The sequence below is a fragment of the Lactuca serriola genome, chromosome 8, assembly GCF_051521515.1.
Source record: "Lactuca serriola cultivar US96UC23 chromosome 8, Lser_US96UC23_V15, whole genome shotgun sequence".
NCBI classification, from domain to species: Eukaryota; Viridiplantae; Streptophyta; class Magnoliopsida; order Asterales; family Asteraceae; genus Lactuca; species Lactuca serriola.
Window position 1 is genome coordinate 155,356,216 of NC_136415.1, and position 72,089 is coordinate 155,428,304.

General features: G+C 34.4%; 3 protein-coding genes across 4 annotated transcripts; 2 read left to right on the plus strand and 1 right to left on the minus strand.

The window, feature by feature from the left end:
• Window positions 1–4,551: 4,551 nt before the first annotated feature.
• LOC145070205 (Transducin/WD40 repeat-like superfamily protein) lies at window positions 4,552–9,482 on the plus strand. The gene is made up of 17 exons (XM_079017146.1): window positions 4,552–4,656; window positions 4,793–5,011; window positions 5,197–5,305; window positions 5,431–5,808; window positions 5,909–5,964; window positions 6,058–6,265; window positions 6,337–6,392; window positions 6,467–6,707; window positions 6,791–6,954; window positions 7,032–7,144; window positions 7,239–7,340; window positions 7,436–7,571; window positions 7,685–7,771; window positions 7,853–8,014; window positions 8,107–8,573; window positions 8,666–8,849; window positions 8,934–9,482. Exons 1-17 carry the CDS (start codon window positions 4,609–4,611, stop codon window positions 9,333–9,335), a joined length of 3,132 nt encoding a protein of 1,043 aa, XP_078873272.1. The 5' UTR covers window positions 4,552–4,608; the 3' UTR covers window positions 9,336–9,482.
• A 25,947-nt stretch (window positions 9,483–35,429) lies between these two features.
• OPS (LOW protein: UPF0503-like protein, putative (DUF740)) lies at window positions 35,430–38,106 on the plus strand. Of its 2 annotated transcripts, XR_013688670.1 has the most exons (3): window positions 35,430–37,594; window positions 37,720–37,814; window positions 37,882–38,106. XR_013688670.1 is itself a non-coding variant. In XM_079013453.1 (2 exons), exon 1 carries the CDS (start codon window positions 35,608–35,610, stop codon window positions 37,579–37,581), a length of 1,974 nt encoding a protein of 657 aa, XP_078869579.1. In that variant the 5' UTR covers window positions 35,430–35,607; the 3' UTR covers window positions 37,582–37,594; window positions 37,720–38,106. The 2 variants fall into 2 exon arrangements, 1 of the variants encoding a protein (XP_078869579.1); XM_079013453.1 differs by having other exon boundaries at window positions 37,720–38,106.
• Window positions 38,107–63,678: 25,572 nt separating this feature from the next.
• On the minus strand, window positions 63,679–64,155 carry LOC145067535 (uncharacterized). Its single transcript, XM_079014664.1, has one exon. The coding sequence runs from the start codon at window positions 64,153–64,155 to the stop codon at window positions 63,679–63,681; it is 477 nt and encodes a 158-aa protein (XP_078870790.1).
• Window positions 64,156–72,089: the final 7,934 nt, after the last annotated feature.

Genomic DNA, 72,089 nt, shown 5'->3' on the forward strand with positions numbered 1-72,089 from the left:
TGGGAGAAGGGGTGTGGATGAGTTGTATGTACGAAGACAATGGGCTAGAGTTAATAACAACGATGGAAGAGATAAATTATCATCCAGAGACGTAAGTTTTTAGGAGGAAAGAGAATAGTATAGGGGACGACTGATAGGCACTACGGAGGAGGAATGTGGTGGTGAAAGAAATTTAATGGAGGGATGCATGTGTGGATGTGGGTGTAGGTCGGTTAAAATGAAAAGAGATATGAGTAAGATAGTAACTTTAATCATAAACTAATTAGAAATATATAAAATTAGAATATTCAGTTGAGTTTATAAACCAAATCCATAACTAAAATAATATAAAGAAAACATCTCTACGATTTTAAAAGTTACTAGACTATACCTAACGAAATCAATATATTACATAAGTTTGTAAGGTTAAATCTTAATAATCAACCTCAAGGAGAGTTTATTATTATTATTATTTTTATTATTATTATTATTATTTATTTATTTATTTTATGACCGGAATGATCATCATATTACTTTTATTTAATATTTATTGTAAAGTCGTTTTTAATTTACATATGTTTAAAATCAACAAATTATATAAAAAAGCTTTATAAATTACTTTATAAAAATATGATAAATTAATTAATATTAAAACACTCCAACCAACCCAACAAAAAAACATCGGGTAATATTAGAATGAAATCAACATCTAATTTTATTTCTTAGGCCTGATTCGACATCTAATTCCACAATACCTGCTACGAACCACGAACCACCTCAATATCATCGCCTTCCACCTTCCTTCCACAACAAAGCCGGTATACTCATCACACAGTGATTGTGGTGGTGGTGGATTTCATCTGCAACAAAGAAGAAGAGAGAAGAAGACTAGTCGCGGTGGGTTGTAATGGGAAGCACGAGAGACCACGACCATGGCTCCAGGTCAGCAGAACGAGAGGATCGGGGCGGTGTTCACATTACATGTTTCCACTTTAATTTCTGGTTTTGATTTGGGGATTTAAGTTCGTTGAAGAGGGTTTGAGAAGTAATTGCTAGGATTCTTTTATGAAATCAGTGCTTCAAGCTCTTCCCCTGTCAAACAATAAACTCAAACACCCAATCACCCATTGATTTCTATAAAAAAAAAATGAAGGCAAACAGCCGGAGCTGTTGCCTCGTTTCCAACCTCAGCGACTAGTTGGAGACCCTTTCCCTTAATCAGATTCTTTCAAAACGAAAAAAAAGGAGATACCTTCTGCGTTTTGAACTCCAATCACCTAAAAAAATCTATACTCGAACCTTTTCTCATCCTTCCGTCGATCCTTGTTGACAACCGTCCCCACCGGAGATGCCTCCCCTTCCTCGTGACCTAGTAACCATCGCCAAAGATTGACTGCTCCTTGTTTGTTATAGATTACCACCATCGAGCCACTTCCTACATTCGATCCTATTTCTTCGTCTCGGACCAACTGAGGACCAAAGACCTTTTCCCCCTTCTCTCGACGCCAAACTTCCCTCCCTTCCTCCTTCGTACCTTACAGTCGGATGGGAATGAGCGAAACTTTGTTGCCACTTCACGCCTTCGTCGCTTCGGTCTAGTCGACCCCGAAGACAATCTCAGCCTGCAATTCGACCGACAAAGCCTTATGCTCAATTCTGCCAACGTCGTTGATTTTATCTATGTCGATTCCTTCGTGTTCGACTTCCTTTCGTTTGACAATCAGAGAAAAACGGAGGCATATGAGCCCTAATTTCATTAAGTTCGACCACTTAAACACAATCAATATCTCATGCGATCCCTTTTTACATAAAATCCCTAAATCATTTTGTGTTTATAAGGGAGAGAGAGGGAGGGAGGGAGAGAGAGACGGAGAGAAAGAGAAAGAGAACGAGAGAGAGGAGGGGAGGGAGAGAGAGATAAGTATTTTTTTAAATATAAAAGTATTTAAATAAATTAAAAAAAACTGAAAAAAAAAAACAAAATCAAAAGGGCAAAATCGTCATTACAAAAAAGTTTAAAGTAAATTGGACAAAAGTAGCAAGAAAATTAAAACCTTTGGACCATAAGTGTTAGTCCAAACCTATTTGGCCCAAAGTGGTAATTTCGACCTAACCACATGACCATTCTTACAATTTTGTCTTGTGAAAAATATCATGAAAATAATTATAGTCTCACGACAAACAAATCCTATTATGAAGCAAACTTTGCAATCTTTATTCATTTTTTGAGTAAATTTAACCAATGGTCTATATGGTTTAAGGTAATTTGTGCGTTTGATTCCTAACTTATAATTTTAACTCGGAAGGTCTCCACTGTTTGTTTTTGTTACGTGCTAGGTCCCTGTGTTACCTAAAAATACTATTTTTCTCTTGATTTTTTAATCTATTTAAATAAACACACCCCAACCCACCCCCTTCACCTTACATTACATACCCCATAATTTATCCCTATTTAAATAAGACAAAATTGCAAAAATGGTCCATGTGGTAAGCAATTTTTTGGGGTTTTAGTCCAAACCCCGAGTTTTTTTGGATTCATGGTCCCTTTGGAGTAGTTTGTATGTGAAATTGGTCCCTTGCTAAACTGAAATGACTAATATACCTTCCTGATATTTTTTTAATCTTTTTTCTATTTAATTTAATGTTTTATTAAATTAAAATATAGGGCCCTCTCTCTCTTATCGATGTTCAAGCTTATGAAGAGCATAATTTTGAGCTTTATAACACCGATTAAAATACAATGTAAAACATGTTGAACGTAATAAAAACTGCTATGTTTCTGGGTGTTCTTATCTGAACATGAAGATGAACAAAAAAAATGATGAATAAACAAATCCTAAACCCACTGCCTATTCGTAACAAATCGAGACTCTAACAGTCTAACTCGATTTTAGGATCTCAATTATGAACTTCAAGAACTCAACAAATTTCAATCTGTAAAAATCACCCAAACCAGGAAAATCAGATCTAGTGGTTAGCTAGTGGGATCGACTAAGTTGATATCACCTTGAATGAGACCTTTCATCTTCAAGAATCGACCCCCCAACCCAGATTTTCAGTTTGCATCTCGCATACTTTCCTCAGCTATCGGACTCCACACCAGACCCATTTCGAAAGGAACCCATACACCATACCCATTTGGAAGCTGACTACTTCCAGATTCTTTCTATGCTTTTGGAGAATCGATCTGTCAAGGAAAGGCGGTGTTTAGGTTAACTATTTAAACAAAAATGAAAGGGGGGGGGGGGGTCACCGTTTTCAACAGATTGGGAAGGGAAAGAAAAAGAACACAAACAGGAAGCACCTCCGGTGGTGGCTGAGAAATTGCGAGGAGAGGAAGAGCCAGCAGAAAGTCGTTGCGGATAAATGTGGAATCGAAGGGAAAGGGTCTCCGGTCTTTGACCGATCGTGAAGAAGAACGAAGGTAGAAATTGGGGAAGGATCTTCGATCCTCGTCTGATCGTGAAAGGAGAAGGGCTGCTTTGGCAACTTCTTTCTTTTTTTACCTGAAGGGCTTTAGTTCTCTGTTGATCGGAGAAGGATGTTGAACGGAAGCAACACTGAATTGGGGGTCTTTGGATTGTTGTTCTGATCGACAGGAAAAATGGAGGAAGGAGAAAGGTTTTTTTTTACTCTTTGATGGCAGCAGAAAAATTCAACGGAGAGAGAGAGAGAGAGAGAGAGAGAGAGAGAGAGAGAGAGGCCCTTTTTATTTTTTTAATTGTTAAAATAAATAAATAAATATTAAATTTTAAGAGAAATGAAAGAAAAATGAAAATAAATACCCCAAGGGTATTATAGTCATTTCAATTTTCGGAGGGACCATTTTCACATACAAACCACTCCAAAAGGACCATGAATCCAAAAAACTTGGGGTTTGGACTAAAACCCTAAAAATTTGCATACCACAGGGACCATTTTTGCAATTTTATCTTTAAATAATAGTCTTTTAAGTAAGACAGGGAACATGCGTGTAAGAAAAACAAACAATAGGGACCTTTCGAATTAAAAAAAATAAGGAGTAAATTACCGAAATTGTCCTTATGGTTTGGTCAAAATTGCACGTTTGGTCCATAATTTTTTTTTTGTACTCGGATCGTTCCTATACTTTGATTTTGTTGTGTTTTTCGTCCCTTACATACATAAAGTTAGGGACTAAACGTGCCATTTTGACCAAACCATAGGGACAAAAAACGCAACAAAATCAAACCATAGGGACGATCTGAGTGCAAAAAAATGTTATGGACCAAACATGAAATTTTGACCAAACCATAAGGACGATTTCAATAATTTACTCAAAAATAAGTTAGGGACCAAACACGCAAATTACCCCAAACCTTAGGGACCATCTGTGTAATTTACTCTTCATGCAAATTACCTCAAACCTTAGGGACCAAACATGCAAATTAACTCAAACCTTAGGGACCATCCATGTATTTTACTCTTCATTTTTTTTTTTATTTTTACCATTTAAAATAAAAAAGTTATAACGGTAAAATATCAAATTCAAAAACCATATAACGTAGGGCAGTATCTTTTTTATTTGCATTTAATTCCCGCTTCATTCACTCATAAAACACCTACTGAAAACCCTCAGTTTTTTTTACGTTCAGTTTCTTCAGCACAAACATGAAGCCAAATCGCAAACTCAAAAAACCCCAAACTTCTTATTCCAAGGTAATTGCCCACTCCTTCTATCCATTTCAAATACGCTTCAGATTTGATATAATTTATGTCCGAGGGTTTGTTTTCATCTGAAATACTCAAAATGTAATTTGTCGGGAAATGTTTGTATGCATTTTGAGATCTGCAGTTCGATTTGGAAGAGATAATCGGATTAACGGTGAGGAATGGCAACGGGTTGGCTTCCAGCATTTCCAATTCCAAGTTTGTATATATGGCTGGGTGTGTTGTAGTGCTTTACGACATCGATTTAGGGACTCAATCGCACCTTATGGTGTCTAATCGTTCGCCCAAGCCTTTGAGCTGTGTTGCTGTCTCTCACGATGGAAGCTACATTGCAGCTGGAGAGGTCTTTTTCCATCACTGTTCTTGAACACTCTGCTTGAATTTTGTAGCATATTACTTCATACATTCCAACGAAATAGTATTGTAGATTGAATTTTGTGGTTAATTGGAACTTCTGTTTGTGATGGCTTAATGAATATCAATGTCACTTATACTTTGTTTGTCTTATAATATTTACATCATTCACAGTCAGGACAGCAACCTTCCATAATAGTATGGAGCTCTGCAACTATGGCTTCTGTTCCAGAACTTAAAGGCCATCGATATGGTGTAGCTTGCATGGCTTTCTCACCTGATGGTTAGTTGAAACAAGTCAGTTATCTCTCTAATATCTTTCTAAATATACTCTTTCTAAGATGTTTCTCGATATTCTGTTCCTTCATTAACTGCAGCTTCTTCTATACCATCTTTTAAAAATTCCAGGTAAACATCTTGTATCAGTTGGAATCCCTCAAGATGGATACCTATGCCTTTGGGATTGGCGAAGTGGGGCACTAGTTAAAAAGCTGAAAGCATGTTCATCTTTCTCTGCTGTGTCATCAGTTACCTTTTCAGCAGATGCAAATTTCATATTGACTGCTGGAAAGAGGCATTTGAAAGTATGGACAGTTGGACTTCCTACAAAATCTCAACCTAAAACTAAAGCAGTATCACTAACAATGCATGGAAAAACTGTTGATCTTGGTCATCGAAAAGGTTGCACATTTATAGCTATTGCTACATCTCCCTTAAAGACTAATGGGAATGGAGCTGATTGCAAGGGTAGTGAACCTGTAGTTGTTTATGCATTAACAGATTCAGGTGGATAGTTTGCATTGCTTTTTCATGAATTCAACCTAAACCCTAATTTGTTCCACTTTGTGTTTGCATATCTAAATTGTTTTCCCTCTTTGACTTGCAGGTGTTTTATGCCTTCTACATGGTGGGTTGGCAATTACACATTCAGTGGATCTAAAGGTAAATGATGCTGCATGTAAATCTTGACACCAATGCCTTAGTATTGTTATTGTATTATTGTATATAATAATTATTATATTATCAAACTATTAGGTTGAAAAAGGCTATGGATTATCAGCATCACAAGAGTTCATAGCATGTGCATGCAATAATGGCGTTGTAAAACTATACACTCATGGTTCCCTTGAATATGCTGGAGACTTGCATTATAGTGAATTAAAAGTCTCTCAAGAGGGAATTCAACAACTGCCTACCTTTCCAGATGCAATAGCTTGCCAATTTTCTACCTCAAGAAAACTCGGTAATGTTTCTATCTCATTAAGTTTTCAAGAAAAAAATGAAAGAATCATGTTTATGTTTTCTATTTCTCAGTGGTGGTTTACAGAGATCACAGCCTTTATATTTGGAACATACATGGAAAGTTCGAGGTAATTGCTCAATCTGATTCTTTTCTCAGTTTATACAGAAATTCGATTCAGTAATCAATTGTTATGTTGTTTAGGCTACCAGATGTTGTGTGCTAGTTTCACATGGTGGATGCATATGGGATATCAAGAACCTTTCATGTGAAAACAATCATGATCCTTCTCTTGCATGTGTTGCTAGAGGTTGCACAGGTGGAGTTTCCTTTGCAACATGTTCATCAGATGGAAGTATCAGATTATGGGATCTTGCATTGCAATCTTTATCAACAGATCAACATCCTCCCATCAATGAACCACTTGCCACTTCATCATGTTTAGGTAACAACTAACAACTAACAAACATCATATGCTTTTAAGGGTTTTACTCCAAATTCAAATTTCTTTCTTTTGATTGTGTGCAGTTAGTGGTGGAACTTTTGAACGTGAATCAGTAGTATCAGGTGTTGTCACTCAAGGGTATCGATCTATGGCAGTTAGTTCAGATGGAAAGCATCTTGCTGCTGGTGATTCTCATGGAAACCTGCATGTTTTTAACCTAAACACATCTCACTATACATGCATACAGGTTTCAGATTATAAACTTATTATAATTTTTAAATACCCTTTTTCCCAATTTCCATAATCACATAAATCGCCTTGCAGAATGTTCATGAAGGAGAAATTCTTTCCTTGAATTTCAGCTTCCCAATTGAAAGCTACTATTTTCTTGCTTCAGGGGGAAGTGATAAAAGGATACATCTTTTTGATGTAAACAGGTTTGAGTTTGACTTGTGTCAGTTTTACCCTTGATATAGTTCTTTAAATTTCCATTCATGAATTTGAATCTTTATATTCTTTGACATATCTCAGGAGTTTTGATCTGATTGCAAGTGTTGGTGATCATTCATCTGCTGTGAATTCAGTACAACTCATTGGACATGGGAACAAACTTATTACTTGTACTTCTGATAGGTGAGTTTCTATTTTCTAATTTCTATTGTGTATTTTTTTTTATACCTTATAGTGTTTTACTTCTGAATTTAATGTTTTTTTTCTTTATTATGAAGGTCTTTAATCTTCCGTGATGTTGACATCAGCAATGATTATAATATTTCTCATTCACATCAGCAAAAGACATCTCATGGAAATGTACATGACATAGCCATTGATCCAATCACACATACTGCTGTTACCCTTGGACAGGTAAGCTTTAAATAACTTGAAATGAAGATTTGTTCAATGCAAGAAATAGCAATGTACTTTCATTGAAATATTTTTTATTTATTTTTATTGATCAAGTTAATTTAATGCTATAGGATAAGAAGATAAACATGTTTGATATTGCTTCTGGGGAAGTAATTAGATCATTTAAACAGAGTGAAGAATATGGGGAGCCGATAAAAGTAAGTATATATATATTTTTTTATTTTTTATATTTTCAGCATGGATTTATAAATTTATTTAATGACGGATTTGCCCCTCAGGTTGTGTTGGACCCAAGTTGTAGCTATGTGGTGTGTTCTTATTCTGATAGATCTATCTGCATGTATGATGTAACCAGTGGAGAAATTGTTGCACGTGCAATGGGGCATGGTGATGCCATTAATGCCATCATTTTTTTACCTGACTGCAAGCATATAGTCTCTGTGAGTAGTATATAAAAAACTTCAAGTGGAAGGGCATTTTAGGAAATTGTTGCATTTTTCTTACTATTAACTTTATTGATTTTTTTTTTCAGGTAGGAAGTGATAGCTGTATATTTGTTTGGAAAGTTCCTAGTCTTATGACATTAAGAATGCTGCAAAAAATGAATGGAAGTTCATGCCCTTTGTCCCCAAGTGCTATTACTCAACTTCCATCTGTCAATCAAATTAAATTTAATAAAGAAAAGTATCTCAGATCGCAAGCCACAGGTGCAAATTTCCTAAAATGCCCTCAACAACAGACATCATCAGCGTTCAGATTTAGCGTATCCAGACTTCCACAGTGGGCAAAATCAAAAGTCACGAGTCCTTTGGTTATTCCCATGGACCCTATATCATCTGAACATTCTTCTCCCTCAAAATCTACCACTTGTGTAGAAGATGCTGACGTGGACTTTGCATTCGCGTTACAATTACATACACCACGCAACGACAGTAATACAGATTCAACGAAGAGATTGTCGACAAGTTCATCTGATGCGAGTAATAGCAAAGATTGCAGGTATTTTTTTTTATTATCGAGAAGAGAATAAATAACAATCAGCAAGTGAATTTACGGTTTTGCCCTTGTGGTATTTAAACAACGTGATACAGGAGCTTCGCATTGGATAAACGATGGGTGACTATTCATACTGTATGTTTAGATGTATTAAACTCTCCCGAAGTTTACAGCCTTATGAAGGAACAAATGACGCCTATGAAAAAAAGCTATTCCAGAAGGTTTTCTATAACTGATCATGAAGATTCCGGAAGGGGTAGTAATACCCAACACCAACAGGTATACAAAGGGTAAAATGGTCATTTAACCTTATTCAGACGGTTTTTTTTTTTTTTAATCCTTTGATGGAATGATGAATGGCAGGAAATGGTAAGAAGCTCAAACTCAACAACAGAACATGAAATGGAAAACATTAAAGACCAAAAAGATGATAATGACATGAAAAGAAACGGAAAACAAAACACATTATTCGATGCTTGTAAAGAAGCATTAAAAACATTAGAAGCCTCAAGCAAGACTACCCTCGACCTATTTTCTAAACTAACACATGAGAATCTTGAAGGACAAGAAGGTAATTTTTACAGTGAGGCAGCAGAAATGCTTCCATCGATTGCAAAAAACGTGAATGAAATTGCGAAAATTGTGAGTTCATGTGGGGGTGATAAAGTGGAAATCCCTGGGTTTGAACCATTGTTGGGAAAGTTTGCTGAGAGTTTGTCTCAAAGGGTAATTGAATTACTTAAGGAAAACTGCCCAAATTTATGATACAAAAAAAAAAAAAAAAATTATATATCAACACTTTTTAGTTTTTTTTGGTAGTTACTTTTCCCATATCACTACTTTTGATTAATTGTTGGAATTCGGTAATGATAATTAATTTACTAAGGTAATAAGATGTGAGGTTTGAAAATTGAAAATTCACTATCTACAAATAATCATTTGTATTTTTTTTAGAAAAGTAAAAAATTATTGGAAATATTTTGACATTGATTTTTTGTCTCTAACATGAAGAAAAGTAAAAGGTGATATATGATTATCTTTAGCTTTTCACCTTTCAAATTTTTAAAGAAAAAGAATATCAATAGTGAGCGATGATTTTGATGCAATTTTTTCAATATTAAATTCTATCTTCTCATTTAAACGTTTTTCTTACAAATTAATGATAATTTCTTTTTCCAATCATGAATTAATTATTAAAAATGTTTGTATTACTTTGGTTTTATTTGTAGAAATATGTGCATGTAGGATGTATATATATATATATATATATATATATATATATATATATATATATATATATATATATATATATATATATATATATATATGAATGTGTATATAAGTGGGGTAATATATAATGAAGAATAATAATTAAAAAAACATCATAATTTGTTATAATGGCAATGCATTGACAAAATTCTTAGTATCTAAGCGTGCGTGTTTGATAGTCTTCCATTATTTCATCTCCATCATCATCAATCATCTAATTAATATTCCTTTCTGAAACAAATTTATAATTTCCAATCCATTTTTAATTATTTAAAACGAACTGTCACTTTCATCTAAATAAATGCAATATAAAGATCTATAACATGTACTGGGATATTGTCTTCAAAATATATTTGATTCATAAATGTGTATATGCTAAAAGCTTTTTTATAATGACAAAGTAAAAGAAGTAAATGTAAATATCTAAAATATAACCATGCATAACAAATGGAATCTATATTGTGTTGATACAGAGATAGATATGTAGAAAAATAATTTGCTGTAAAAATATAGAAAATCTTTCTCTATCTATTCTATTAAAAGAATATATTTATTTTTTTATTGACAAATGTCATATTATTAGAACTTCTTATGTCATTTGTCAACTTATTAATTATCCATTTTAAGTTTTAAATTAGTAATGGATTCTCTATTTTAAATTTTAAATTTTAAATGTTCTCACCATATTTGTATTAAATTAATAACATTAGATTAAAAAATAAAATAAAATAAATACAGATTACAAGGTGATATAACTTCATATATTTATTTAAATCAACGATTATAATTTTATGTAACTAAAAAATATCTCTTAAGTAATAATTTATTTAAAATAATTGATTAATAATTTTTATTTTTTAATATGAAAGTTTAATTAATTTATAACCGTGGTTCTCACGGGTTATAAATGTTAGAAAATATAGAAACAAATATAGAAAATTAGATCCTTGCTTCTACACCTCCAAAAAAAACTAAGTCCGTATAAAAGTAAGAAAATATAGAACCAAATGTAGAAAATTAGAGAGTGTAGTTGCATTTCTGTTGTCTAAAAATGGTCATGAAGATGCTATATTTATACACGAAATTATTTAGCGTCATTCAAACCATTAAATTGGAACACAAAGATTCTAAACAAAATCAATATTTAATTTTATAATTTAATATGAGTTTAAAAATTGAAATCGCATTAAAATTTTGGTATCTGTCCGAAGAGATTAGATATCCAACATGCAGAATCTAGTAGATGAATTTGTGGCCTTCATCAAGTCTATCAATCCTATATATCTTACAAAACTCAACTTTATCTAGCAATATATGTCCATCTCCTCTAAACATGTTTTCATCTAATGTTGAAGAACAACTAGATACACTACAAGAACATATCCACATCATTCAAGCATCCACTACAACATCACAAGACAAAATGTGTAAAGTAAAATTATTGAGGCCTTTGAAAAGTATACAACTGATTTGGAGAAGACTACAATGTCACTGGTTTACAAGATAATCTTTCCTCTACAGTTCTACTAACCATCATAATAGTCATTCAAGCTTTGGAAAAAGAAATGTGAAGAGTCTAACAAGGCCATGATACATATATTATAGCTATGTTTTATATATATTCATGTATACATAAAGCATGCGAATATAAAAAAAAACAAAACAAAAAGAATATAAAAAAAATTGGAATTACATGAGTTTGTGATTCCTAAAGCGACGAATAGGATATAATTGAAAACGACTGGGTAGGCATATGGGAAGACACACACATTAATATTCAAAAACAAAAACAAAAACAAAAACAAAACATAAAAGAGAGAAAGGAAAGCGAAATGAGAGAAACTGGCGTGAATTGCTTTTGCTTTTTCTTCAACTCCACAGGAATCTTTAGAAATCCTGTTTTATTCCTAATAATAATTCATCAAAAACAAATATATTATGTATAAAAACTTATATACTATTAAACTTTAATATGTTTATATAATAATTAAAAGTCTTAATAGCTATTTGATATAGCTCTTATCGGATCTGGTAGGATCTGGTAAGAGGCTAGATCTGACTCAACTAGATTCAGACTGTTTGATATCATATTTAGAAGCCTCTAACTCGGTTCTGGATCCTCTGATATGCCTCTTACTCAGTAAAATTTATAATTATATCTGATTCATTCAGATTTTGACTCCCCCAATAACAATCAAACAACCCTTAATTAAAATCTATAACATAAATCAAACTAGTTGTTATGATTTTTATTCAATCTAATTGTAAGTTTAATTACATATAATCAATTTTTAACTTTTTTTTAAAAAAATTTGGATAACTTAACATTGTATAAGACTTTTCATTAGTTGCTTAAATAATTAAAAATGATCAAATATTCAAATACTCATTATTGATTATTAATCTAAAAAAGCAATAATGTATCTAGATGTTGTCTTCTACATCTATTTTATTTCATTAAAAAATTGTTTAATTACGAGCCAATACATATAGCTTTACCTATATCAACTTAAACAAAATCTTATTGGTGTTCAAGTTTTTGCTGATAACTATTATTACTTTGATAATAAAATAAAATTTTAAAATAAACTTAGGGATTTAACCCACGTGTTATAGGTTAGAGCATTTTAAGAAAAGCATACTTATATATTATATAGAGGAATTTGGGGTCCTCTAAATGACCCAAAAATCACGCCTACGCCACCGATAAGCCAATAGTGAATGTGATTATGAATGTTTAGTAAATCAGTTGAATACTGTTAATTGGTAATCGAAATATATAATTTTTATTAAAAGCTAGTTGTGAAGTATTTTTAGATTTAGAGCCTTTTGTTTTAGCTAAAAGTTAGAAGCTCTAATATAAAACAATTTTTAAAAAAATAAAAAAGCCCAAAAATAGCTTCTAAAGAATGAGTGAGTTTGTTTTAAGGCAATATAACAAAAGAATATAACTGTTTTATAGTTTAGTAATCAAGTTTTTTGCTTTAATTTTTATAATTAAACTCTTATATTTTATTTGTTTATATAAATATTATAAATACAATTGGTTTTGTCGATAAAATTATCGATTTCCAAGATGACAAATAAGTGAAAAAATTTATCATGAAACTCCTAAAAGGATTAATAAATAAAAAGATAAAAATATATTACATTTTATTGTATTTTATCCTACTTCTAGATATAAAAATGAATACGATTTATTCCACTAGCAAAGACACGGCATACAATCCTTTACAAATGATTACATTCATAAATTTTGAACATTTTTACCTATTGTTTTAAGTATACATGAATGGAGAAGCTGATTTGATAGTGTTGTTTCTTTTAGAAAAAGAGTGCAATAATGCATACATGTTTTTATATAATAACTTTAGGACACACTGTAAGAAAATATTATTTATTCATAAAATTTTCCAATTTAATGTAATGTGAATAACAAATCTAAAGATCATTTGGAACTCATATGCAATAAGATTATGGGTAGAAGTTTGTAGACTGTATAATGAATTTCCAACTTGAAGAAGTTTAATGAGACTTCAAAATCTTTTAACAATAAATGTAAATAATGCATACATGTTTTTATATAATAACTTTAGGGGCACACTGCAATACGATTATCGGTAGGAAGTTTTTATATAATAACCATTTGTGTAATAATTTACAGAAAAGGTGTCAAACTTCAAAATCTTTTAACAATAAATGTAAGTTGTCATCAAATAACCTTTGACCTAGCAATATCAGTGTTGGATTGATGTCTCTCAGTCTAAAATTGAAAGTTCAAATCTTGTTGAAGACAAAAATATATTAATTTAGAAGAGTAGTGAATTCGAGTTAGCCATTAAAAACAATAAAAATAAATTGTCAACAGAGTATACGAGGGCATCACGATCAATATAAGAGACAAGGTAAATATAACCAACTCTAACTATTTAAAACATATCATAAAGTCTTCAAAAATCCTCAAATGCTCCTCCATCTTCGATACCCATTAAATATTATATTATGAGTACATTTCAAAATATTATATTATGCTTGGGAAACCTAATGCTTATATCGTGAGAGTAGACAATCAAAGATGATATATAAAAGAACTCAATTTATATACAAGTCCTAACTTGTTTTCTTCAAAACATCAATAAAACTTCAAAAACTTCACAACCCGGGGAAAACGATGCAACTAGTAAAGTATATTGTTATTAATTTTAAAACTTCAAAGAGTATAAAAAAAGTAAACAATGTATATGAAATGTAATGCGTGAACTTAATTAGGTTTCCAAACTCCAAGTCTTTTATAACTGAGAGTCATATCTATCAGACTATCACTCTTAAGGGACTTCTAAGGCTCCCCAATGAAAAATTAATAATTGAAGCATATATTGATGGATTTTGAGGATCCTTAAACAACATTGAAGAGACTTAAGAAGCAACAATTTTTGATCCTCAATAGGTCTGAAACCGGATATGTGAACAACCTATCTAACACAACTTTAGTATACGAGAAATCATACCTTTTAGGGTGGTAGAAACCCTCGTAGATCCTTGATTGTTTGATGGGAGCTAAGAATCCATCGTAAAACTCCTCTTTCATAGTTGCACCCAAGACACTTAGATCAGTAACACCCGACAACAACCCATGCAACGAACATCATGAACGAAATTCCAAAAATCCAAATTTGTTGGAACTGCAGGCACCACATTGTGACAATGAAGCCACCATGACGTGGCGTCATGATTTTGAAGATATATGACCGAATTTTATCTAGGGTTTTGATTAAAAATCATCAACATAATTCGTCCACATGCCTCTCAATTTATAGGAAAAAGATATAAAACCCTAAAATATAATTATCTAGTCAACTAATAATTATCCATATATATGGTATTTTTCTGACTGCTTAAATTATCTTATTTTATCCTCGAGAACATTCTAGAACTTCTAGATTTCATTTAATTAATTAATTAAAGACTATTAATTAATTAACAAATCAAGTCCCTATAATTTTTGCATGTCATGTATTGCTTATTTATGTCCTTGCATGTAACCTAAACTGACCCTACTCATAATTTTAATATTACCAATTGTTGGAACTGTGTTGTAACAATGAACACCATTCTCCATCACTACCACTTGTACAAGTTACCAACACTATATGATATAACATTCACTAGTAATGAGTAGAGAGTATACAACCAAATGTGTTTACTGTAACGCCCTGTTTCGAACCGATTCCTAGTCTGAGTTTGTAGCCCAAAGATCGGTCATCATAAGGATTAGGGCTTTTGAAAAGGTAAGATCTAGGCCCATTTGGGTGCGGGTGATGTATTAGAAGTGATCTGGGTGTTCGGTTTGTGTTTTGGAGCCTATGGGTGTTTTAGTAAAGTGTCAATTGGGCTTTTGTGGAAAATGGATTTTTGTTTGGAAGGTCTTAAGAAAGGAATCAGTTGATAGAAGTGTAGGGCTTCTCGTTACCTTTCCATTGATATAACTTTCATCGGAAACGGATCCAGAATAAGGGAGTTATGATAGTTTGAAGGCTTTGGTAGTTTTGGTCCATGGGTGGGAAAAGCTTGCATTTCAGCATGCATGCAAAGGTGACAACCAACGAGTACGCTCAGCGTAAGTTGGGAACGCCTGACGTAGTGCTGGATAAGTGAAACGCGGGTGCGAGGATGTACGCCCAGTGTACAGGGAGTACGCCCAACGTACGTTCAGGATCTCCAATGAGTACGCTCATCATAAGATGGGAACGCCTGAAGTAGTGTTGGATAAGTGAAACATGGATGCGAGGATGTACGCCCATCGTACAGGGAGTACGCCCAACGTACGTTCAGGATCTCCAAAACCCTAATTTTTTGGGTTGGCTCATTATTTAAGGCACCTAAGTCCAAGGGGGTGTGCCTCTCTTTCACGCTCAGAGCCTTAAACCCTAATTTCGAGTGGTAGCTTTATCCAAGAGTAAACATGGGTGCATGACTTATCATATGCACAAGGAGGAAGTCACTCTGAGCAAGCTTCAGGACCTTTTGAGGACTGCCGAAAGTGGTCTCAAAGGTAAATCTGTTGTAACCACTCCTACTGCTAATGCCCCTGTTATGGCAATTGGGCAAGGTAAGAGGAAGAAGGGGAAGGCTCCTTCCAAGAGCTGCAAGGGAAAGTCTCTTGATGGATCCTCTTCAAGTGGAACCAAAGGAGGTCCTGCTACTCCCTCGACCATCCCAAGAGAAGTAGAGTGTTTCTATTGCCATGAAAAAGGGCACTGAAAGTGAAGCTACCCCAAGTACTTGCAGGATGTCAAGGATGGGAAGGTTAAACCCACCCATGCATATATTTATACTATTCTATCTAAAAATCATCACATAGTAACTCTTGGTTGCTTGAAACAGGTTGTGGATTTTACATTTGTTCTGATGTGCAGGGCCTAAAAAGAAGTAAGGATGTGGAGCACGGGAAGATAAACTTGATCATGAGGAATAGAAAGGTTTCACCTGTCACCAAGATTGGAGTTTACTCTTTATTGCTTAGTAGTAGGTTAGAAATAGATTTTAATAATTGTTACTACTCGTCTGATATGACGAGAAATATTATTTCTTTTCATGGTTTGTACAACACAAGGTTTCACATCTTCGTTTGATAATGATATAGGCCAACTCCAGAAGGCTGGAGTTTTGGAGTCATTCGACTTAAGATTGGATGACACTTGCGAGTCTTGTTTGCTTGGAAAAATAACTAAGTCACCCTTCACTGGTTCTTGTGAAAGGGGTGAGGGTTTGTTGGATCTCATACACAACGATGTGTGTGGGCCCTTCAAAACCGCCACAATGGATGCTAACCGCTTCTATGTGACTTTTACTGATGATTACAGCAGATATGACTATATCTACTTAATCAAGCATAATTCGGAAACCTTTTGAGAAATTCAAAGAGTTTAAATAGGAAGTGGAGAATCAGCTGGGCAGGAAGATAAAGATGCTCCGATCCGATTGAGGGGGTGAGTATCTTAGTATTGAGTTCCTAGACTATCTTAAGGAGTGTGGAATTATTTCATAGTTGACACCACCCAGGACACCACAGCTTAATGGTGTGGCTGAGAGGCGCAACCAAACCTTGTTAGACATGGTTCGTTCTATGATGAGTCGAGCTTTGTTACCAATCTCATTATGGGGGTATGCCTTGGAGACTACCACCCATATCCTTAATCGAGTCCCAACTAAAAATGTTGCCAAAACACCTCACGAGATGTGGACAGGGAAGGCTCCCTCATTAGCACACATCAAAGTTTGGGGTTGCGAGGCTTTCGTGAGGCGCGAGACTCATGACAAGCTCGAACTTCGTTGCGAGGAGAGCAGTCTTTCGTGTGAGAGAGCTCGTATTCCAAAGGGACAGTGGGAGGCAAATTGACCTTGAAGAACTTCAAGAGTCAAGCGGTGAAGGAACCCCAAACAATAGCTATCAACCCGAGGAGGAAACTCCTGTTGAGACAATTGACGAGTTCGTACCTCTGAGGCGTTCTGGTAGAGTTAGAGTTCCATCTGAGTTTTATGGTTTCCATGTTACTGCAGAAGGTGATACATTTATCAATGATATCACACTGGTAAATTTGGATGAACCTAACAACTACAAGGAAGCCATGGCGGGCCCCGAGTCTACTAAATTGAAAGAGGCGATGAACAACGAGATTCAGTCCATGTATGACAATCAAGTTTGGAACTTAGTTAGTAATGTACCGGGTCGTAAAACAGTCGGGTGCAAATGGATCTTCAAGAAGAAGACTGACGTGGATGGGAAAGTACTCACTTATAAGGCACGACTGGTTGCGAAGGGCTTTACTCAAACTCTGGGAGTTGACTATGTTGAGACCTTCTTACCAGTAGCGAAGATTAAGTCTATTAGGGTTATGCTAGCCATTGCTGCATTTCATGACTATGAAATATGGCAAATTGATGTCAAAACCGCTTTCGTTAATGGGAAGCTGGCTGAGGATGTTTACACAAATCAACCAAAGGGTTTTGTCGATGCTAAGTACCCTAATAGAGTGTGTAAGCTTGATAAATCCATTTATGGATTGAAACAAGCATCTCGCAGATGGAATCTTTGTTTCAATGAGAAAGTCAAAGAGTTTGGCTTTTTGAGAAGTGAGGATGAGTCTTGTGTATATGTAAGAGATAGTGGGAGTATAGTTAGCTTTTCAGTACTGTATGTGGATGATATACTACTCATAGGAAATGACATCCCAACCTTGCAGGAGGTGAAGTCCTCGCTTGGGAAATGTTTCACTATAAAGGACCTTGGAGAAGCTGCCTATATCTTAGGGATAAGGATATTAAGAGACATGAGTAAGAGACTAATTGGACTTAGTCAAAGTACCTACTTAGATAAAATGATGAAGAGATTCAACATGCATAATTCCAAGAAAGGTGACTTACCGATCCAACACAATGCCAGACTGAGCAAGGCTCAGTGTCCGAGTATAGAGGTTGAGATAGCTGAGATGAGTCGATTACCATATGCTTCCGTTGTTGGTGTTGGATTAGTGTCTAAGTCAATAACTATTTTGGTATGTACTTGACCCGATTATGAGCATGGTCCTTTTGGGTTGCCTTCACCATAGCAATATGTAGGATGAATTAAGGAGAGAAAGGTTTAAATATGATTTATTAATATATTATGAGAATAATATATTAAAGGAGAAATCATATTGTTTAATTAATATTGGTCAAGAATTAATTAAGAATTAATTTTGTGGCTAAAAGAGATTAGTTAAATTTAGGGGGCTGGACTGCAATTATTGGATAATTGAGTCATTGGGCTAAGGAATGTTAAAGGAACAAGGGGTGAACGAAATTATGATGGGAGCCCATCATATTTTCGTCCATGGCCTTATCCAGAAGGTTCCATGGGCTGCTTAGAGTTTAAGCTGTCCATTAGGGTTTTGACTGAAACCCTAGCATCCCACACAAGTATATAAATGACCCCTTAGGCCCCAAAAACGTGGACAACTGATTCTCTAGGGTTTCTAGTTGTTTTTGAGCAGTCTCCTTTCTTCTCCTCTTCATCCAAGTTGCATAAGGTGTTTGTGACTCCATTAGAGGTGTAGCACTTGAGGCACTAAGCTTTCTAAAGCCAATCAAAGCAAGGAATTGATTGTTATTGCAATATAATAATCAAAGGTAATTCTTTAAACGCTAATCCAATTTATTATATGTTAGATCTAGGATTTATGGCTTTGGATTCAAAGCATGTACAATAGAGAAACCTAGATCCAAGCATTAGGTTTTGTATGAGCACATAGGATTGTTTCTTATGCATAAAACCCATCAGTGGTATCAGAGCCTTGATTGGTTTCAGTTGTATGTGATGCTTAACTGTTTTGTTTGCTAAAAATCGAGTTTTTGGCCTCTGCCCGACTCAACTCGGCGAGTTGGCCCCTACTCGGCGAGTTCAGAGCTAACTCGGCGAGTTCAAGCGTCAGACAGAGGGTATTTCGGAATTTAGCTGCTGTTTTGACTTGGATTTAATGCCTAATTCATTCTTTGAAGTTAAAATCCGATTTTTATCTTAAATTAATGACTATCATTGCCAAAACAATAGATAATTTCAAATCTTTTGAATATTGGTTGTTTATATGATAAATATGGATTATTTTAAATTATTTGGTAATTATCTAGTGACTAAAATAAGATTAGGTCAAATATAGATAATGACTAAATTAATTGTTTAACTTATATTATTTGTTATTTGATCCTTTGTGATGTGAAAAAGTTTCAATTGCACCCTTTAGGTTTTATAGTTTAAATTTGAACTTAAAATTTTTGTTTATGAAATTTAAACAAGTTAAACCCTAATGTTTTGAAATGTTTCAAAACTTGCCCTAAAGTTTTGGAATTTAAAAGTTGATTAAATGTTTAATTTTGAAATGTTAAATTCTAAAACCCTAATAATTTGAAAAAGTTCAAATCACACACTTATAGTTTTATTAATTAATTAAAGTGTATAATTAAAAGTGATTTAATAAATCCATAAAGTATTGGTTTACATTTAATTAAATTAAAAGTATAATTGACTAAGTTAAACCATCTAGTATTTTAAAAGTGTAAAATACACCCTATACTATATATAACATTAAAAGTCTAATATTATATATATATATATATATATATATATATATATATATATATATATATATATATATGTATGAGTAAACAGTCAGTCTTACCGTTAGTATGCCTCATTCACGAAGCTGGTCTATAAGGGGTGTTTAAGGAAATTGCCTATAAAATGGCGATTGAATGGGTATCCACTCTTACCCACCGCACTCTTGACTAGTGGAGGGTCGTTAGCCGAACGGGTAGGATAGGACAGAAACCTTCCATTATAAGTATAATGAAGTACAAAGTAACTAAATGCTTTTTCAAATTCCCAAATCATAGTTACTTTAGGAAAAATGTGAAATTGTATGCTAATCCATAGAATTACACTTTGTACTATTGTCAAACGTTAGTGGAGCGTGTGTGGTTAACCGACACACTAATTTGGGGATGACATTGGTAGTGAAGGGTGACTCGATGTTTGTCATAGATCAATGGAGCGTGTGTGGCTAACCGGCACATTGATTAGGTGATGGTAGCATTGGGTGCACCACGTGATTCATATGGTTATTCACACCTTATTTGTGATCCTCGGCATCCCAGTCACAAATAGAAGGGCATAATCGAGATTAACATGCCATTGAAAAGTTCAATGAATCTCAAAAGATCTAGGAGTTTCAATTCATTTAAAACTTAAACTTCCTTTTCGTTTTTCATGGTGGAAATTGGTAAATCGTCATTTACCTACCTTCAAATATTCTGCAACTAGATTATGGCATCCCTCTTCTAGGTTGTAGAATATTGTATTGGATCCTAGCCTTAATAACTCATTTGGGTGTTTTATTGGGGACTCAATCAACTTAACTTGAACTTTCTACCGTTTTGTAGATGTCTGACTCTAACCGTGGTATTCCCGAATCCCAAGGAAAAAGTGTTCCTTTTGAAAGTGGAAGCTTGGTTCAAAGTGAGGGATCAATTTGGACTAGCTTGATTTCACTTCCTCCTCTTCCTCCCGTTGTTCTCCCTAACCCACAAGATCGAAGATTTGAAAGGTTCAAGATCACCGAATCCCTATTGGCAATGGAACATGAAAATGGTAAACTCGTGTGTGCTCACATCCTAGGGATGAAATCACACATTGATAGGTTGATTATGTTGGGTGCGTCTATCTCCAATAAGTTGGCTGTGGACCGGGTTCTTCAGTCACTCCCTGAATCATATGATAAGTTCATAAGAGATTATTATATGATGAAACTTGACGCAACCCTCATTGACTTGACTTACATGCTTATTGCTGCTGAATCAGAAATGATTTGGCGAAGTAATGGAGCGTATTTGTCTGATAATTCAACCGACCATGCTTCCGTGGACACTCTAGGAGAACCCACCTGTTTCTGCTGCCAAGAGAAGGGGAAATGGATACGAAGCTGCCCAAAGGACCTGAAGAGTCTAAGAGATGGGAGAGTCGAGAAGTATGGCTCTACTTCAGGTATAAAATCCACTATCTAACTCCATTTAAATTCCTATTCTTTATACATAATGTGATAAGATTACATTTGCATGTTTTGCAGGACTAGAGAAAAGAGAGGAAGTTTGATGGAAGAGCAAGATGAGTCTGATCACGAAGAAATGGATTACGATCACATGGATTCGAAGATCAGATTTTGAGCTTAGGAAGTTATGATAGATTTGTTAGGAGTATATGATTACATATTTTTTTCATTCGAATTTTGCATTGTAGGGACATGTTTTCCGCTGCTTTTATGAATAAAATAAATTTTGGTTTTATCTTATTATCCTTACAATGGCATATATGAAAAATTGATGTTTGTGTACTTCTATTATTAGCAAAATGGATTTAATTCTTAATTACGTTATTTGTGGGAGTGTCAAAAGTTTACCAAATAGGGAGAGTTTCTCATCGCCCAAAGTTTCAATTGGACAGAAACTTGGAATCATACAATGTGTATTGTATCATGAATGAAAAAACTTTCACATTTGGGAAACTTAGACTAATTCTTTGACAAAGTGTCAATTGAAGGACTAGGAGATCAGGTACACTAGGTCGTACGTTGATCAAGTCTACCACAAGAGTGACAAAGATATTCGTCATGATTTACTAAAGTTTAGTAAATATGGTTATACTTATAAGATTGAGTATAATTCTGAGTTAACTGAAAGAGTTTCAATCAATAGTAGAATGAATAAGAAGAATCAAGAAGGCAGAAAGATAAAAGTTTCTCCATTCTAAGAAGAAGGGAGAGTACATTTTATTGTGTTTTATGATAAGTCTTAATGATTAAGAACCATGTCTCAATTGATCCTCTAAGTGAGTCTTAGTGCAATTGCATGTCTAAGAAGAGGAATCGAGAATTGTAGAAATGGTTAAATTAAGAAGTCAATCATACTTCGTTCCAATATCAAGTCTTAGAGTCATACTCCAAGATCGTGACATTGAGTGAAAAGTATTAAGTAGGTTTATAATATTCATCAAATGTGGAATTTGGAAAAGGTTTCTCATTCTTGCACATTTGAAATTGGTAAGTTGTGCTGTCTTGGATAAGACAAAGACCAACTAGGACCAATTATGTGAAATGTTTTGTCTTGATAAGAACTGCATTAACTCTTGAATATTTTCTTTGTCAAGAAATGTTTCTTGACAAGAGAATCTTATATGTCAAGGAGTCAGTGGGAGTCTTAATGGTCTTGAAAGGTTTCAAGAACAAATCAAGAATAAACCTTATCGATCATCACTAGCACACGACTTGAGGTTTACAACCTATCGTGTTGACATTATTTTGTTTCTGTGCCATTCCAATTAAGTTAATTGTGAGTTCTCATTTGAATGCATACTAGCGCCTTAGTCGATGGAAAATATATTGATATGTAAGGACAAGTTACTAAACTACTTGGAAGACATGGTGGGCACTCGTGTTACCATAAGGCAAGAAATCAAGATTAAGAAAGTTCAGTCCATATGAGTTTGGATTTGTCGCAAACCTTGGTTTTAGCAAATTCACATGGATAGGAACTCATACACCATAAAATCTAAGTGTCATAAGATTCCCTCCTTCATGAAAATGACTGTGAGAAAATGCTTTCACTAAGAGAGATCTTAAGAAGGTAGCAATTGTGAAAATTGTATTCTCAAATTCGATTATGGTTACGTCATCCCTTTCCATAGTTCGAATTGTGAGATTTGACAATTAGTTTGAACATTTGAAACTTAGTAACATAAGTTATAAATTGTTCAAACACACATATGAGCTATCTAAGGCAAAGGTGTATAAGTTTAAGAAGCTTAGATAAAGGCTTATCGAAGCATCTGGTATTAGAAATATGAATTTCAGAAATTCAATAGGCATTCTTTTCTGGAAGTTCATTTGTTTTCTAAATACATGTCAAAGCTAGTGGGAGCATAAGTGTTATGCTTATACGATAATCATGATAGTAGGAGCATAAATGTTATGCTTGTATGATTATTATGGCGAGTATTGGAAGTTAGCAATATTAATTATAGAAAAACAAGGATTCAATTTGCAAAGTTGCATGGGTTGAAAAGTTATTTTGCTATAATTAAGGGAGAGAATATTATACTTCATTTCAAAATCTAAAGCTTAGATTGAGAAATTTTAATAAATTTAGTCAAAGGATACATAGTGTGTTCTCAAATTTCGATTATGATTACGGCATCCCTCTTCATAGTTCGAATTGTGAGAACGTGACACAAAAATATTATGGCAGAAGATTGATAAAGTATCATATCCTCATGTAAGACATTATGCATCGTGTCCCATACGCTTCAGGTATAGTATTGACTGGAAATGCTATAATATTTGACCATTCTAAAATTTTCCAAATGTCTAGCGCATTAAGAGGGAAAAAGGACTAGAATCGGTTTTGACTAAAATAATTAAACAACTATCAAAGGACGATCCAAAGTTTGCTGAGGATTGGTCGTTTGTGAGTAGTTGGAAGTATGGTATTGAATGGACCATATCGACATTATTATGGATAGATAAGATTCTATTAAGAATGAGTTGTCATATGGCAAATGTGGAAATGTTTCCATATTGGGAGTTGGATATTGAAAATCTATGTCTAGATTATAAACTTTTATGCAAGAAGGATGTTCAAAGGAATGTACTTTGAATGTGAGACTTCACGTCTATAGAATTGTCTTGTAACAATTTCCGATAGAGTACTTTGTAATTTCATTGGCCAAGTCTTGGTGACTTTTGTGCTATGACTTTATGAAAGGATCATTGCATAAAATGTTAGAATCTAGCATATTCTAGTAGTGGCAAGAACCTTGAGTTCTTACACTAACAGTTAGGATTAAGGAATTGTGAAATGAGCATCATTGGAAAAGTTTTCTGTTGATCTATTTCACAAAGCATGGATCATAGGAAACAAGGTGTGCATGCTTAGAGCATGGGACAATTGTTGTTGTAATTCAAGTAATGAGTTGATTATCCGAAACATGAAATGATAAATAATGAGTAATCAATATGGTGGATAAATAGAAGTGTTTTATTTACTGTCACAAGTTTGGGGCCATATAGGATTAAGTATTATTGTTATGTTTCAGTTTGCATGTTTTGACTTCCAGAATAACTAGGTTATTCAAACATCCACAGTCGGTCATATGTTGGAAGTAAGTATGAAGGAAGACTGTCATGAAGAGTCTATAGATTGTCTGAAAGGTTTAGACATAGCACAAGTTTGTTGCAGAGTTCATGAGTGCTTTGATAAGATTAGAGTATTGGACTAAACCCACGCTCACTTGGATCACTTCATTGATTTATCACGAGTGATTAGTGAGACGATAATATTATATATATTCTTGAAACCGAGACGTGTGAGTTGTTATTTGTTGGTCGGTTGCACATTGATGATAAGTAAACGCACCAGTAACTTGGTGTTATAAAACTTATTGTTGTGTGTGATTCGATCAGTGAATGCAAGCAAGCATATGAGTCGAAGTTTATCCATTCTTTTTTTTCCCAAAGTGGGATAAAAGCGATATCTGTGGGCCTCTCGATGATTTAGTGATGACACCTAAGCGCTTGGCCAAGCCGGGACTAAGTTGATGTGTTCAATCGTAGTCTGTTGTCAGTCGTCATAAATCGGAAGTCGGGAAACAGTATAGAGAGAATGATTAAAATTCATGTCTTATGTCTATACGATATCTTGAGAATGGAGGAATATATAATCCCTTATCCGAAGGACAAGCTATCTGATAAGATTAGAGTTAACAGCGGCTTTTGAAAGCTACGATTGTTGATCAGGTTCTGAAGTTATACGGAAAATAGTTATTAGACTTATCCAAGTGGGAGACTGTTGGATTAGTGTCTAAGTCAATAACTATTTTGGTATGTACTTGACCCGATTATGAGCATGATCCTTTTGGGTTGCCTTCACCATAGCAATATGTAGGATGAATTAAGGAGAGAAAGGTTTAAATATGATTTATTAATATATTATGAGAATAATATATTAAAGGAGAAATCATATTGTTTAATTAATATTGGTCAAAAATTAATTAATAATTAATTTTGTGGCTAAAAGAGATTAATTAAATTTAGGGGGCTGGACTGCAATTATTGGATAATTGAGTCATTGGGCTAAGGAATGCTAAAGGAACAAGGGGTGAACGAAATTATGATGGGAGCCCATCATATTTTCGTCCATGGCCTTATCCAGAATGTTCCATGGGCTGATTAGAGTTTAAGCTGTCCATTAGGGTTTTGACTGAAACCCTAGCAGCCTACACAAGTATATAAAGGACCCCTTAGGCCCCAAAAACGTGGACAACTGATTCTCTAGGGTTTCTAGTCGTTTTTGAGCAGCCTCCTTTCTTCTCCTCTTCATCCAAGTTGCATAAGGTGTTGTGACTCCATTAGAGGTGCAACACTTGAGGCACTAAGCTTTCTAAAGCCAATCAAAGCAAGGAATTGATTGTTATTGCAATATAACAATCAAAGGTAATTATCTAAACCCTAATTCAGTTTATTATATGTTAGATATAGGATTTATGGCTTTGGATTCAAAGAATGTACAATAGAGAAACCTAGATCCAAGCATTAGGTTTTGTATGAGCACATATGATTGTTTCTTATGCATAAAACCCATCATGTGACAACCCGAAATTTATTCCGTCATTTTTAACCCCTTTTCCGTTAATAAGCCTCGTTTTATTTAACTGTCAGTTAACTTTTGGACTGGTTAATTAATTTGGGACTTTTAAAATGACGTTATGAGGGTTGAAACAAATTAGAAACACCCTCATTATCCCTTGGAAAATTTTAGTTTCAACCAAGTCAAAATACGACCACTAAATCGGGTGCGACCAAAAGCCCCGTTTAACGGCAGTATCGGGTAGATTTGCACTGAGCCCCAACACAAACCCCTATATAAGGGGGAGTGGACTTTATTTCCACCCTTTTCACCCTCTCTCTACACTCTCTCTCTCTACAACTTAATTTCGATCCAAAAACGCTCGTTTCGAGCCCCAAACGAGTAAGCCATCTACCCTAGCTTGTTGTATAGCTTAACTAACATGCAAATTCGTGTTTAAGGAATCAAATAGGGGCAAGAGAAGGTGGTTACGGCCAAAGAACACTCTTGGACCGTGAACACCCCTAAATGGGGGGGGGGGTTTAAGCCCCAAAACCCCTCTAAATTGCCCCTAAGGCTTAGATATGACTTGTAGACTTGCACATTCGGACTTAGAACACCTTGAACTACAATTTTGGGGAGTAAACTTGAGTTTACTGCCCAAGAACATGCTTGTTCTGTAAACTCCTCTTCATGGGGAGTAAACTCAAGTTTAAGTGTTAGAAATGCCCGCAAACACCTCCTATGGCCTTGGAAAAATGTCTAGAAGCTATCCCATTAATGTAATGGTTTTAAACTTCAATAAATCCAAGGAAATAGGAGTTTACGACCGTAAACCCCCCTAGGAAAGGTCCATGGGCCATAAACTCCTAAAAGGCACCCAAATGATACCCTAAACTCCCCATTTGACTTGGAAAAATGCATAGGATTTTATTCTCTACCATTTAAGACCTTAAAACACAAAAGAAATGAGCACATGAGAGCTTACGGCCGTAAACTCCTTGTTAGGGCCGTAAGCTCCCTAAAATGGTGCATTTGAGGCCTTAGACCCTTTATAAATCCTAGATTTGATCCTAGCATAATTCCACAAGTGATATAAGACACTTTGGCATCCTAGAACACCCTCACCATGAGTTTACGGCCGTAAACTCATGGGAGTTAGTCCCAGGGTCGTGAACTCTATAAAGAGTTTACTCTTGGAGAGTAAACTCCCTATTTAAGCCATTCACACCCTTAAATGTTACCCGGGACACTCCTAGCACTTAACCAAAGTGTTTTCCGCACTTTAGGATTCGTATACTTGTTTAATTAGTATTATGTGTACTAATTGTATGTAAACATATGTTATCCTATGTTAATAGGTCACTAAGTGTGTTTAAGTCCTTACTTGACACTGAGCACCCAACCGACACCTTCGTCGGATCCACTTACATCAGGTGAGTTCATACCCCTGAATGAACCTTTTAAATGTTTTTACATGTTTTTTTATGGGGGGGGGGGGATACAAGTTAAACATGCCAGTTATCATATCAATCACATGTGATTGATAACCCGCATGCACAAGGATTTATTACATTGTTAACTGTTTTTACCAAGTATGATACTGTAAATGGTTTTCCAAAACATCTTTACTTGTACAAAGCTTTTCTCAAGTTGTTTCTCACGCTGTATGTCTTACCTAAAATCCTGTTACGACAGTATGTTAAACAAAGGATTTCTTTACCCAAAATGTTTTTATCAAAGTTTCATTCAAAACTTGTTTATGAAAGGTTTCCAAAGAATTTCTAAAGGTTTTCAAACTTATTTTATAAAAGAATACTAAGTCATTGTTTTCTTAAGTATAAAGTTTTTCCAAAGTTTTCATCAAAGATTTCTTCCATGTTTTTATACCCCTACTTGGTTAAGATACTACTGCTTCACTTCTACTTAGTTTAAACTCCTACTTGGTAACGCTTCCACTTTGTGATACGCTTATACTTGTTAACGCTTCTACTTCACTTATACTTGTTAATGATTATACTTCACGATACGCTTCTACTTCACGATATGTTTCTACTTCACGATACGCTTCTACTTCACGATATGTTTCTACTTCACGATACGCTTCTACTTCACGATATGTTTTTACTTCACGATACGCTTCCACTTAGTTAAAGGTATCCCTGTACATGTATAGTTATATAAATAATGATTAAAGGACTTAGGAAGGCTAGTTCACCCTATTTCCTTTTCTTCGTTGAGATGTGGTCTGGTGGGATCGGATATCCATCCGAAGGTCGTTTGATCATCAGTTATATAACATGTGTACATGTATAGACATATGGGTTTTCACATCGGTCGGTTCAGTTATGAGTCTCTATTGCTAGTCCAACACTTTCATCAGAATTCACTATTTGGGATACATCTTCAGGACACGGCCTTCTCCGTTGTCTAGTTGGTAACCAGAGTCTCTTGTAGGGAGAGCGGACATTGTGTGTATAGATCTATACGGGATTGACACCCCCGCACCCTGACTGCTAGCTACAGTCCACGGCCTACCAAGCCAAGGGGGGACAATTGTCACTTTATTTTTGACGCTTGTAGGGTGTCAAGTTCTCTAGTGTCAATTAGTATGGTTACGAGTATCTCCATGTTACCTTATAATTCATGGCCTTAAGGTAATGACGTTTAACACTGTATGCTGGAAATACACACCTCGAATATACACACCTAGAAAATACACACATCGAGTATACACACCTAGAATTACACTGTTTTAGACCGTGCTATATGTATCTTTCATCTGATACTGTCTAGGGACTGTATTCACTGTTTTAGACCGTGCTAGCTGTATCTTTCATTTGATACTATCTAGGGTTTGTATTCACTATTTTAGACCGTGCTAGATGTATCTTTCATTTGATACTGTCTAGGGTCTGTATTCACTGTTTTAGACCTTGCTAGCTGTATCATTCATTTGATACAGTCTGGGGTCTGTGTCTCCTTTTGTTAGACTGAGCCAGACATGTCGCTCATTCGATACACTCCTGGAGTTTATGGTTCCTTTTGCCTTAGTCAGCAGTCCTCACTGCTGAGGCATATGTTATTTTCCCTGATATTCTCCTACTTTCTTTAAAATCAAATCCCGTATTTTGAAAATGATAGTGTTTAAGGGAAAACTACTTTTTACCACATAACTCTGACGGGTCTTGTAGAAGACTACTTTATTTAAGAAAATATAGGATTTTTTGGAAAGGACTCTAATGCACTGTTGATTTTAAAATACTACTTTTATAAAGTTATTTTGAACTTACACAAATGACACTAAATACTTATGAACTCACCAGCATTTGTAAAAATGCTGATACTCGCTTTCAAATAACTTGTATTCTCAGGTCAACAATAGACAAGTACATCCCCGAAGCTTTTGATGAAGACAGTTTAGTACCAAGCCGCACTTATACTATTACTTGTATTACTTTGACGTTCTATGTAATGTAAACCATGTAAAACTATTACTATTAATGCAATGGTTGTTGTACTTTGATTACTATACTGCATATGTTGTGATACTTGACATGACGTCATCCACCCCAGAACGTTTCCGCTGTTCTGGTTTTGGGGTGTGACACATCAGTTGGCTCGATCATGTATGTTATGACTTGTACTTGCCCTGATATGGCCTTTTCTTTGAGCATGGTCAACATATATCAAGGGAATCCTGACAAGGCTCACTGGACTGCGGTGAAAAACATTCTCAAGTACCTGTGAAGGACTGGGTCCTTACCCTCGGTAGGAGTGATGAATTGAGAGTGGTGGGGTATAGTGACACCAACTTTCAAACCGACAGAGATAATTTCCGCCCTCAGTCGGGTTGGGTGTTTACCCTGAATGGAGGAGCAATTACTTGGAAAAGTTCCAAGCAGGAGACTGTAGCTGATTCAACGTGCGAATCAGAGTACATAATAGCAAGCAAAGTGAAAAAGGAGGCCAAATGGCTGAAGAACTTCATCAGAGACCTTGAAGTTGTACCAGCTATAAAGGAGCCTGTGGAGATTTTCTGTGACAACGATAGTGCGGTTGCCTTAGCCAAGGAACTGAGGGATCATGGCGGGTCCAGACACATCGAAATAAAATATCACTTCATAAGACATAAGATAGAAGAATGGATCCTCGTGGCAAAGAGGGTATCATCAGATGAGAACCCGGCAGATCCCCTCACGAAGGGACTGAGTAGGGTTAAGCATTTACAACATGTGAACGCATTGCGCTGAGGGATGATATTAGTTTTACTGATTAGATTGCTTTCAAAACTTGTAGTAGTTGAAATGTAATTGACATTTGATGCTTAAATAAAAGGTGCTTTTTATTTACTAGTATGGTACTGTCGTGTGTCAATCATTTACTATTGTTTCATTTTTCATGTTTTGACTTCCAGAATAATTATGTTATTCAAACCATCCACAGTCGATCATACTTTGGAAGTAGGTATTAAAGAAAAATTGTTATGAATTTGGCTTGTATATTGTCAGAAATGGTTAGACATTGCTATGACATTCATGAGTGCTCATAAGGTCTGAGTATTGGATTTAACCCATGCTCACTTGATCACTTAATGGAATTTATCTCGAGTGATCGGGAAACGATAATATCATATAATCTTCAAACCTAGATATATGAGTTGTTGACTATGAGTTGGTCGCACATTGATAGTACGAAAACGCATCAGTAACTCGATGTTATAAAACGTGCTGTTGTGTATGGTTCAGTGAATAGTTAGTACAAGCATATACTGACAAAGTTTATCTGTTCCTTTTAGTCCTTGGAGGATTAAGAGCGATATCTTTGGCCCCTCGATGATTTTTTTTGACTTATGTGCCGGGATCGGTCAGAACTAAGTTGATGTTCCATTAAGTTCTATGTCAAACGAATCAGAAATCGGGAAACAAACTGATGGAAAATAAGATTGACTGTGTTCCATGTGTTTGTCCGGCTGATATATTAAGAGTAGAGGATTCTATGATCACTTATCTAAAATGGTATGTCTAAGTTCGACAAAGGCATTTAAGAGCCACGATTCCTAGTCGGATATTGAAGTTATACCTACAACTATAGTTATTAGACTTATCCATATGGGAGACTTTTGGATAAGGTGTATAAGTCCATAACTATATTTGGTATGTACTTGACCCGCGAGTAGCATGGTCTATTTACGTTGCACTTCACCAGGACAATTTGAAGGATGGACTTTTGAGAAGAGGATAATTATGATTTATTAATATATTACAAGGTCTAATATCTTAATATGAAATCATATTTTTTAATTAGTATTGATCAAGAATTAATTTGGAATTAATTTTGTGATCAAAAGAGACTAATTAAATATAAAGGGTTGATTTAGTAAATCATTCATTCTTATAAAGTGGGCTAATGATCCATAGTTCTTTATGTTGGGCTAAACCCATGTGGTGACCCATGGATACTCCATGGAGGTTTTAACCCATGGAGCATGAGGGATATGGAAGGTCATTAGGGTTTACATGGTGTAACCCTAGTTTTCCACACTATATAAGAGACCCTAAGGCTCCCAAAATTGGCGCCTAAGTGATCTTAGAAGAGTGTTATCCGATTTTATGAAGCAAGGAATTCTCTCTCTAGTTCTTCCATTTGTTGGTGGTGATTTGTGATTCCACTTGAGGCATTCACTATTGGTTCTAGGCTCTTAAAGCTTCAAGGTTTGCAACTACACTATAAGGCATGCCATCTAACTAGAATTTTGTAGTATAGTTACTCCATTGTATGCTAGTTAGGATGATGCTTTGGTATTTTGAAATTTTGCATGTATATTAGAGAAAACATAGATCCAAAGCATCTAGGGTTACATGTACACCATAGGAGTGTTAGAATGCTTAAAATCCATCAATTCCATGTTGCACCAATTCTATCGATGTACTGAGTGTATTTGATACTTGCTTATTATCTAAGGTTTATAACCCTCCCAATCATTCATAAAGTTGTAATTAAGTAACAAAAGGAATTGTTGAGATATTAGTAAACTAGTGATATAATCAAAGCTAGAAATCAATTATAACAACAAATGATCAAGATTTGATGTATATTCATAAACCTTAACTTGCTAGTTTGAGAGGATTGTTAATACATGAAAGTGAACCTTTATGCTATCCGATATTGATGAGTTTTCGAGATGTATTGTTTGTCCGTGTTTGGGAAGTTCCAAAGAATGCCGAGTTTCCGAAGTTAAGAAAATGATAGAAGTACTGAAGACTTGAACAATTTTATCTTGTTCTATGTAATAAATGTAGGAGACAAGATTAACCATAATGCATTGTTAGACAGTTGATATGCAATCAGTATTTGTCTTTATTGTCTCCTTTGTTCTTTATGATCCTAGTAGTATAAACAGGTGTGTCTTTCCATGTAATCCCTATGCCTTTATAAATAGGAGTGTCTTCAAGGCTTAACTGGACTTGATCTAGACCTGACTGAAAATCTATTACCAACCTCCATTGTTGTTGTTCATTCAAGGTTTAAGAAATTAAACCTTGTCCTATAATATCTTGAATCCTCAAGATATTATTTTTTATCAACGATGAAGATGAGTCACTACCTTTTAGAACTTCTTATGGTGGAATTGAGCTCCAATATTCCATTGTACTTACAAGAACACCCCAATCTCTTCCATAGGTTCTAAATTGCCCAATCCGACTCTCAATCTCTCTTTTATCATTTCAATAAGAACAAAAGAGAGAAAGAAGGCTCCAAGTCTTCAAAAAATTTAACTATTTGCTGCTAACCTTGGTTCCTCTACTTCCAGTTGTTCGTATTTAACCACCATTGATCTTCTAAAATATGAGTAGTGATGAATTTACACTATTAAATCACACAAACTCATCTCTTAACTTCAGTGTTCTAAAAATAGGAAGTAGGTTACCTAAGTTAAGTGATGGCTAAATATGATTCTTAATCAAAGTTAACATCTAATTTTTCATTTTTAGGATTTAAGAACTATATAAGTCATTAGATATAATAAATTCATGTTTATTATACGTATTCCTTTATTATATTGGTTAGTTTTAATACTTTTTTGTTTATTCAATTTTTTATTTTTTTTTATTTACTTATTTAGTTTCTAATTATTTTTAATTTATTAAAATTTTAAATAATTTCACTTTAAATGCAACAATCATAGGCCCTAAATGTGGGTGTTACATAAGAAATTAACATGGTTCAAACTATCAAAGTAATCATGCTAATCTACAAATGAACTAAAGAAATTTTTATTAGATGTAGAAATTTACAACTTTCATACACAAAGAGTTTGCTTAGGATGACCAAGATACACAAATATCAGTTTATAATGACAAAAGTTGCCCTAATACTTCTTGTGGGACAATCTCAAACATCACCACTTGAAACAAGTCTTTTAGTCTGTATATTCGACATTAAAGATCCGTATGATAGACCTCTAACTGATCACTATAGATCTATTTATTAGGCATCATGGATCTATACTTGAGCACCTATGCTTGCTACTCAAACACCACATGTCGAAATCACAAATTTGATCCTAGCACCATAGTTCCCCACCATAACGTATCACAACTACAACTACAACTAAAAACATAAAATACACCTCAATTGTTAAGTCTTAGTAGAGGCAATAAGGTCAATAAGAAAACCAGACTCCATTACTCAACACCCATAAGTCTTATTAGAAAATCAATCTATTTTGATGTATTAAAAAATTTAAATATGATTTTCTACCAGAGTTCTAAAAGGCGCGCCATAGCGGGCGCCAAGGTGCGCCATGGCGAGAGGCGCGACGTCGCCGTTACAAAAAGCTTCATAACGTTGCTATTAGGCGTGGCGCGTGGCAATGTGTGATATGGCGTGTCATGACGCGTTATGGCACATGTTTTTTCGTTTGAGACACGTTTTTTTGCTATTTTTTATACATTTTCTAATCGGACATACAAGTATTGTGTTTTTTATTAACTTTATGTTATTAGTTGTTGATATAACACTTCTAAAAACTAGGTATATTTGATATAAATTTATATTTATGCGGTAATATAATTATAAATTAATACAAAATCGCTGCCTTACATCACGCCTTGAAAAACGCCATGGCTCGCCATAACTCGTTAAGCTTGAGGCTTGGCCTTGCCGCCACGCCACGCCTCACGCCTTTTAGAACCTTGTTTTCTACTATAATTGTTTAAACTATTTTTGAAATTAATCAAACAGAAAATATGTTCATATATATATATATATATATATATATATATATATATATATATATATATATATATATATATATATATAGGTTCAGGTTCATTTGAGACAATTCTAATTTTATGAGACCGTGAGACCAAATCTAAAAATAATTTTTAAATGCAAAATAAATGGAAAAATCCAAAAATTCTTTTTTTAAATATTTTTTTCGGAACTTGAATTAACTAAAAAAAATAAAAAAAATAAAAAAATGCGTCTCACGGTCTCACAAAATTAGGCCGTCTCACATGAACCTCTCTATATATATATATATATATATATATATATATATATATATATATATATATATATATATATATATATATATAATACGTGTAATAAGTTATTATCTATATACAGATGTTGGTTAAAGTATGAATATCTTCTCATAAGTTTCTTTTCAGGAAAAAAACCATTTTTGAACACACCTACAACTACAAGAACCCTTTAGTTCATGTATACAAATACCAAATATGAAAAGGAGACATTTCTCGTATGAAAGGTGCAAAAAGCATGGAAAAATCACATGGAAGTTATAATATTCCCAGGAAAATTACACATTTTCTCCTTCAACTTTTACTTAATATCTAGATTTAGTGTGAAAGTTTTATTTTCAATCTCAAGTCAAAAACTTTATCTATAAATTATAATAATTGAATCTCTATTTTTGTCTCCTTCAAAATTGCCCGTTATATGACAATCACATGTGTCATATGTTTTAAGGTTTTTGCTCGATTTCATCCCAGTCATCTTTCTATCTATATTTTTTTTAAATGTTTGATTTTTAAAATTAAAATATAATTTTTCTCTTTTAAAATGACAAATCTAATTTATTCATAAACTATTCATGATTTCATCTATATTTTAGGCTAGATTAAACACTCGATTTCAAAGAGAAAGAACAACGTATGGACTATCAGTTAAATAAGACTTTTATATTTAGCAAAATAAATCCAAGAATCCAAAATTATTTTAACTAAACATGTAAATTAATAGTAGATGAAGGACAAAAGTTGAATTTAGTGTAAATTTTATTATTTATTTATTTTTTAATGAGTCCGAGGGTAGAATTGTCTTTGTAGTGGTTTTACTAAAGTGAGCATCCTCGAGGTTCTCTCCGGCTTCCTTCAGTGTCCGTTGGTAACTCATCACCGCTCTCATTCTCTCTCTCTCTCTCTCTCTCTCTCTCTCTCTCTCTCTCTCACATTAAACCAACGTTACTTTGTTTCATTAATGTTAACATGAGCAGAGTGCGCACTGCACACCATTCCTGCAACCACCGCCGGTTATGAATCCCACAACCGACCAACTACCACCACCGCCACAACAGGCGTTGCCATTACAGCCACCAAGATCCTCCTTCAGCTGCGACCGCCATCCCGATGAGAACTTTTCTGGATTCTGTCCATCATGTCTCTGCGAACGTCTCACCACTCTAGATCAATCAGCTAACGCCACCGCTGCCGCTTCCTCCTCCCGTCGTAATTCCACCTCCTCCGCCACTGCTGCTGCTCTCAAATCGATATTCAGAGTGCCTTCCTCTTCCATCACTACCTTCGAAGCCTACAAAAACAAAACAGCAGCTACAGCTACAGCTTCAGGTTCAACCAGAACCTCATTTTTCCCTGAGCTCCGCCGCACAAAGTCTTTTTCCGCCTCGAAAAACGAAGGATTAGGATTCTCTGCCGGCGTTTTCGAGCCTCAGCGGAAATCTTGCGACGTTAGGGGTCGTAACACGCTCTGGACACTCTTCTCCATCGACGACGAAAATAAACCCAGGCATTCCTCCGCTCAACAACAAGCCCTAGGAAACACTGGGACCCTCCTCGAGACCAACAAAGAAGACGACGAAGAAGAAGAAGAAGATCAATTTCACAACGAAGAAATTGAACTTGCCGAAGAGCAAGACGTGAGTAATTTTAACGATCCTGAGAACGACATTGTGGAAGAAGTGGCTGAAATTCAAGAAGAAGAAGAAGAAGAAGAGAATGCAAGTGTGGACGATTTGAAGACCATGAAGGATCACATAGATCTCGATTCGCAGTCTAAAAAACCATCATTATCAAATTTCTGGTCAGCGGCGTCGGTTCTAAGCAAAAAATGGCAAAAATGGAGACGAAAGCAGAAGAAGAGCAGCATCGACGGCAACGGCGTCCTCTCATCGTCAACATTGCCGGTAAAGAAACCGATGTCGCGTAAGTATCGAGAGACTCAGTCCGAAATTGCTGATTACGGATTCGGCCGGCGATCCTGCGACGTTGATCCCAGATTTTCACTTGACGCGGGTCGGATCTCGTTTGATGATCCGAGATACTCCTTCGACGAGCCTAGAGCTTCTTGGGACGGGTATCTAATCGGCCGGACTTTCCCACGGCTTCCTCCCATGGTAGAAGATGCACCTGTGGTGCAGATACCACGTTCCGATATGCAAATCTCCGTCGAAGAACCACCGACAAATGTAGATCTTCTTGTCCCCGGTGGATCAATCCAAACCCGAGAATATTACTCTGATTCTTCCTCCAAGCGCAGGAAAAGCCTCGACAGGTCAAGCTCCATCCGAAAAATGGCCGCCGCTGTAGTGGCGGAAATGGACGAACCAAAAACAACCACCGTTCCAGTCTCAAACGCCAAAGTTTCTCCGGCAACCATCGATTACAATCACGGTCATGGCGCCTTAAAAAGATTTCCAAGCATCGGTGGTGAGCGAGAATTAGCAAGGGATTCATATTCAAATTCCTTAAGAGACGATTGCTCAGAGACATTCGAATTAGGGTTCAGAGACAACGGCGAGAAGAAGGAGGGCAAGAAACCAAGACGGTGGAGATGGAAGTTATGGGGGTTCATCCACCGCCGTGGAGGATCCAACAAAGACGACGACGACGACACTTTCAGCAGAGTAAACGGCGTCGAGAGATCATACTCGGAATCATGGCAAGATCGAACAGAATCAAAAGGGGGGTTTAACAAAAAAGTATTACGAAGCAACAGTAGTGTAAGTTGGAGAAATTCTTCATTCAACACCACCAAGAAACCAAACTCTGAAACCAACGGGAAGAACAGGAAAGTTGGAGGAGATGAATTTGTTCTTGAGAGGAATCGAAGTGCAAGATATTCACCAAATCACACAGACAGTGGACTCCTTCGTTTCTACTTGACTCCGTTGAGGGGTAGTCGAAGGAATGGAATTGGAATTGGAACAGGAAAAAGTAAACCAACAAGCAACTCAAATTCAATTGCCAGAAACATGCTTCGACTCTACTGAAAACATAAACAAGGTTAATACTTAAATAGTAGTTAATAGTTAATACCACTAATCTTGTCTTTAATCTTGTTTTGCTGCATTTAATTTGTCTTTAATGTGGTGATATCGGATCTTATTAAATTTGGGTTTTTTTGGCAGTATGATTGATGGGAGATTAATGCTAAAAGAGTTAAAAATCATACTGAAAGTTGCAAGAAGACAAAGATTATTTATGAAGATGCTTTCCTAAGAAGGTAATAAACTCACACATGTACTACTCATAATGGATCATTGAGGTTGATAAGAAAACACAACACACAGGTGTGAATTGTGAATTGTGAATTGTGAAAGGTAAAGGGTTTGATCAAAAGAGGAAAGGTGGTGTGCTAAATTGGTAAAAAAGGAGATTGCTTCTTTCAAACAAGGCTAGGAATTTAGTTCACATTTGACAGAACTTTCACTTACTCCCTCTCGCGTGTAGTTTTTCGGATCTTTCGAAATGATTTGTAACTTTGTATTTGGCAATGAGAAATTTTTTTCCTCTTCTTTTTTCGGAACAAATCTAGACATTTTGGATGCGCGTTTGTTACACGGGACCGTTGTCTAGGGTTATTTATGTCTTTTTGCACATACGATATCTCGAGAACGAATCTCTATCCCTTATTTTATCTTGGTGAGACAAAAAAACAGTTTTTGTTTCATTGACATCGGTTTCTGTCCAATTAATATCAAATGCAATGTACTAATCTTGTCGAGCTTAACAAACTTGGTATATGTTGTTACATGGGACTGTTGTCTAGGGTTATTTATGTCTTTTTGCACATATGATAGATCGAGAACTAGTTTCTATTCCATCTTATTTTTGGTGAGAAAAAAGAAAAAAAAACAGTTTTTATTTCATTGACATCACTTGATATTCATATCAAATGAAGTATCTTATCTTGTCATGCCTAACAAATATGTTGTTACATATTTACACTTACGAAACAAACATAATCAGAAAGGTATTTACGTCTTTTGTATAAAATAGATTGAAAACTAGTTCCGATTCAACATGTTCCATCGAGTGAATAAAAGAATTACAATATTTGTCAATTAACACCGATTCAATATGTTTAATACATGTCAAACACAAAATAAATTCATTTAATACATATCAAACACGGTATAATCTGTTTGTTTTATTATGTTTTAGGGTTAAGTTGGTAAGACAAGAAGTTATGTTTTTGAAATAATTATGTTGTTCATATTGTGAGAGATGTTAAGAAACAATCAATAAATGACAAGACAGAACATAGTGGTGTTTTATCGAGTCTGGGTCATTTGTTGCTATCAATCTTTTCTTTTTCTTTGGTGAAATTTGTATTTTATGCGGTAATAATTTGTACCTTAGTGTGGTGTTATTGTTTTTATCTTTTTCTTTGTATCTCTGGATAAAGTTATGTTCCAGTCTTTAATGTTGGGACCTGAAAGCTGTAAGATGTTCCTACAACTTGAGAATTACACATCCCTCTTCCCAATAATTACTCCTTTTGACCTGTAACATTCAAAATATATATATTCTTGAATAAAATATATAAGAGAAAAAGGGAAATAAACAGTATGAACAAGAGAGGATTGTTGATTAATTAGACCCAAATCCCATGACAAAATGATTACATATAGATCTCTTCTTGAAATCAAAAAGATTCAAACACAATAATTGTGTGCCAAGTGAGTGAATAAAGTCAAAAAGTCACCTCTAACACCACACTACATTACCAATCACAATAAACACAAGTATTTTCTCATTTTATTTATTACTTTTGGATTGTTTTATGATTTCTATAATGGTGAATACGTATTTTTTAATTTAACGAAGAAAATCGGCACCAATATTTAGGATTATTCACCAAATATCATATTTTATAAATAATTACACAGCAACTTTATTATTTGAAAAATTTAGAATTGTTATCAAGTTTGAAAAATAAAAAATTTAAAAAGATGAGTATGTGGTTGTCTTTCTTGCCCCGTTATTGCCGACATGGACACAGCTAAATGCTGTGATAAGGTAATGAGTACCACCCTGGCCGGCGTCGTAACACCTGTTATCGTGACAACGGTTCGCAGCACGTTTAACTTCTTTTAAACGGTCAAAATGACTCTAGATTAAGGTCAAATAATATATATATATATATATATATATATATATATATATATATATTATTTGACCTTAATCTAGAGTCATTTTGACCGTTTAAAAGAAGTTAAACTATATATATATATATATATATATATATATATATATATATATATATATATATATATATATCTTTACTATCTTATAAAAGAAATCTCACTATTTCTAAAAATAGATTGAATATAATAATAATATTTTTTTAAGATGTTCAAATCATTAAGCTAATAGTACAAGTAGTCACCAATAAAATAATATTAAATTTTAACCTGTATTTTGAATCCTTATATTTCTCAACAAATTCTATCTCCTTCCCTGAATTTCGGATAATTCAAAATTTGAAACCATCAGAAAATACATGTTGATTCAAATATCCCTCCTGCAGTTGGCTCTTTCTTAACAAATTTTTATTTTAATCCTTACTTGTAATTGATTTTATTATTTTTAACTTTTTGTATTTTTACCTTATAAATATATTGGGTGAAGGCTTTATTATATCAGGTTTGTTCCTAAAAAGGTTTTTACTATGTTTCTTTAATGTGTTGGTTTTGCATGTTCAAAGAACTCAACCAAGAGGGCCAGTTAGAGCATTGTATTATCATTAGTTTGTATATATTTTGGTATCTTACTTTTGCAATAAAGAACGGTTAAACATAAGATTTGACATGATTAAGGTAGTTTGTATATTTTTCATCTTGTTTAGTCTAAAAATGAAACTTTTTTCATCATTGGTCCTTATTATAAGGTTCTATATAGATTTTGTTCAATATTTTAAGGTTTCGAGAACCTAAATCAATATGAATCCTTGATTTACATACCATCGTTGAAAATGTTTTAATTTGTGACCAAACTTGGTTTAAAATCACAATAAACAAGTTGACACCTGAGTATTTTGGCTTTCTCAAAGGCCTATTTATCGACTTTTGAATCACAACACCTGATATTCTAAAGGTTTATTTTTATAAACTATTATTTATATATTTTAGCATTTTACTTAGTAGGACATTAAATTAATAAAGGAATTAAGGAAAACGAAAAAAAAAGAGGACGATAAACAGTACAAGTGGTTTGGGTATGTATAAATGGAAGTAATAACCATTTAGGGGGTGTTTGGCAAAAAAGCTTATTGCTTATTAGTTTATTAGCTTATAAGTTAATAAGTAAGTGTAGGGTAACTTATGAAAAAAATGACGTATTAGAGGTTCCCCACCGGAATAAGTTATTTTAATCCAAACACTTTTTTAACTTATAGTGATGCAGATCCTTATAAGTTGTTTTAAAAAAGTTTAGCCAAACACCCCCTTAATATGGTATGGTAATGCTCTTGAAAAATAGATGTCATTTAATATTCATTTCTCGAAGTGGACGCAAAATGGTTTTAACTCTAAAGAGATCAAATTATTCGCCGCCCGCCGCTTTGCGCGGATAGACGGCTAGTGTATATATATATATATATATATATATATATATATATATATATATTATACAATATTTTATTTACATCATTCTTTTCTTTCTCTCAATATTAACAAAATTAAATTCCCTTTTCAACCTAAAAATATAGCAAAATCCAAACACCCCTCCACCAAACACAAACCCACAAACGAACACAACCGCTCCGGTCGGACTCGCGTAATATGATAACTACATAAATGATGAACTAATTGGCAATTCTCTAGGCTAGCGAGGAAGTTTTGTCTCCCCGAGATTTGGAAGTGCTTTGAGGTACGAAGGAGAATATCTGGAACAGTTATTTGGGCATTTAGGATTATTGTTTAGTTTTTAAAATTAGGATTATCATATTTTTTTTCTTGTAATGTTATTTTTAGTTATTACATGTTATATTTAATTTAGGATTTATTTAAATAACATGTTTTATTAATTTATATTTATTTTTATAATTATTAAAAAAACAAATCAACAAAAGAGAAAAAGAAAAAAGAAATGATGATATCGAAATTAACGAGTGTTATAACATGTTATAATATGTGGACCATTTCCTTTAATTGATGTTATAACACCAAATGCGATGTGCCATGTGAGGTGACACTAATATAGTGTTATAACATGCTACGATATATTGTACATGCCTAATATTCTTACAAATTTTGAACTTTCTTTTAGTGGTACAATATATATAAGTTATTAAATTATTTGGTGAGCCTTTTTTTTTTCCCCTGAAACTTATTTTCAAATTCTCACAAAAATATGAGTTTTAAAGTCTTCAGATCATAAAACGACATATAAATATTCTACTCTTTCTTAAAATATTTAATGTTATAAAGCTTTATGATATTGTTAATCTCCAAGACAAAATTGTCAAACATGAAGAACATGTTCGAAACATATATAGAGAATTCCAAACACGTTCTTCATGTTCGAAAATTTGGTTAAAACAATCAGCTTAGTTGTTTTTTTTCGGACGAGCCTTCATAGTGTTTGCATAGATAGAGTACACACACACACACACATATATATATATATATATATATATATATATATACACACACACACACACGTCATTTGATAACTATAATTGTTTTTAGCATATTTTAAACTTATGAACATGTTCGACTCGTATGAGTTAATTGGGCCAACCCTAATTCTCTCGGGCTTTAGGCTCTATTTAAGGGCACTAACTCCTAGGGTTTCTCATGGTGCGCAACCTCTATCCTCAGAAATCCATGTTATGAAACCATAGCCTCTTTTTTTGGTGTGTTCTTGTGTTTGGTGCCATTTTTGAGTGAAGTAGAAGAAGGAGAAGGAGATCTTGGTACATGTGAAGCTTTTCCTTAAGGAAGATTCGACTTTCTCTTTTGTTTATGGACCTTTGTAAGTCAAAAAGTTTCTTTATTTATGCTTTTCCTCCATATATCTAGGTTGTTGGTAAAGTTGTAGTTATTTTGGGCCTTAATCTTTATGTTCTTGGGCTTTGGGGAAACTTCATTCATGGTATATGTTACAAAAATCATATTTTTGGCTGAAAAACATAAACCATAAGTTCACATGCACCCTAAAGGATCTATGTTTTCACTATTAAATGCAATAACCAATTGAACATCTAGAACCCTACAAGAACCCTAGTATTTTCAAAAATCATAAAAGGGTTTAGAAAAAATACCTCTTGATTATACTAGTAGATAATCAAATAAAATCCTTCTTGTAGTCACTTGGAAGCTAGCACCATAAGTCTCGTGCCTCATATGGTTCACACCCAATCCTATCAACAAAGAGGCTTATAGAGAGATGAGAGGGGATGGTGAAATTTTAGTCTTGACTTGGGATAATAAGATGGAAAAAATCTAGAACCCCATGGAGGGTTTATATAGGTGATTAAAGGAGCCATGGATAAGGAAGTTTCCTAAGATAAGCCCTAATCACTTAACTTCCTCCCCAAGGCATCCAAGGCTCCCTTAATGCCCAAGGAAACTGTAGTGACATAAAGAACATGGTTTGACATGTGGAATTAAAGATTGCACAATGAAAATGGTGATTTTGGTGTTTAAGAGATGTATTGAATATGTATGGTGTTACAAAAAGGGACATAGATCTACATCTACATAAATAACACACACTTACACACTGACTTTTACACCTCTCAAGCACTCCTCTACAAGTGGACTAAACTCACCTTATATAGAGGTGTTTACATGTCTCTCTCTCTCTCTCTCTCTCTCTCTCCCTCTCCCACTCTCTATCTTATGAATCAAAAGGCTAATATACCATATGCAAGTGGGTTTTACAAAAGTTAATGCATTACAAAGTCAAACATGAATAACTTTGCACCCTAACATTCTCCCCCTCAAAGTTAGGAATGGATGACCCACTTCAAATCTTCCAAAATCGAGCAACTACGCGATCCGAGCGTCAAGGGTAACAAATGTCGAAATGAACTTCAAATCTTCAATTCTTCCATGATTCTTCAATTTGGGCTCTAGGATGTGAGACCATACAAACCGAGCATCAACGAATGATCACGATCTTCTCAAACTCCAAATTGATCACCCAAAAGTTGAGCATAAAAACACACCCCAAAAATTTTCAATAAAACTAAACCCATTTCGAAAATAAATCACTTCCGAACTTCCAATTGCATCATTTCGTAAGCTTCAAATATTCAAAGTTTTGGTCTTCAAATCCGCGTAATATGAAAAATTCAAGTTCGAATTTCGATATAAAATTCTCCCCCTTTTTATAATCGAAATTTGATTATAAAACCTTCAAGGAAAGAGAACGTGCTCTATTTGGAATTTTTCGTGTCAAAACTCCCTCTTAACATGTGGCATAAACTTTGTGCTTTAATCCGGAAAACCCAAAAAATCTTCAATTTTTAGCTTCGTTCATGGACCGCCTTTGACAAAATTTCTCAAAAATGGGTAGAAATTGTCAATTTCAAAATTCTGCAGTGATCTGGTGCGCCCAAAACAGCCAAAAATGCAAAACTCTCTCCCTTTTCCAAAGCTGGGTAGAAAGCGTAAATTTGCATAAAATGCAAAGGCCTGAAATGCATATTCTTCAATTTTTCAGCAAAATCGTTCCTTTTTCGAAATTGTGTATGAACAGCTAAATTTTCGAAACCTTAGGGACTAAATTCGACAATTCTGCCTTTTGTTCCCCAAAATGTCGAAAAGCACCCCAAATGTCAAAATCGGGTATAAGTTGCCAAAATGTCGAAAGTTCACCCAATTGTCGAAGTTGGGTGAAAACTGTCAAAATGTTGAAACTTAAGCCATTTGTCGAAGTCGCCAAACATTCAAAAGTTTTGGGGCTGTTTTCGAAAATTGTTCCTTTTTCTTCAAAACTATCGAAACTTATTCCAACTTGTCGAAATTAACTCAAATTTACGAAAGTGCCATGAAAAGTATAATCATTCGAAACTTCAAGGGTTATTTTCGAAACTTATGTTTTCTTCTTCCCAAGTTTTGTTTCAATATATCGACATCAAAATTTCGACAGTCAAAACATAACCCAACTTTCGAAACAACAACCATCGACATTAATACATTTGTTCTCAAGCTAGCTTTTGACTCTAATAAATCAGTAGCCTTCACCTCACTTTTCTCGAATTTCTTCTTCTCATCTCCCACAGACTTATTAACGAAACTTCCTTTCACCTCACTTTGCTTCACCTTAGGATTAAACGGTTTCTTGAAAAACTTTTTGACTTTGTTGTTCAAGTAAAAAGAAATTGCCTCATCATCAGAATTCATGATAAACCCTTCTTCATCTGAATCAACTTTCTCAACTGCTTCTTTCTCAGAAATTTTCGAAACAAGAGCTAATGGACCACCCAAGCTAAGTTTCAACTCTTCAGCCACTTCGTTCACTTCACTTTCATGAGTTTTCAACTGATTATACAAATCATTCAGAGACGAAGTATCAAAGCCTTGTTGATTCTTTACCATCATGCTCACACTCCTCCATTCCTTACGTAGTCCCATCACAAACGTGAGATTGAACTCCATAGAAGACCTTGTGATTCCATAACGATTGCACCTATAGATCAGCTCATTAAGACGATCATAGTAAACTTCAATCATTTCATTCTCCTTTTGTCTGAATTCTTAAGCTCCACAAGACATTGCTTAAAATAATTTATCTTTGTTTTCTCGTTTCCTTGGTAATTTTCTTTAAGAGTATCCCAAATATCCTTTGCAGTTTTACAACCACGAACGTAATTGTAAACAACTGGTGGTAATGCACCTCACAATTTTCCTAGACACCGTTTTTCATTGTTCTTCATTCTGGTGGATTGATCAGAAACAACAGGTGTTGAACTAGATGATCCAGTTTGTTGAACATTCAGTGGAGGTTGAGCAATTCCTGTGATACAACTCCAGAGTTCCTCATCCAATCCATTTAGATTATCCTCCATACGATCAACCCACAGATCGTAATACTCTGGAATCAGCATAGGAATCTTCGTAGAAGATCCTAACAGATGAGAGAATGAAGTCATCGTTTTCATGTTGAAATTTGCCATGAATGTACGAAAGAGATTTTTCAGAACAATTTGAAGAAATTTAAATTTGAATTACTGAATTGATTAGAAACTCAAAATTGAATACTCGATTACACAAATCAAACGCAGAATCAAATCAAAACTGTAGATCAAAGATGATTTTCTGAATCCAACAGTGCAGAAACTTTTGAGACTAACTCACGACTTAAAAACTAGAGATTCAACTGAAAATCAGATCTACGCAGTAATGATTCCTACTCTGATACCAATTGAAGAAGTGATAATCGAGTATTTGAATCAAATGAGAGTAGAATCAACATAATTGAACACAGGAAGTAAATAAGATCTGGTTTTAGCTCAATTACTTTTTATGAACACGAGTTACAAAAATGATAGTAAAAAGGGTGAACACACTCTATCACTCTCTAACTCTTACTATCTACTAAATGTTCAACTCTTATTTATAGGAGACTGAAAGTACAAAAAATACTAAGACTTAGATGTCAAGCTTCGAACACATGACACCTTAGTAAATACATAACAAAACATACGAAGAGTACAATTACACAGACATTGACATATTACATGATATTTCAACCTTACAGAAACCCTAGAATCTTTCTAAAATTTGTCCCCCCTCTTATGGAGGTTCTACAATTGCTCAATGTTTAACTTTTGAACATTGTCACCTTTGGTCTTTCCACTTTTAATTATTCCAATTAATCCCAAAATTAATTATGATTAATTTCTGATTAATTTATAATAATACTACTTTTAATTAATATATTATTCTCATAATACATTAATAAATTATTTATTTTGATTTCTAATTAATTTATAATCATATAATAAATTAATAAATCAGTCTCTCTTCTTAAAAATCATCCTATTCAATTACTAGGTTTGAAGGCAACCCAAAAGGACTTTGCTAAATAATTTAAGTATATACTAATTCAGTTATTGGCTTAGACACCTAATCCAACATTCATAACCTTGGGTTGTTGTAATATGCTTTTTGAAGACTTTGTTTTTGGGTTAAAATAAGGGCATTTATGTGCTCTCCTTGAGCCATGCACAAGGTTTTGGGCTTTTTGAGTGTTTTTAGGACACATGGTTTGATATTGTGGTTGTTTGAGCCTTGGCTATGGATAAAGTTGGAAAATTTAACCATTAAGAACAGGTTTGGATTTAGATCTTAGATTTGCATAATTTGGATTAAGGGATTAAGACCCTTAATAACAGGCAATTAAGACTTTGAGTTTGGTGCACCAGTGGAGGGCCGTGACACGTCTTTTGGATCATTCGCGTCTGTTTTGGTGCCTGGTAGCCGCGACGCGTATGTTCTTGTCACAACGCGCCTAACACTAACTTTGGCCGTTAAGCTGCCCATTGATCGTTGAGGACATGAATGTGTGATTGTTCAACTCTCTGATTAAGGTGAGTTTTCTCACTATATTAAATAGGACATTAGATGTCTTGATTGATAGACTGTCATTATGACTTGTCTATGAAAGACTCTTATTAGATCATACCAATTATATGAAATACTATGGTTAGATCATAACATACATATGTAAGACTATAATTAGAATATAATAGTTAAGATTGTCGTTGGACTACAACAATCAAAACTATAGTTAGATTATAATCAAATCTAAAATTATACTCACATCTGATTGCTATAGTCTAACTATAGCAATGGGTATATGGTATCTTGAGGAACTCACTAAACTTTGTGCTTACTTATTGAATTTAAGTGTTTTCAGGTTGTTCTGGTAGTAAGAGGAAGGATGTGACCTTAGTGTATAACAATCATGAGATTTACTTTGGACACTTCCATTGATATGAATTTACTGTCATTATTACTTTGGTTTTGAACACGATGTGTCATAATTTGGAACAAATGGTTGTTTCATTATACTTTCATGAAATGACTTTAGTTAATGAATCTTATTCTAAAAATAAAAAAATTGGTTTGAAATCTGGGACGTTACAGATTAATGGGAAAATATGTCTAACATGGCGTGTAAAAGGATGTAATGGTACTTTTAGATAACTTAGACCAATGGAACAATAATAATGCTAATTTATTTTGACAATATTTTTTTTGTTATTGTGTAGAAAAAACTTCTTAAGTTCTCAAAAATTTTCATTTTTTATTATAACTTGACCATATATATATATATATATATATATATATATATATATATATATATATATATATATATATATATAGGAGTAGGATCAAATGAGAACACCTAAAAGGTTGAGAACGTGAGAACAAATATGGACCATTTAAATACTTAAATCTAAGGTCATTATTGAAAGGGGGATTTATGAAAAATTCTTAAACTGTTGGCATTAAAATATAACTTTTAAATGGTCAGAAGGACATAACAGGAATTTCAACTTTACCTGTATCCTATAATTTCTCACCCACTCACATATTTCATTTAATCTTTCTCGTGTATATATTTCCACCTCTCTCTTTTTAGGGTTTCATAAAACTCAGGCCATCATCGATCTGGGCATCACCTACAACCCACCACGAAGATATGTTCCCCATCTTCATCTTACACCGCAACCATCATCGTCGCACACAGCTCCAATCAAGAGTGACGGCCGAAGATGATTGTGACAATTGGCAATGGTGAAGATCACTGTGACAATTGGCAATGGCGAAGGTGACTGTGACAATTGGAGATGGTGAAGCAGCGACGTTTGAGGCATATTGCGGTGGTACTCGGGTGGCCCAACGAGCAGACCACAACCAGTAAACCACAGTGCTGGTGTTCGTGTCATTCTACAGGTATGCTACCATTGATTCGTAGGTTGATTCTTTCTCACCTGAAGTCGGGTAGATTTAGTGGATGGAAAAGGACACATTGTTCACAGGTATGCTCTTTGAAATTTTATTATCCAAATACAAATATCTTAACACATGGCTACCCAGATTTGGTATTTAATCGAAAATCATGGATCGCTCTCAACAATTGTACATTTTTGTTTAGAAATTGGCAATGGTATTTAATTTGTTGAATGAATGGGAACCAATGGGGCCAAGAGGGTCTGTTCGTGAAGAAGGGATGAACTGTGCACATAAGGTGCTCGATAAAATGTCTGTGAGAGCATTTTCGATTGTAATGATGGAAGGGGTCTCGATGGGGCAGTTGCTTCGATCGGTAATGATTATCTTCTCTTTTATTTTTATTTTGACTGTAAATCAATGAAATTTAATCAACTACATTTTTTTACTCGTATTTCTTTCTATTCATACATGAATCTAGCTTTGGAATTAAGTTTTATGAACCACAAGATCTTATCGTGAAAACGTCTACTCAAAACCACAAGGTTACTGCTATTTTGGTGTTCGGAGACTCCACTTCTGATCCTGGAAACAACAACTACATTCTGACCCCTTTCAGGGGTAATTTCCCACCTTATGGGAGAGATTTTGCAAACCAAAAAGCGACAACGAGGTGTACCAATGGAAAGAAACACAATCCTAATTTTCGAATTTTTTGGTAATAATTTCTTGAAGGGGGTGCGTGAATGGTTGTATTTATTTATGAATAGCACATGTATTCATTTATGAATAACATTTTAGTTATGTGTGAATAGTTGTATTCATTTATTAGTAGCACGTGTATTTATTTATGATAGAATGTGTATTAATTTATAAATAACAGTGTATTCATTTGTGAATTGTAATGTATTCATGTGTGAATGACTGTATTTATTTATGAATATTAGTGTATTCATGTGAATGGGTGTATTTATTTATGATTAGAGGTATCCATTTTATGAAAAAATGATAATTTTTACACTTTTTTTTTTATTTTCAATTTATGAAAAATGCATTGAATTATTTGTAATTTGATGTGTTTTCATTTATGATTCGAAGTGTATTGATTTGCGATTGGATTTCTATTCATTTTTTTTGAAAAACAAAAACGTGAAATAGTAGAAAATAATATTTTTTTTAAGATTTTCTTTTCAGATTTAAAATAAAAGGAAATATTAATTTTTAGGAAATCAATAATTAATATTTATATAAAGTTACTAATATACCCTTATAAAATGATTGGTCCATAACTGTTCTCGCGTTCTCAACCTTTTAGGTATTCTCATTTGATCCTCTCCCTATATATATATATATATATATATATATATATATATATATATATATATATATATATATATGTGAGAACTAGAGAAGCATTTTTTTGGCTAAATGTTTTTGCTCAAACCACCACCATAAACACTTAGACACATCGTACAGACCAATCACAACTCCAAAAGCTTAATAAATGCAAAAATGATATAAATATACATGTATACACATTACATATTGTAACGTTTTGTTTCCTAATTTTATGGTGCGATTTGATTCGACAAGGACCTTTGTTGGTGATTTTAGTATTATCAACATATTTTGGTGTAATTATTATTAATAATGAGATAGGTTGAACTCCATTTACTAACTGAGCTTGGAGGTGCGGAGTGCACACTCGGTGTGATAAATATGAACTTGGGAATACAGGGGTTCGGGGGCAGCGCCCCTAGGCGCAGGGTTCCAAGGGGCTACAACCCCTTGGCAGGGTCTAGGGGCAGCGTCCCTAGTAGGGTTCTGCCAAAAAACCCACTAGATGACATCATGATGATGCAGTCATTAGTTATATCCATTAACTAAAATTTTTGGCGCCAATTCTACATACAACCGCCCATAACCATCATTCCCTTTAGTATAAGAATGTACTTTGGTTCAGAAAACGAGTTGGAACTTATATACATGAAAATTATATAATGATTTGTTCTATCTCTCAAGATAACAAAAACAGGAAGGTATATTCTATGTTTCTAATTTAGTAGTGTCATGACATCAAAATTGAAGTTCTTTGGATTATTCCAAATCTGATTTCGCGATACCCCATGCTATAGGGTCGGAATCATAGATTTTGGAATGTGATTGCAATCACGATCCAAGAAATATCCAAGTATATTGATATTCTTAATACCCAAAATTCTAACATTCAAATACTGTGATTTGCAAGAATATCAAGGGCATAATCTGTTAAAGAAATGACTTCCAGATTCGGAAGTTGGATAAGTTTGAAGGCACTAATTTTGGTCGCTAAAAGAAGAAGATGCAGTTCCTTCTCACTACCTTGAAATTTGTTTACGTTTTAAACACTCATGCACCAGAACCAATGGATGATGAAACATTTGAACATACCACAAGAAGATGCAAATGGGAAAATGATGATTACATCTAACATGGGCACATTCTAAATGGTATGTATTACTTTTTCTTTGACATCTATCTAAATCAAGAATCTGGAAAAGATATGTGGGATGCCCTTGAATCAAAATACATGGAAAAGGATGCCTCAAGTAATAAATTGCTTGTCAATAGTTTTAACACTTACAAGATGGTGTATTTAAGGCTTTTCATGGATACAATGAACTCATGAGGATTTTGGGACAATTTGAACATTACAAAATGCAAATGGATGCATCCATTTATGTATCAAGTTTTATTGGCAAATTTCCCCGTCCTGTAAAGACTTTAAACACACACTGAAACACCAAAAAGAAGAGTTATCTTTAGTATAACTTGACAGTTACTTGAAAATTGAAGTGGGTCTTCGGGCTCAAGAAAGTGGCAAGGGAAAAGAAAAGGGAGTTCCTGGATCTTCAGTGAACATGGTTGAAGATGACAAACATAAAAAAATAACAAAGGAAAAAGGAAGAAGAAAGATGACCATCATAAGGGTTCAAACAAGAAAGCAAAACTTATGTGTTGGAATTGCAACAAACCAGGTCACATGAAGCAAGATTGTCATTTGAAGAAGAACAAAAATGGTGCAAGCACTTCTGGACCAGGATCCAATAATTAAGGCCCAAAACCACAAGGTTAGAATTTTGTTTATGTAAGTACTACTATTACTGTTATATATATATATATATATATATATATATATATATATATATATATATATATATATATATATAATGTAACACTAATTCCTAAATCATTCTATGTTCAAGATGATGATCATTCATAATGGATACACTCGGGGCGACGATTCATGGTGTAAAGATCGCTCTTGGTTCAAGGATTATGAAGTATTTAATGATAGATCGGTGTTGTACATGGGAGACCATAATAAAGCACCTGTTGTGGGTTGTGGTTGTTTTTCTTTGTGTTTTAGTTTTGGAAAAAGTCTTCTTCTTAAGAATGTTATTCATGTTCCTAAGATTAGAAAGAACTTAGTTTCTGGTGGTGTAATTAATAGATGTGGATATTAAAAAGTCTATGAATCTAATAAGTATGTATTATCCAAGTGTGGTACATTTTTTGGGTTTGGATATTATTGTAATAGAATGTTGAGGTTTAGGATATGTTCTAGTATTAATGATTCTTCTTTATGACAATTAAGTTACATATTCTATATACATGGCTTGTTCTAGTATTGATGATTCTTCTTTATGACATGCTCGTTTAGGACATGTACATTATAAAAGAATGTTTGAAATGTCTAAAAATGGATTAATACCATCTTTTGATGTTAACATAGAAAAATGTAAAACTGGTATGTTAACTAAAATAACTAGACAACCTTTTCCTAATGTTAAAAGGAATTATGTTATGCTTGATTAACTCATAGTGATATATGTGATTAGCATTCAACTCCATCCTTAGGAAATAAGAAATACATAGTTACTTTTATAGATGATTATTTTGGTTTAAGCCCTTGATAAATTCAAATTTTATAAAAATGAAGTTGAATTGTAACAAAATGATTTAAACAAAAGACTTTGCACTGATCGTGGTTGAGAGTATTATGATCCTAGTTATCTTCAGTCTGTTGGTATTATTCATGAAATAACTATTGTATACATATTCCTCAACAAAATGGGATTTTTGAAAGAAAAAATAGAGTTCTGAAGGAAATGGTGAACTCTATGTTGTCTTACTAAGGTTTGAGTGATGGTTTCTGGGAAAAGCTATGCTAAATGCATGTTATCTTTTAAATAGAGTTCCAAACAAAAGGATCAAGATAAATCCCTATGAACTTTGGTACAAAATGAAACCAAAATTAGGATTTTGTAAAGTTTGGGGTTGTCGAGCTGTTGTGAGGCTACTGAACCAAAATTAAAGACTTTAGGTGAAAGAGGTATTAATTGTATCTTTATTGGATATGCTAAGCATTCCAAGGCTTTTAGGTTTTATGTTATAGAACTTAATGCTTCTATTTTAGTTAACACTGTTATAGAATCTAGAGATGCAATATTTAATGAAAACCAATTTTCATCTATACCTAGACCAAAGGACTTGGTTTATAGTTCTAGTGGGACTACCAATGAAGTTGTACATGATTGAAAAGAATCGCCTGAGCTTAGAAGAAGCAATGAAGTTGTACCTAGTTGAGGGTTCTAGAAATGAAATTGCAAATCAATATTCTTATTGTTTTAGTGTTGAAGAGGATCCTAAAACATTTGATGAAGCAATGAAATCTCAAGATGTTCCTTTCTGGAAAGAAAAAATAATGATGAGATAGATTCCATCATGGGGAACTAGGGATGAGCATATGGACCGGGGAACCGGCCGGAACTGGAACTTGCACCGGAACTGGAACCCGATGGAACCGGTCGGGCTGGGGCCAGGACGTTATTTTTGTGGATTTTTGGAACCGGTAGGAACCAGAACCGGTAGAACCGACAAAAACCGGAAGCGTATGATGCTAATTTTCAAGGACCGGTTCCAACATTTGAAGACACGACAAGAACCAGTAGGAACTGGGAACCGGTAGAACCAGAACCGGTAGAACCGCCGGGCCGGTTTGGTTCTTGATATTGGCCGAAGCCGGTTCCCGGGTCGGGTCCGGTTCGGGCCGGTTTGGTCCTTTTGCTCATCCCTATGGGGAATAATACTTAGGTGTGTCTGATCTGTTGCATAAAGTGTTTAAGCCAATCACTAAGTTAGTATAATCTGAATTGTTAGCAGAGTTCTCTTGAGTTGTCCTCAAACCTAGTAATTGAATGTAATGCTTTTTGGAGAGAGAGAGAGAGAGAGAGAGAGAGAGAGAGAGAAAGGCTGATTTATTAATTTATTATATGATTAATAAATTAATTAGAAATCAAAATAAATGATTTATTAATATATTATGAGAATAATATATTAATTAGAAATAATATTATCTAATTAAGAATTAATAAGAAATTAATTGGAATTAAATTTTGGATTAATTGGATTAGTTAAAAGTAGAAGGATTAAAGGTGACAATGTTCAAAAGTTGAACATCGACCAATTCTAGAATCTCCCAAGAGGGGGACGATTCTAGAGGGATTTCTAGAGGTATTCTTGGGCTCTAAGGAAGCTTAGAATGCCTCAAGGAGGAAACAATAGGGTAAGGGTTATCTAAAAGGAACTTGCCTTAAATATAACATTCCTAACACCTATATAAACCCCTAAGGGGTTATTGTTTTTGCCACTTGTTATATTAGAGAGAAATAGGGCCAAAATTATTCCTTATCCTCCTCTTTCCTCTTTAGCTTCTAATTGCTAGGGTTTAAGTTTGAGCCATTAGAAACACGAGACTTCTAGTGCTTGCTATCCAAAGATCAATCAAGAATGAATACTATTGTATTTGCTATAATAAACTGAAGGTATGTAATTTCTAATATCCCTTTCATAATTTTGAAAATAGCAATATACTTTTAGGGTTCTTGATATTCAATTGTTTGTTGCAAATCATAGTGAGAACATTGATCCTTTAGGTTGCATGTGAACTTAGGGTTTAAGATTTTTTTGCCAAAATAAGATTTTCGTAACCTATAAATCCCATCAGTGGTATCATAGCCATTGTCTCATTGATCTTGCACAAAGTTGAATAGATCCAAATTAGGGTTTATAGAAACTAAAACCTAAAGAGGAAATTTTTGAAATCTACCATGGTTCTTGAAACCCTAGCCTCCACCCTTGTATTTTTGATTTTTGCAAGGGTTTTAGAAACCTATCTTCCTTATCCATTTTCAAAAATTGAAGAGTCCTTTTTAGGGTTTACCTTGTTTCTTTATTTTTATTTTAAAAGCCTTAAAATACGAACAATTAAACCTGATAAACCCTAGCCTATTTTCGAAAATTGGGAGGCTTATGATTATGATGAAATTTGAATTATTTTATTAATTGGTTAATTGTAAATATATATATATATTTAATACATTATGATTTAATTTATTTTTTTATTTAAAGATAAAGATTAAATCAAAATTGGTTTAATTTTAAATTAAATTATTTTTTTGTATTAATTTCGAAAATTTAAATTTAAACCTAGTATTTTAGAAAAGTTTAAAAATACACCTTATACTATGTATAATTAAAATATTAATATATTATATATATAAGACAAGTTAGTCAAATCGCTAGTACGCCTCATTCACTAAGTCATACTATAACAGGAGTTTAAGGAAGCGACCTATAAAATGACTGCCATTGGGTATTCACTGTTAGCCACCGATCTCTTGTATGTGTTAGAAATATGGTTTAGTGGCACTTGGAAATCTGAGAATCGTGATAATCACTTTCAAATCGAAGTATTTGGGTGGTACTCCCAAATCCTCAATTGGATAAGACTCAGATAAAATCAAAGAGAAAGAAAGAGAGAATGAGATGGTGTAATTCCGTGAGTACCAGAAAACTGACTAAAATTGGTTATAAACCTTCCTTGTCTGAAAAACTGTCAAAACTGTCATATAACAGTTTTTCTCAACAGTCAAAACTGTTATAAATCTAGGTTTTGTATAAGGATTAATGCAAAGTCAAAACAGGGTCAAATATTCAAAATTTGGATTTTCTGATGCATTTTTAATTCAGTTAGGGGCTTTGCCCCTTAGACCCAGCTCGATCCTAGCCAGGGGCTTTGCCCCTTGGACCCCGCTAGGGGCTGCCGCCCCTTGGACCCCGCTCCCTGGGGCGTTGCCCCTGGAACCCCGTTCGTTTAGGGGCTTCGCCCCTAAATGACAGTATACTTTGATACTTGATCAAACTTAAACAAGTGTGTACTCCACACCTTCCTTACTTGTTTAATATTTATCAAGATCATTTTTAGTCAACAAAGTAATCCCATTACACTTAAATAACATTGATGATAACAAATCACCAACAAACCTCCCCCATTTAAGTGTAATCTTGATTAATTTAAAATGAAACATAACACCAACAAAACTGATGCATAAATGAAATATCGTGATGATTGAATTTCACATTAGTATATTATTCATTCCAAATATTCGAATATTAGGGTGTCACTAAGGATTGAACCCTTTCTATTCTAAGTGAATACATGAAGATAATGTACACAACAGTTTACATTCTCAAAGTTCTAACTTGACACTATATTTTACTAGCTTGTGTCCCATCCTTCAATAAGCATATCAAAGTTAAGTCACAACTTCTTGAAGCAGCTAAACTTCATGCTTATATAGGTAGTTCTTTTGTTCTTGCACCTGCAAATGCAATTTTTCAAAGAACTATTAAGAAATAAAATTTCAACCTACTTAACTTGCAATACTGAACTCATACCTTGGGATGATAATAAAACGTGTTCCAATCTTCAAATATCAAGCTTTCCACATTGAATTCAGCATCTAATATTACATTAGATGGGAATTGAGTATCTCAATATAAAAGATTTAAGTGGACTTTAAACCCATCCCTACAGCCGCCTTATGCACAAGATTTCTTGCTAACCCTTTGGTTAGATGATTGGCTAAATTTAACTGAGTTCTTACAAACTCCACAAATATCACACTAGTCATGATGAGCTCACGAATTGTGCTATGTCTAACACCTAAATGTCTAGACTTTCCATTGTACACTTGACTATAAGCCTTAGCCAAGGTTGCATCACTATCACATCTGATAGAAATTGTAGATATCGGTTTGGGCCATAATGTAATTTCATAAATCAAATTCCTTAGCCACTCAGCTTCTTTACCAACAGCAGACAAAGCAACAAACTCAGACTCCATGGTTGAGTTAGTAATGCAAGTCTGTTTCTTAGATGCCTAAGAAATGGCACCTCCTCCAAGAAGAAACACCCAACCACTAGTAGAGGAGTGATCCTCTAAGCTGTTAATCCAGCTGGCATCTGAATAACCTTCTAAAACAGAAGGATATCCACTATAAGTTAAACTATAATTCATGGTCCCTTTTAAGTACATAAATACTCTACTCACAACTTGCCAATGATGTGAACTAGGATTACTAGTATATCTTCTAAGCCTTCCCACAACATATGATATATCAGGCCTAGTACTAGTCATGACATACATCAGACAACCAATAGCCCTTGAGTATTCTAGTTGAGACACTGGAGATCCTTTATTAGGTAGAAGCTTAAGACTAGGATCTATAGGAGTGCTAACAGGAGAATAATTCTCAAAGTTAAGCTTTTTCAATATCTTCTCAATATAATGAGATTGAGAAATTGAAATCCCATTGTTTCCTTTTCTAATTCTTATACCAAGAATTAATTTAGCCTCCCCTATGTCTTTCATATCAAAACTAGATGATAAGAATTTCTTGGTTTTATCAACTTCTTCTAAATCAATACCAAAAATCAACATATCATCTACATATAAGAAAATCATGACTCCTTTACCAAAAGTATCAAATTTGCTATATACGCACTTGTCAGCTTGGTTTAATGCAAAACCATTAAACAAGACAACATCATCAAACTTTTGATGCCATTGTTTTGGTGATTGTTTCAAACCATATAATGATTTCTTCAACTTGCACACTTTGTGTTCATTTCCAGGCATCACAAACCCTTCAGGTTGTTTCATGTATATTTCCTCATCCAAGTCACCATTCAAGAATGTAGTTTTCACATCCATTTGGTGAATCACAAGATTCTGTATAGCTGTAAGAGCTAATAATAATCTGATAGTAGAAATTATAGCAACAGGAGCATAAGTATCAAAGAAATCAATGCATTCCTTTTGTCTAAAGCCTTGGATAACCAATCTGGCTTTATACTTATCAATTGTGCCATCTACCTTCATTTTTCTTTTGAGGATCCATTTACATCCTAATTCCTTGCAACCAGGAGGTAAACCAGCCAATACCCAAGTATTGTTATGCATGATAGAATCAATATCATCATGAATTGCGTCTTTCCAGAAATGAACATCCCTAGAATCCATAGCTTCGCTGAAAGTCTTTGGATCCTCTTCAATATTAAAACAATATTGCTGTTGAGAAATAGTCTCATTCCTTGTTCCTTCAACTAAATATAGCTGAAAATCAGATCCAAAAGACTTAGCTTTTCTATCTCTGGTGCTTTTCCTAGGTTCAGGTACGAAACTTGCACCACCAGAAACATCTTCAGCTTGAGTAGTACTCTTGCTGGAAGATTGATGAATCATGTCCCTTGGTCTAGGTATAGATGTAAATCTTTTTTCATCAAAGATTGCATCTCTTGACACTATCACTGTGTTTACAGACACAAAGTCATTCGATTCTAAAACATAGAATCTATATTCTTTGAAATGCTCAACATATCCAATAAAGATACAATCTATACCTCTCTCACCCAATGTTTTCCTTTTGGGTTCAGTGAGCCTTACAACTACTCTACAACCCCAAACTTTGAGATAACTCAAATTTGGTACCTTTTTACCCCAAAGTTCATAAGGAGTATTCTTACTCCTTTTATTTGGAGTTCTATTCAAGATGTAACATGTAGTTAACATTGCCTCACCCCAAAACCCTTCACTTAAACCAGAATATGACAACATGGAATTAACCATTTCTTTCAAAGTCCTATTCTTCCTTTCAGCTACACCATTTTGTTGTGGTGTATATGGAGTTGTGGTTTGATGTATTATTCCGGTTGATTCAAAATAAATTGGATCATAATCCTCACCACCTCTATCAGTACACAATACTTTTATTAATTCATTTTTATGAAGCTCAACTTGTTTATAAATTTTAAATTTATCAAGTGCTTCATCTTTGAATTTAGCAAATAGATATAACAATATCTAGATGCATCATCAATAAAAGTAACAACATACTTCTTGTTTCCAAGGGAAGGTGTTGCATGGAAATCACATAAATCACTATGTATAAGATCCAACACCTTGCTTTCCCTAACAACATCTTTGAAAGGTTGTATAGTGATTTTAGTTAGCATGCATGTTTTACATTTTTCATTATTTTGCATATCAAAAGCAGGAATTAAACTCATTTTAGACATGTCTTTTAATCTCTTGTAATGAATGTGTCCTAGTCTAGCATGCCATAATTCAGATTTATGAAAATTATTGCTAGTACTATTAGAAGCCATGCAAACAGAATTATCACTAGAAGAATAATTAATATTAAGCCTAATCATTCCATTACATATATAGCCAAATCCTATAAAAGAACCATGTCTTGACAAGATATACTTGTCACTTTCTAACACTTGTTTGTAACCACAATTATTTAATACAATTTCAGACACGAGATTCTTACGAATCACTGGAACATATAAAACATTGTTCAAACACAAACATTTCCCAGAAGTAAAAGTAAGTAAAACAGATCCTATGCCCTTGATTGGTTCAGTTGCAACATTTCCCATCTTCACAACAGATCCAACTTTAATTGGTTGAAAGTCCTTGAACCAATATAGATCTTTGCAAACATGGCTTGTTGCTCCCGAATCAGCCCACCATGCAAATTTATCATCCTGCACATAAAATGCTTCAGAAATCACAAAAATATAATTATGAATATATTTAGAATTCTGCAATGAAACAAAAATCTAACCTTGTTGCTTTTCTGGATCCTTGGATCCACTTGGTCCAACACCATCCTTATTCACTTTGCGAAGACGACCATCTTTCTTGAAATGACCCGGTTTGTTACAATTCCAACAAACCAACTTAGCCTTCTTGTTGGAAGACTTGTCATCCTTTCCTTTAAACTTCCTTTTTCCATTAGACTTCTTTGGATTCTTTGAATTTTCTCCTTCTGTTGGGTCAGAAATATGGTTTATACTTTGCTTTTCTAGGAAATTGTATTTTTTCTGTAATGTTTATAAGTTTACGGCCAATGTTTCTCATGTGTATATATATATATATATATATATATATATATATATATATATATATATATATATAGGGGTAAGGAGTGTGAGGAATGTACGGAAGAAGAAAGAGTAAGAGGAGAGCTTCAGTGTGTGCATTTGAAGGTGCTCTAGAGAAGGGAAAATAGAGTGTGTGTGAATCTTGTATCCAGATCTTCATTCATATCAATAAATTCAAGATTCATCATCATCTTCTTCTCTTTCTCTTCTATTTTGATCTGACATCATTCAATTGATTGGGATTCCACACCATCAATTTGATTTGATTGATACACAAGCAGATTAGGGACTTACAATTGGTATCAGAGCTTGGATTGTATCAGTCAATTTCGCCAGATCTGGAGCATATTTGATCTTATTTTTGAAAGATTCTTGCATTTTCGAATAGATCGTCTCTGAAAATTAAGGGGGGGGGGGATTTGTTCTTCGTGTTTTTGATAAAAAGGGGTTTTTGATCGAGTTTTGGAGCTACAAAGTCGAAAACGTTGTTTTTGGTCATAACCTGTGAGGGGGTGGCAGTGTGTACAGACAGCAGCTAGGTTTCCGAGGAGTTTAGAGACGGAGTCGGAGTTTACAGCCCCGGAGTTCACGGTCCGAGGTTAACGGCCTCGGAGTTTACGGTCCGAGGTTTACGGTCAGCATCTCATGTGTATGGTCCAGCAGCGTTTACGGTTCCTCGTCTCATTCTCAGCCTCACATCGCATCGCTTCGTTCTTTCGTTGCACCTCGGTCTCGCATCTCGTTCAGCAAGCTTCGCAGCAGTCCTTGTAGCACAACAGATTCCATTAAAAAGGGAATTCATTTTGGGGGTGCCGGGGATCGAACCTGGGTATCCTCCCTAATCAACCAGCGCCTTACCAGTTGATCTACCAAGCCTCTTGTTCCATTCCTTCCGATATTAATTGAAAAACACACCTTGTCGCACCCAGTTTCGCAATTTTGTCATTTTCAGCCCAAAATTTCAAAATCTTTTATTTTAAAATTCCATTTTCAACCAAAAATTTTAGTTTTTTTTAATTTTGACTTTTATTTTTGACTTTTTACTTAAAATTTTAACTTTGACTTTCAAGTTTGACCTTTGACTTTAAACTTTGACTTTCTCGTTTAACTTCTAAATTTTCAAATTCAGCTTTTCGGTTTGATTTTTAAGTTTGACTTTTCAGGTTTGACTTTTGAGTTTGACTTTTAAGGTTGACTTTTGAGGTTTATAGTCAAAGGGAATTTTTAAATTTAAGTTTGACTTTTAAGTTTGATTTTAGCTTCTAGTTATGCTTTTAATGGCTTTTGAGGTCAACAAGGGAAATGAAGACAAGAAAGAGAGTCGTCAAGATATGTTAAAACAAAAGTTCAACATGTTCAATTATATTCCTGGAGAAACCCTGGAAACTCAGTTGCAACGATTTACTACACTTACTACTGAGATGAATATAGATGGGTTGTTTTTAACTAAATCTGAGATAAACACAAAGCTACCGAATGCCCTTCCGAAGTCGTGGGATATGAACGTGGCTGTCATCAAGAAGACAAAAGATCTAAATAGTCTTAGTCTTGCTGCTGTAATTGAAGAACTTGACGCTTTGAAGTGTGGAAAAACAATGAATTCCGCAAACATCACGGTCAATGAAGTTTCATGCTCTCAATCATGTGAAGCTATGATTTAACTTCTTCGTGAACATAATAATTTGTTAAAAACGGAGGTCGAGGACCTAACCTAAAATACGAAGGATATCAACTTAGGAAAGGACAGAAACCCCTGAAGGTTGAATTAGAAGCAAAAACCAAAGACTTTAGGAAGCTTCAAGAAGATTACAGTAATAAATGTGAAAATTATGATTATGTTAAGAAACAACTTGCTGAGTTAACTGCTGAGCTTGACACCTTACAAAGCAAATTTGAAACTGCAGATTTTGATTTTAAAAAATTTGATGTGTCAAGCGAAGTAGTTGCAACATTCTATCTCTATAAACCTTTATCCTTGTTAGTCATATGTTGCCCCCTCTGCGTGATTGAGAGAGATCCGACCTGGGACACAACATATGCATCTATCTCTAAATATGACTTCCTCCTTAATAATTGTTTACTCACATAAAGTAAGGAGTCCTTAGGAAGTTCTTGATAACCAGGGTATATCGGGAAGTGGGGAACACATTCTAGTGCAACTAAAACTGAACCATTTAGAGGTTGTCTATAGATCTTGCTGCTTAATTTAAGCGGACAACAATACCCGTGGTCGTCGTCGGCTAAATGGTTTATTTAGAAAAGTTTGTCAATATCCTTCATGTTTAAGTGGACCACAATACCGACAATTGACCAGATCTATTCATGAAGGTGAAGGTACAGATAAACAAGTTTAGGCTGTCTCACAACTTTGATCCCAATTTTTTTTTTTGTTTTTGTTTTTGTTAAATTTGTTCATAGTTTTCCTCTTTGCACAAATTTAGGGGGAGAATTAAAAAAAAAATTCAAAAATCAAACAAAAATCAGAAAAATTCAAAAATCAAACAAAAATCAGAAATTTAAAAAAAAAATCAAAAATTAGTGTTATATTCTGTTTTATTTCTTGTTCAAGAATATCAAAAATCCAAAAATATTTCTGTTTCTGTTTTATTTTTTCAGAAAATATGAAAAACTCAAAAATATTGTGTGCTAAAATTTTCTTTTAGTTTTGTTTTGTCTTGAATAGTGAATCCAGGTGTAAATGAGACTCATGGAGTTTGTGTCGAAGATTTTATGAGCCAAGGCTTCATCCGTGATCATTGAAGAATTCTCATTCGAAGGAGCAAGAAATGAAGATTATTCTTTCAACTTTCAATCATTCAACTCCAGAAGCAAGGTAAAGTTGCACTTAAAGATTATATGACGGATTGCATTGAAGCCTCCTCAATTAGTCTACTACTATCTTGAACCCGCTGAAGTGATCTAGAAGATTTGTTCTCTCTGATGTTCTCTCTAAAGATTCTCAAGCTGAAAGCGCTATCTTTCAAGAATCAGTACATCAATCATCCTCACCCAATGTGCGAAGAATTTCCCTACTGCTCAAGATGAAGTCATTTATTGAAGATTCATATGTTCATCTTGATGCTGTGTAGAAATTGAAGATTAATAATGTTGAAGCCAAGCTCCCAATGAAGATTATCAAGAAAAGTCAGCTACCTTTTTAGGGGGAGCTTGTTGGGTCAATTAAGTAAAGAAAGCTATAAACCAAGGGGAAGATTGTTGGGTCAAAAATATGGTTTATACTTTGCTTTTCTAAGAAATTGTAATTTTTTGTAATGTTTATAAGTTTACGGCCAGAAACTATGTTTACGGCCATAAACCCTGTTTACGACAAATGTTTCTCATGTATATATAGGGGTGAGGAGTGTGAGGAATGCACGGAACAAGACAGAGAAAGAGGAGAGCTTAAGTGTGTGCATTTGAAGGTGTTCTAGAGAGAGAGAAAAAAGAGTGTGTGTTAGTGTGTGTGAATCTTGTATCCGGATCTTCATTCATATCAATACATTCAAGATTCATCATCTTCTTCTTCTCTTTCTCTTCTATTTTGATCTGACATCATTCAATTGATTGGGATTCCGCACCATCAATTGGATCTGATTGATACACAAGCAGATTAGGGACTTACACCTTCTACCATGTTCACAGAAGAGGAACCAACTTGGTTCTTGCCTTTAGGATTGTTATCAAGTTCTTGAGTCCTTATGGACTCTTCAATCCTTAAATGGATTCCAAGTTGATTCAAAGTCAATTCCTCTTTTTTTATGTTTCAGATTGTGTTTAAAATCCTTCCTGGAAGGGACAGTTTGTCAATTATCACAGCCACAGAAATAGCTTCATCCCATTTTCAGATTGTGTTGAGCAAACTGGCCCAAAATCCTCAATATTTCATGGAATTGTTCCATAACAGGTCTGGAGTCAATCATCTTGTAACCCATAAAGTTACTAACAAGAAGTTTCTTACTAGAAGCATCTTTAGCCATGTACTTGGATTCAAGAGAATCCCACTGTTCTTTTACAGATTCAAAATTTTGATAGATATCAAAAAGAGAGTCAGACATACCATTGAGAATATGACCATGACATATATAATCATCATTTTCCCACTTTGATCTTCTTCTTGTGGCCTCCAAAGTTTCATCTTCAACAGATTCTGGTAAGACTGGCATGGGTGTACCCAGAACATACACCACTTTTAGAGTGGTAAGGAGAAACTTCATCTTCTTCTGCCATCTATGAAAATCTTGCCCTTCAAACTTGTTCAATTTTTCAAACTTACTTGTCATTTCCTTCACAGAATCACCAATTGCCATGCTCACAAAATACTTCGATTTTTGTTAGAAATATGGTTTAGTGGCACTTGGAAATCTGAGAATCGTGATAATCACTTTCAAATCGAAGTATTTGGGTGGTACTCCCAAATCCTCAATTGGATAAGACTCAGATAAAATCAAAGAGAAAGAAAGAGAGAATGAGATGGTGTAATTTCATGAGTACCAGAAAACTGACTAAAATTGGTTATAAACCTTCCTTGTCTGAAAAAATGTCAAAACTGTCATATAACAGTTTTTCTCAACAGTCAAAACTGTTATAAATCCGGGTTTTGTATAAGGATTAATGCAAAGTCAAAACCGGGTCAAATATTCAAAATTTGGATTTTCTGATGCATTTTTAATTTAGCTAGGGGCTTTGCCCCTTGGACCCAGCTCGATCCTAGCCAGGGGCTTTGCCCCTTGGACCCCACCAGGGTCTGCTGCCCCTTGGACCCCGCTTCCAGGGGCGCTGCCCCCGGAACCCCGTTCGTTTAGGGGCTTCGCCCCTAAATGACAGTATACTTTGATACTTGATCAAACTTAAACAAGTGTATACTCCACACCTTCCTTACTTGTTTAATATTTATCAAGATCATTTTTAGTCAACAAGGTAATCCCATTACACTTAAATAACATTGATGATAACAAATCACCAACAATATGGTGGGGGTTAGTTAGCCAAACGGATTTGACATGACATAATCTTATTAACAAGCATAATGATATAAAGTAACTAAACAATTCTTTAAAAATCCACTCTTAGTTACATTAGGAAAAATGTGAAAAGTATGCTAATCCATAAAGTTGCACATTATTTTTTATATGTAGTTAATGGAGTGCGTGTGGTTAACCGACACACTAATAGGGACTATAAAGAGTAATAATAGGCATCTCGAATATTATCATTATTAATGGAGCGCGCGTGGTTAACCGACACATTAATTGGAGATGATAAATGACATCGAGAGTTCCAAGCATATTTGTATGGTTATTCACATCTTGTTTGTGATCCTCGACATCCCAGTCATAAATAAAAGAGCATTGCTTGAGATTAAAAATGCCATTAATAAGAATCAATGAATTTTAAATGATCTAGGAATGTCATAGTTCGAAATTGGTGACATGCTTTTACCTAACTTTCATAAATTCACAATAAGATTATGAGATCCCTCTTCTTAGTTGTGAATTGTTATATTGGATTGTACCCTTAAATATTAATTATGGTTTAAAATATTAAGGAATTATATAATCTAACCAAATCTTCTTTTCCTATAAAGATGTCTACTCCTAGTGATGCTTCTGCTTCTCAAAACTCTTCCCACAACTTCTCACTCCTCTCGATCATATATAAGGTGACATTGGATGACTCCAAATACAATGATTGGATGCAAAACATCAAGATGACTCTTCGATACGAGGGAAAAGAGTATATCCTTGAGAAACAACTCGTTGAGATCGATGTGGCCACTAATACTTCTGAAGGAATAGACTCCTACAAGAAACACTATGACGATACGACTAAGGTTGCTTGCATCATGGTGGCTACCATGATTCCTGAGTTGCAAAAGTTCTATGAGGACTACTGTCTATATGAGATTAAATTGGATATTGTGGAAAAGTTTCACAAGAGAGCTCATCAAGAAAATTATGAGGACGTCAAAGCTCTAATGGCTTGCAAATTGAAGGAAGGAGAGTATGTCTGCAACCACGTGAAAAGAATGCAAAGATACGTCGAGCGCCTTGATCATGAAGCCATCGTTGGAATTGTATTTACATTATTTAAATTAATAATTCACAACTTACTCATTCCTGGGTCTTTGATACATGAGGTGGTTTTCACATTTGTTCCGATTTGTAGGGACTAAGAGAAAGTGAATAGGTGAATCATGGAAGGATGAATCTAGTCATGGGTAATAGGCGATCTTCTCCTATTATGAAGATTAGAACTTATAGTCTTATGCTTAGTAGTGATGTTAAATTAGATTTAGTTAATTGTTGCTATTCGTCAGAAACGACACAGAATTATTTCTTTTCATGCACTTTTTAGACAAGGTTTTCGATATAATGGCCTGAATGGATTGATTTTGGTTTATAAAAATGGCATTTTTATGTTTGCAGCTTTACCTTGTAATGGTGTGTATGAAACTATGATTTGTGTTGATGGCTTAGGTAATAATGTATTTCATATTGATTCGTCTAATGGTTTAGAGAAAGCATGCTTGTGACATTATCGTCTTGGGCACATTAACAAGAAACACATCTCCTAACTCCAAAAAGATGGAGTGTTGGAATCATTTGACTTAAGGTCAGATGATGAATGTGAATCTTGTCTTTTGGGGAAGATGACAAAATCACCTTTCACTAGATCTTGTGAAAGAGGTGAGGGTTTGTTGGATCTCATACAAAGATGTGTGTAGACCCTTCAGATCCACCACAAGGGATGCTAATTGATTTTATGTGACATTAGAGATGATTATAGCATATATAAATATATCTACTTCATCAAGCATAAATCAGAAACCTTTGAAAAGTTCAAAGAGCTTAAATATGAAGTCCATAATCAATTAGGCAGGAAGAGAAAGATGCTCCGATCTGACAGAGGCGGAGAGTATCTTAGTATCGAGTTTTACGACTATCTCAAAGAATGTGGAATTGTTTCATAAATGACTCCTCCTAGGACACCAAAACTTAATGGTGTGGCTGAGAGGAGCAATCGGACGTTGTTGGACATGGTTTGTTCCATGATGAGTTGAGCCACTCTTCCCATCTTTTTCTGGAGGTATTCCTTAGAGACAGCTGCCGATATACTCAATCTTTTCCCTACTAAAAAGGTTGCCAAAACACCTCACGAGAGGTGGACATGGAAGGTTCTCTCGTCAGCACATATCAAATTCTGGGGTTATGAAGCTTTTGTTAGACGAGAGACTCATGAGAAGCTAGAAGCTGGAAGTGACATGTGTATTTTCATTGGCTACCCATAAAAGTCTTTTGGATATTTGTTCTATAGGCCTAGTGAGAACGTGGTCTTTGTAGCACGAAGAAGAGTCTTTCGCGTACGCGAGAGAGAGAGAGAGAGAGAGAGAGAGAGCGAGAGAGAGAGATCATATGCAACAGGGACAATGGGTGCACAATTGATGTTGAAGAGATTTAAGAGTTAACTAATGAAGGAACCTTAGAAGATACTAATACTCAACCAGACGAAGAAATTCCAGTTGAGCCAATTGACAATTCATTACCACTTCATTGTTCCAATAGAGTTAGCATGCCAACAACGTTCTATGGTTTCCATATAACTATATAGGATGACACGTTTGTCAGTGACCGTACACTGGTAAATTTAGATGATCCATCTAACTACAAGGAAGAAATAACAGGCCCTGGAGCTGCCAAGTTGAAAGAGGCAATGGATAGCGAGATCAAGTCCATGTATGATAATGAAGTTTGGAATTTGGTTGATCAAGAACCTGGTCGAAAGACAGTTGGTTACAAATGAATTTTCAAGAAGAAGACCAACATGGATGGAAAGGTACACACTTTCAAGGCATGGCTGGTTGTGAAGGGATTTACTCAAACCCCAGGGATTTACTATGATAAGACCTTCTCACCAGTGGCCAAAATAAAGTCTATTAGGATAATGCTTGCCGTAGCTACCTTTCATGATTATGAAATATGGCAGATGGATGTGAAAATTGCTTTCCTTAACGGGAAGTTGGCTGGAGATGTTTACATGAGTCAGTCAGAGGGTTTTGTAGATGAAAAATTTCTTGATAGAGTGTGTAAGCTTGAGAAATCCATTTATGGATTGAAACAGGCATCTCGTATCTAGCATCTTTTCTTCCATGAGAAAGTCAGGAATTTGGTTTCTCTAAGAGTGAAGATGAGTCCTGTGTGTATGTCAAGGCTAGTGGGAGTATATCTTTCTAGTATTGTATGTTGATGACATACTCCTTATAGGAAAATAAATTCCAACTTTGCAAGAAGTAAAGTCTTGGCTTGGAAAGTGTTTTGCTATAAAGGATCTAGGAGATGCAACCTATATTCTTCGGATAAGAATCTTAAGGGATAAACATAAAAGACTAATTGGTCTTTATCAAAGTAGATATTTGGATAAGGTACTAAAACATTTTAGTATACAGAATTCTAAGAAAGGAGAACCACCTATTCAGAGTAATGCAAAGTTGAGTAAGACTTAAAGCCCTAGCACAAATGAAGAGATAGTAGAAATGAGTCAAGTCCCATATGCTTCGGCTGTAGGATCGATCATGTATGCGATGACAGGTACTTATCTTGATATGTCATTTGCTTTAAGCATGGTCAATCACTTTCAGGGAAATCCTGGCAGAGCTCATTTGACAGTAGTAAAGAATATTCTTAAGTATCTACAAAGGAAAAAGTATCTGATTATAGTACTTTGTGTTAGTGATACATTGAGAGTAAGTGGGTATAGTGATGCCAATTTTCAAATAGATAGAGACTTTTTCTCTCAATCTGGCTAGGTGTTTCTGTTAAATGGAGAAGAAGTCCCTTGGAAAAGTTCCAAACAGGACATGGTGGTTGATTCTACTTGTGAATCAGATTAAATAACATTGAGTGAAGCATCAAAGGAAGCGGCTTGGCTGAATAATTTGATCGATGATCTCGGAGTAGTTCCGACCATTCGGGAGCCGATGAAACTTTTCTTCAATAATGAAGAAGCACTTGCTTTGACTAAAGAACCGAGAGATCATGGTAAATCTAGGCATATCGACATAACGTACCATTAAATCATACATAGAGTTGAAGAATGTCATCTCATAGTAAAGAGAGTTTCATCAGAAGAGAATCATTAAGATCCTCTCACCAAGACTCCGAGTAGGGTTAAACATAGTCAACATGCTATGATCATTGGTTTGAGAGATGACATTAGTTTTTGTAGTTATATGATTAGTTTGAAACTTGTAATAAAATAAATGTAATTGATTTTGGTGATTGAATAATAGAAATTATTTATGAGTTTGTTTACTGCCGTTGTCAATTATTTATTCTTGTGTTCCATTTTGCATGTTTTACTTCCTGAATAATTTGATTATTTGAAGCTCCACAGTCTCTCATAATTTAGGAAGTAAGCAGCGAATGAAGACTATCATGAATTAGATTATAGATTGTCTAAGGAGTTTAGACATAGAAATTGTGTTGCTACAACATTCATGAGTATTTAGAAAATAGAGATTTGAGTATTGGATAAAACCACGATTAAAGAATTACTTCATGGATTATATCACGAGTAATTTTGAGATGATAATATCTTATATTCATAAAACAAAGATATATAAGTTGTAATTTACAAGTTGGTTGTACATTGGTATTGCGAAAACACATCAGTAACATGATGTTATAAAACGTATTGTCATGTATGATTTGGTGAGTAAAAGATACAAGCATATGAGTCAAAGTTTATTCGTTCCTTTTTCCCTGATGGGAAAAACAATATCTTTGGTCCTCTTGGTGATTTGGTGTTGACTTATAGTATTGGGCCCAGCCAGGACTAAATTTATATGTTCAATTAAAAGCCTTATGACATCATCATAGATCGGAAATCGGGAAACAAAGTTTAGACAGTGAGATTGATTCCGATCCATGTCTCATGTCCACATGATATCTTGAAGAACGGAGGAATATTTGATCATTTATCTAAGGACCAATATCTGATCAGACCAGAGTTTGGCAGTTGCTTTGGAAAGCATATTTTGCTGTTTGATTTAGAAGTTATACTTGTAATTTTATTTTAGACTTATCCAAGTGGGAGACAATTGGATTAGGTGTCTAATCCGATAACGGAATTAGTATATACTTGAATTATTAGCAAAGTCCTTTTGGGTTGCCCTCAAACCTAGTAATGAACTGGAATGATTTTTGGAGATATATATATATATATATATATATATATATATATATAGAGAGAGAGAGAGAGAGAGAGAAAGAGAGACTTATTTATTAATTTATTATATGATTAATAAAATCATTAGAATTCAAAATAAATGTTTTGTTAATATATTATGAAAATAATATATTAATTAGAAATAATATTATTTAATTAAGAATTAATCAAAAATTAATTGGAATTAATTGGATTAATTAAAAGTAAAAGGACTAAAGGTGACTACGTTCAAAAGTTGAACATTGACCAATTCTAGAACCTCCCAAGAGGGGGACGGTTCTAGAGGGGTTTCTAGAGGTATTCTTGGTCTCTAAAGAAGCTTAGAATTCCTTAGGGAGGATGCAATAAGGTAAGAGTTATCTAAAAGGAACCTTCCTTACATACAACCTTCCTAACACCTATATAAACCCCTATGGGGTTATTGTTTTTTCCACCTTTTTTTTTAAGAGAGAAATAGTGCCGAAATTCTTCCTTCTCCTGCTCTTTCCTCTTTAGCTTCCAATTTCTACAGTTTTGGTGTGAGCTATTTGAGGCACGAGACTTCTGGTGCTTGCTTTCTAAAGACCAATCCAGAAGAAATACTAGTTTATTTGCTATAAAAACTAATGGTATGTAATTTATAATATCCCTTTCTTAATTTCAAAAATAGCAATATAATTTTAGGGTTCTTGATATCTAATTGTTTATTGAAAATCAGAGTGAGAACATAGATCCTTTAGGTTGCATGTGAACTTAAGGTTTAAGTTATTCCGCCAAAATCAGATTTTTGTAACATATAAATCTCATCATGATCTTCCTCTTAGATACAAACCTTTGGGTTGCAAGTACATATTTAAAAGAACGATGAAAGTTGATGGATCAATTGAAAAATTGAAGGCTCGATTGGTTATTCAAGGTTTTAGACAAAAACCTAGCATTGATTATTTTGACACTTATTCTCCAGTTGCTCGTATAGCTACCATTAGACTGTTGATTGCTTTAACTTCAATCCATAATTTGGTGATTCACCAAATAGATGTTAAAACAACATTCTTAAATGGTGATTTAAAAGAAACGGTGTATATGAAACAACCTTAGGGTTTTATTATCCTTGGAAATGGGCATAAGGTGTGCAAGTTGGTTAAATCATTGTATAGGCTAAAGCAAGCACCAAAACAGTGGCATGAAAAGTTTGATGATGTTGTCTTGTCTCATGGATTCAAGTTGAATTAATCAGACAATTATATATGTAGCTAGTTTGATGAGTATGGAAAAGGAGTGATCATATGCTTGTATGTAGATGATATGTTAATCTTTGGTATTCATCAAAGGCAAGTTGACATGACCAATAAGTTTTTATCATCTCAATTCTCCATGAAGGATATGGGGGAGGCAAAAGTTATTCTTGGAATAAGAATCCAACATGGACATTGTGACAACCATCAATTTCTGGTCAAGTCAAGTCAATAAAAGTCATCAAGTCAAACCGGTCAACTCAATTAACCATTGTATATTAGGGATTGCATTATGTTTAAAGTTGTACAAATCGCTATGTTAATACAAAGTACCACTTACAAGTTTCATGTGTTCAAAAATTTTAAGCCCTAATCAGGGTAAGTGATAGAACTACTCAATAAAACGTTATTTCATACCCCTCAGGGGCGTATAACACTCATAACTAGGCTTAACGGGGTTTTCAAACCTTGCATTGCGAAGCTAAACACTCGCAAAGGTCACAGAAGAAGTCTCTCTCAATCTCTCCTTATCAATCTCTCTCTACCTCAAATCTCTCTCATAACTTCCCTCAACTTTTTATAATCATTCGGGGCATCTCGACCCTTAACTCGGTCAAAAATCACTCAAAACGGGAAGATTAATGGAAAAACAACCTTAAAGAACCGAAACCTCTTAGGAACCGAACCTCTTAGAAGTGAAACCCTAAGAACCGAAACCCTCTAAGGACCGAACCCAAATAAGACAGAAACACTTCATTTGGAGCAAAGCTACCATAGGCCGAAGTCGAACCTCGGAGGACAGA

What these genes read in the sequence shown, in the direction of transcription:
- LOC145070205 (XM_079017146.1), top strand. Translation starts at nt 4,609, where the DNA reads ATGAAGCCAAATCGCAAACTCAAAAAACCCCAAACTTCTTATTCCAAG. An exon ending in CATGGCTTTCTCACCTGATG is followed by an intron (nt 5,306 to 5,430) that starts GTTAGTTGAAAC and finishes TAAAAATTCCAG; the next exon opens with GTAAACATCTTGTATCAGTT. An exon ending in TTATGCATTAACAGATTCAG is followed by an intron (nt 5,809 to 5,908) that starts GTGGATAGTTTG and finishes TTTGACTTGCAG; the next exon opens with GTGTTTTATGCCTTCTACAT.
- OPS (XM_079013453.1), top strand. Translation starts at nt 35,608, where the DNA reads ATGAATCCCACAACCGACCAACTACCACCACCGCCACAACAGGCGTTG.
- LOC145067535 (XM_079014664.1), bottom strand. Translation starts at nt 64,155, where the DNA reads ATGGCAATTGGTGATTCTGTGAAGGAAATGACAAGTAAGTTTGAAAAA.